This window comes from Sminthopsis crassicaudata, chromosome 6, assembly GCF_048593235.1.
Source record: "Sminthopsis crassicaudata isolate SCR6 chromosome 6, ASM4859323v1, whole genome shotgun sequence".
Taxonomy (NCBI): Eukaryota; Metazoa; Chordata; class Mammalia; order Dasyuromorphia; family Dasyuridae; genus Sminthopsis; species Sminthopsis crassicaudata.
The window spans coordinates 4,942,770-5,014,858 of record NC_133622.1 but is presented as its reverse complement, the minus strand read 5'-3'; positions in this window follow the sequence as shown (position 1 = coordinate 5,014,858).

Genomic DNA, 72,089 nt, shown 5'->3' with positions numbered 1-72,089 from the left:
ATTACATAACATAGTCAAAATTTCCTTCTGTCTTCTTCTTTGGAGTGTCTAAAGACCTTTAACAAGTGTGGCTTAAGTTTTACTGAACAATTTTATTGCTACCTACTTTAATCTCTTCCAGAATTCTGTAATATAAGTCTCTTAGACATTATTATTCCCATTTTAAAGTTGTGGAAACAGATTCAGAGAGATAAAATATAAATTTCAAAGATTTGAAATCTCAGACTCTACTTCCTCCAAGTACTTGCTTTTCCCATTCTACCATATTATCTATCCTCAATACAAAGAAGGAGGAATATTAAATGGAGAGTGTAATGGAAATGAGACAAAAACATGATATTTTTTAATCTCAAACTTTTTACTTATGAGATGTGTAATCTTAGAAAATTCACTTACTTTTCTGATTCTCACTTTTCCCATGAATATAATTCAGAGCAATACTAACAGTGTGATTCTACATCAAAATCAATTTATACTAACAATGTGAAGACTACCTGCCTCAGAGATTTAATGCAAAGATGAAATGGGATGATATACAAGGAGTTTACCAAGTCTTAGTTAAGTTGAGGCTATTAAAATTCAGTTTTTTAACATGCTGCACACACTAGTTTGTCATTTTAAAGGAGCAATTTGGTCCTGCTCATTGTTGTTGTAGCTTCCACCAGAGCCACAATTGCTACTGCTACTATTAGTGTTGTTGCTGCTACTATTAGTGTTACTGCTTCTTCTAACACAAATACTATTATTTCTGCCACTATTTATAGTACTACCAGGACTGCTGCTATTGTTACTACAGCTAGTGCTACTCCCACTATTCTCTTGGTTCTGCTGTTGTGAGCGATTACTATTGCTTCTACCATGGAGAGTGCCCTTACTGAGAGTGGTACTATCATTGCTCTGACAATTCTTACTGCTTCTGGGATTGATGTGGCAGCCTGCTGATGGGGCTCTCTCCATTCTCTCTTTCATTCTGCCAGCAAAGTGATTCTCCTAAAGCAAAGGTCTCAACACATAACCTCTAACCCCACACCCACTCCCATTCAATAAACTCCAGTGCTCCCAGTTGCTCCCTATTGCTAATGCAAAATGCTCTGCTTAATATTCAAAGTCTTTTATAATCTGGGCTCCTTTCACATTTGTGAGTTTCTGATACCTTATTCTCCTATAAGTCTGTTCCCCAAAAATCTCTCTACCTTTCCACTTATGGTATTTCCTCTAACTCCCCCCCCCATTCCTGGAATGATCTTCTGACCATTGATGTCTACCTTCTTTTAAATTCCTTCTAAGGAAAGATTCTTATTGGAAAAATCCCAACTAAGTGATTCCTAAAATCAGCCTTTTCTAATCCCTCTTGATTACCTCTGTTACTTATTTCATATAGATGTTACATATCATTTGTAAATATGTTTGTTGTCTACCCTATTGTATTATGAGTTTCTTAAGGGCAGGGGACTATTATTTTCTCCTTTTCTAAAAAAAAATCCTCATCCCTTAGCATAGTGCCTGATACCTAGCAGATGCTACCCTTCCAACTGATGGATTTTGTTGCGATTATGGCTTGATATGACTTTTTGGGGCTATTTCTATATCTAGCATTACCTAGTGCTTTAGGATTTGCAAAGCCCCCTTAACAATGTTATCTTATTTTATTCTCACAACAACCCTGGGATTTTGGTGCTATTATCTCCATTTTATAGATGAAGAAACTAAGACAGACGAAGGTTATGCTTACTACCTTGAGTGCTATTACCACTTCTGCTTCTATTATGTTTCAATTTTTCCTGCTAAGATGATTGCTACTACTACTGCTGGTTTCAATCTTCGCTCTTTCTATTATGATGATTGGTCCTACTATTGCTGCTTTGATTATTCTTGCATTGCTTCTACTAGTATGATGATTTGCTACAGTTGCTACTGCTGTCCTCCGCCCATGTCTTGGTGATATGGTAGTATATTATATATATACACATACATATATATATATGTATATATTTTACTATTTACTTTTCAAAATTAATTGATTATGCTCTACAGCAAACAAAAACGACTTGTGAGCTTTCATCTTTTCTGTCTTCAGGATGCACACTTTAATGTGAGTACTGAGCTATATATCCTTGTTAAAGAATCTCTGAATCCAAAGCCTCCAGCCAGCACGAAGGTGGAAAATGGAATGAATCTGACCCCACCTCCAAGAGTAGGCTTCTGTGTCTGGCTCTGACAGCTTCTTGCTTATATGCTGTGCACTGAATATACTCTAATCATCACACCACTAGGAAACCATTATTTGTTGTAGGATTAAATCAATGCTAAACTCAATTTAACCATTGTCTTCTCAATTCCACTCAGTACCTTGTTTCAAGTTCTGGCCCATAACATCTCCTTGTAGGGTCGGATTAATCATACTGACCCATGCTCAATTAGATAATTATTGTCTCTATCAATTCCATTGTCTTAGTATCTTGTAAGAATTATAACAACATATCTAGTCAATGAGCTACATATTGAGGCAATGTAATGTCATGGAAAAAAGGCTGGAGTTTGAGTGAAAGGACTTGGGCTCCTCACTCCAAATGTTCTTTAGCTACTTGATTTTTGGCAACTCACTTATCTTTTCTCAACCTTTGTTTCTTTATCTGTAAAATGAGGCTGCTTGGAATAAGTATCATAAAACTCAGATTTTATGATCTAGTAGTTATCTCCTTTTGCATTTTAAACAAAAGTGGGCAAAAGATGTACTGGATATACATCAAATATATAAGCATAAAATTTTATTCTTGATAAATGATTAAAATGGAACCCTGAAATCAGAATCCAAGTATTACATTATTTTTTATTCTTCTTAAGTGATATGAAGTTTCCTTACCTCATCTGAAAATGGAAGTGATAATTCGGGCCAATTTCAAAAGTTTGCCATGAGGCAAGTGATTTGGAAAATGAAATGTTGTAGAAATATGAAATAGCATCACCACCGTCAGGAGCAGCAGCAGCAGTTTGATCCTTTCAGGTTTTTTTTGTTTTTTTTCTTATTCTCGTTTCTACTGAGCAGTTTGCTCCAAAGAGATGATTAACAAATAGTTTTTAGAATTGAAGAATGTACTACCTCTCTCTTACTGAAGGCTTCTGTCACTTCAACTTTCCCACTGGGTTCAAAGAGTGTCCAACATATCACTGCCATTATACTGCTATTTTCTGCTAATATATTGACCAGGATTCCTTTTGGGAGTGTGACCAATACAATTCATGCTATGTATATTTCTTTACTGTCTCCTAATCTCTGAATATTCTTTTTCTGTTGTCCCACTTTCTGGGGGGAGTCACATTATAGAGGAGAGTATATGGTAAGTAAGATTCAATAGAAATTGGGTCTCTGCATGAATAATCTGAAGCTTCCTCCCCATTTTATTTAAAGGTATGTCTGTACAGGTCTAGGGGAATGACAGGAGGGCATAACATTGCCTGGATTTAGAGGAAAAACGCCCCCATCAAAAGGTTGTTGAAGGAAAATGTTCTATTTGCCCTCAAATGCTATATAGATATGCTATTATTATACACAATAAGTCTAAATCAGAAATGGAATTGGACTACTTTCCTTATCTTTGGATGTTTTCTCTCTCTTTCTTTCTTTCTTTCTTTCTTTCTTTCTTTCTTTCTTTCTTTCTTTCTTTCTTTCTTTCTTTCTTTCTTTCTTTCTTTCTTTCTTTCTTTCTTTCTTTCTTTCTTTCTTTCTTTCTTTCTTTCTTTCTTTCTTTCTTTCTTTCTTTCTTTCTTTCTTTCTTTCTTTCTTTCTTTCTTTCTTTCTTTCTTTCTTTCTTTCTTTCTTTCTTTCTTTCTTTCTTTCTTTCTTTCTTTCTTTCTTTCTTTCTTTCTTTCTTTTTCTTTCCTGAATTATACCCAATATCTTAAAGATCTTTTGGGCTAGCCTGTAAGACCCCTGGGGTTTATCTGGGTCATGAACTTTAAACAAATATCAATAGAGGTATTTCATTATATTTGGCATAATTTATAATTCTATCTGGTTTATTTTATGAATTTAAAAGTTATCCTTAGAAGGGTTTTATCAGTTTCACCAACTGCCAAAGGTAACCCATGATGCAAAAATTTCCCCAAAGTCCTGCTTTCAAGAATTATTCAGAATTGATAGAACCAATGACATATTTGAAGGTTGAAATGCGATAGTTTAGTATGGTTTCTAGTCACATCCAGGTTCCTTTAAGGGTTTTTTTCCCCTTTTTTCTTTTTGTTAAAGAGTAGTTGGGCATGTTGGTCTGGTGACGATTCCCATCTGCCTGTGTGAATCAAAGATCCAGCTGAGAGCAATTAGAAACCCTATTCAGACCCCAGGAGAAACAGGGAAAGACAGTATGGGTGGTCTTCTGGCTGGTTGAGAATGTATTGAGTGTCAGTCAAGCACACAGGCAAGACATTTCCAAATAAGCCAGAGAGGAGTCAGGAAGCTATATCTTTAAATTATGTTTAACGGACTCTGTTTGCTCTAAAATGTTCTGAGCTTAGGTTAAAGAGAAGGATTTTCATTGAAACAGGAAAAGACTCCCTATGCTCCTTCCCTTGCTCTCTTCCCTCCACCTTGTGCTCTCCAGGAGGGGACCATATGAAACACACTACTCCTCCCACTTTGACTTTCACGGAGCTGATGTGTAATGAATGGCAAGGAAAAGTGGCAAACACTGACATCTTATTACTTTTTTCCAATGGAAAATCAGATGTGATGGAGCATACCACATAAATTTGACAGCTTCAAGGATATGGGACTCAGTACCACCCCACTAAGGTGCTTTGACTACCCAGAAAATTGCTCTGGCCTTCCAATCCTTCTGGTGCCTGGTAGTAAATAAATCCTGCCCCAGCCATGTGGTGGATCCTGATTCTGATTTTATAAGAGTGGAGAAAGGCAGCAGACATGAGTATTGTAAATTAGCATTGTGTAACCCCAGAAGGAAGAAAGACAATAATTGTAGCTCATATTTTGGTATCACTTCCCAGGAAAGAAAGTCACATCTGGAAGGGTCCATGCTGATCATTAATCTAATGTGTTTGTTTCATAGATGAGAAGGCATCAGGCAGAGAGATTAAGCACATCTCAAAGCTAGAACTCACCCTCACTGAAGACATTTTCAACACTATTTCCCCCCAGACCATACTACTTTTCTGCATACTATCTTTTGGCCTCTTTAATCCTCCCATCAGGCCTATGAGACAGTCAGGAACATTTTATGTCCAATCTTCTGATAGATGAGGAGGAGATTCACCCAATAAAATAAGTAATAAAAGCTGGCCACAAATCCATTTGTGTCACCTCAAGCTCTTTTCATAATATCAAGGTAGTTTTAATCTCATGCAAAGCAAAATACCGTCTAAGTGCCACACTTAGCTCCAAATACAATATGTGGTACACTGTGGAAAGATCACTTACTAGAACAAGTTCCAGAAGGACATGGATTTGACTCTCAGATATGATATTTACTAGCTATGTGACTGGGTGCGTTAGCTAAGCCTTTTGTGCCTTGGTTTCCTCATCTGTAAAGCAAGCACATTGATACTTGGCTATATCTACCTTACAAAGTTGATATTTGGAAAGCATTTTGTATATCTTTATAGAATTATATTCTAGAAACATGAGCAATTCTGGTTGTGCCTGGATCAGTGTAGTTTGCAATCTTGCCATGACTCAGGAAAGAGTTTTCATGAGTCAGAGGTGATAAAAAAAATCACCTGGTGGTCCATGTTCAGGTAAGGAGTTTCTCTGCACTCAGGTTAAGATGAGAGACACAGTCAACTGTTAGATGGGGCCTGATATTTTTCCAACTAGATGGAGATTCTGCTCTTCTAGAATTGCTTTTGTAAAGACAGGATCCCGTTCCTGCAAGAATAAGGCATTAAAGTAGAGTCCTAGTAGAGATAACCTCACAGTAACAGTTATCGTTAGACGAATAAGCTGCTTTTTTAAATCTATAGCAAATCAAAAAATCTTAGTGAATAGTATGAAAAGTGTTCTGTGGAGGTTATTTTAGCATTGTTCCACTGAAACAGACAAATCTACAGGTAGAAGACAATTCCTAGATCTTAAGAGAAGGCCACTTAAGGTGGAAGGAAGAGAGATGCAAGATTTCTCAGTCTTCCATTTTCTTACATATATGTTACCTCCAGGAAGCTTTTAGAAATTATAATGGGACAACCGACTGCTTTATGCATAGCTAGAATATAAGATCATGAAATGATACTCTTAGGAAAGTGCTCTTTTTCCCTCAGATTTTCCCCCAGATGTCCAACTACTTTTGGATAGATATTTTTAAGCAGGGAATTAGCTGCTTTTTTTTTCTTTCTTTCTAAAGGTGCCCAAAGTATAAATAAGCCTTAGAAAAGTAACAGAGGATGATGTCATTCAACTTCATTACAAATGACTTAACAGATTTTGTAGAGAAGTAAATCATGGTGATGGAAAAGAGAAAGAAGTCAGTTGCTAATAGCAATGATTAAAAGTAGATGTAGTTAAAATTTATCAGAATGGTCAAGTCTGATAATCTTGGGAGATTAGTCATTTGATTGAAAAAGAACTAGAATAAATTTTTTCTACATAAATAGGCATATACATGTATACACACATACATATATGTATATGTGATCCTGTGTGTGTGTGAATTTACACATACATATACCCAATATACATATACATGTAGACTGGAAGTAAGTCACAGGAGAGCTACTGTACAAAAAGTGGTCTTTAAGTTTCCATTCTTATATTTCTTTCATGTGAGTTAGTATAACTCTCAAGAGTTTCCTTCAATGGTTTTCAAGTTCTAAAATGTTAGTATTTATGTCCCAGGAGAACAGGGATGCCTGTCAACAAATCGAGGAAAGTAGCACAGCTGGTTCATGGAAGCAAGAATGGAATAATTGGGGCCATTTATTTTTAACAGCATTTCCACCTGAACAGAAGCTGTGTTTGAGCAGGTTATTTAAGAAGAGGAAGCAAGCTGGCATTTGGTGGCATATTGTCCTGGCTTTCAATGTCCAGTTCTATCGAGCACGTGAGACAGAATCAAATAGAATTATCAGTAGCAGAAAACAGTGGCTTTAGGTGAGCCTCAGTACCAAGTATAACACATGTAGCCCCAGCATTCTTCAGTGAGATCCAAACTGGATTAAATATAATAATGAACTATTTAACAAAATACTTAAAAATACAATAAAACACAATATTAATATGTGGTTTTGTAAAGTCACTATACAACTACCATTTCTATTTTAATTTTAAGCCATTGGGGTAGAGAACCCAGGGAAGTTAGCTGACTGTAAATAGAATGCTGGACCTGGAGTCAGAAAGGCTCAGAGTTCAAATCTGGCCTCCATTCTAGCTCTGTAATCTTGGACAAATCACGCAGCTCTGTTTTGTCTCAGTTTCCTCACATCTAAAATGAGCTCAAAAAGGAAATAGTAAGCCACTGAGTATTTCTGCCAAGAAAACTCCAAATGGGGTCATGAAGACTTGGACACAACTGAAGACAACTGAGCAATTCAAGCATTTAGCCATTTCCTTCCAGTCTTCGTGTGTTTAGGGGTAACCTGAATTTCAGGACAATGGCCAGTGCAGTGACTATGGCATGGATGTTAGTGGGGATATTTAATTGCCCACAGCTGTGTTTATTATGGTGCTCTATTATTTGGGCATAATCACATGATGAGGAAGAATCTGTGATAAGTTTGTGACTAAGATTCAGAGGGAGCCAGTTCTCTGAATGAACAATCTGAGATACTGCTGTCCTCCTTTAAGACCTGTCTAGTCAGACTTGAAGGGGGTGGGAAGGGCAGTAGATGCTTACCTCTGTCTTTCTTCTGTAAGTGAAACAACCGAGGCATATTGTATCATGCTTTAGGCCATTTTTAGAAGCAATCCAGCCTTGAAGTTTATTGACTGAACACATGCCTCTGCATGTCATTCTCAGAATAGTCTTTTCTTTAAGAGGATTAAGAAAGATTCAGGAAAGAAAGCAATGTGTGTCAGTTGTGAGGTACCGGAGTTACCAGATCTCTCACTGATGACTTTCTCACCCCAGAACAGTTGCCTGGTGTTAATTCCTGTCTGGTGAATATGTTGTCTAGACAAACCCATTTGAAATCTGTCAACACTTGGCAAATACTTTTCAGAGAATTTTGTCTTTTGAATATTATAAAGACATTATTTGTTCAACTTCTTTGATCTTTCTTACTTTACCTAATTCCCCTAAAGCAGAATCATGATGGATATCATTGTATATAATCTGATGGCTCCCTCTCCTTATCCCCTCCTCCACCATGAAGCTGTAGCAAAGCTATATGACTTTTATCAGCAACTCCATTGTGAGCTAGTCTTGGGTCCCTGAAAGATGAAGCTGTTACCTCTTGATTTCTATCTGAAGAAAAAAAAAAAAAAAACGTGGGTGGTTTAACTAACACGATTGTCCACATACTCCTATCAGACTGATTTTTCCCATGAAGTAATTGTTGATATCAATTAGCCAATCAGACTTTTTAAAAGAAATTGATATTTACTGAGGTGGGAGAGTAAAGACACTTGGTAGAAAATATCCATCTGAACTAAAATACACATTCTAAAATGAAATACAGAGTTTAGGGGAAATTAAGTTCAAGATTAGCACCTCTGATAAAAGGAATAAGTTACAAAAAGTAATTTTGCAAGAAGTTCTTTTCTTGCCTGTCAAGTCTGGGCTGGCTCCTCTGAAGGGCTCAGAATCAGTCCTAGTCAGGATAAGCATAATAAGTCTTTGCCCCATGTTGGGCGCCAAAATGTAAAGTTCTGTCATCTCTCAATTGTAGTCCTTCTCTTGGAAGAGGTTTCTTTTCTGTATAATCTTTTCCTCTGTGAGCAGGTTTCTTGGGAGGCTTCTGGAGCCTTCCCCTCCAAAAGTGTGTGATTGCTGGACTTGTGAATCCATGGGGCGTTTTCTCTTTGACTCAATCCAGACTGCCGTCTAAACTCAATGTCCTAATCTAGATTGTTCTCCAGGCTCAGTGATGTCTCTTTTTATCCTCCCAGAGCATGGGCATGTGAGTACTCCCAGGCGCTTGTGGGAACTCCTACAGCCAATGTATTTGCTTCTTTAAATGTATTCCTTCAAGGTGAAAACTCCCTTAAAGGTTTGAACTAAAGGTGTGAATTCCGAGCTAGAGAATTGTTAAGTACCAACTTAGCACTTAGTAAGAACCTAACACTTCCCTTTAGGGTCTACCTGAGACCCTCAACAAGTTCTTTTAAAGTGTGCAATTATCTTCCTGATAGGTCATTGTGGAGGCCAGAACCTGCCTTTCCTCAATGTATTTAATTTTTCTTGGCTCTCAATATAGGTATCATATTACTATTCCTGGGATGCTTCTAGGATACTGTAAGAAGTTCAAATCTTATGATCTATAGGTGTTTACTTATTTGACCTCTTGGTCAAAAGGCAGAGTGAAAGACCAAGGCTTGCCCTATTCTTTCTTTTGTTTTGGCAAGGCAGTTGTAGTTAAGCAGCTTGCCCAGAGTCACATAGCTAGTAAGTGTTAAATGTCTTTAGGCCATATTTGAATTCAGAGTCTCATGATTTAAGGGCTGGTGCTCTGTCCACTGTACCATCTAGCTTTCCTACTTGTCCTCTTCTTAACTCCCACGTAGAGATTGTTTCTCAGTGGCTCAACTGGAACTCTTCTATCCTCAGTGCTGTCCACAAACTAGCTTCCTGTTATTTCAATCACATGAGTGTGTGTGTGTGTATGTGTGTATGTGTGTGTGTGTATATATATACACATGTGTACAAACACACACATATCCCCACACACATGGCATGATTGAGTCTCCTCAGACAATTCCAATGTGCTTCCTTTATAGGGTTATCCCATTTCATTGGAGGACTTGAATCAATCCATTCCTTCTTTCTATCTGATGAACCAGATGAAATACATATGACTTCAATTGACTAATATGTCAAGATTTAGACTTTGTTCATACTTAGCCTATATCTCTGATTGATTGATATGAAATTTTATAATTTTTGAGGTAGGGATAGAGGACACTTATTTTAAATTACATTTGTTGATTTTATTTATTTGCTGATTATTAAAAACCCCAATTGATCATATGTTATAGTTTGAAAGCAATGTGATGTAGTAGAAGAAAACTAATGGAACTTGTAGTCAGAATTCATAGTCAGAAGAATTAACTCTGCCCCTCACTGGCTGTGTAACTTTTAAAATTTAATCACTGAATGCCCAGTTTCCCAATCAGTAAAATAAGATGATCATATTGAACATTATAAGATCTTTCTCTCCCTCCCTCCTCCCTTTCCCTCACTAACCCTCCCTCTCTCCCTCTGTCTATCTGTCTGTCTCTGTCTCTCTCTGTATGTTTGTGTGTATTTATACACACACACACACACACACACACACACACAGAGTATAAGATACTGGGATCATAGATTTAGAGGTGAAAGAGATTAAGATGTTATGGGCTTCAGTTTCTTTAAGTCATTTAGAGAATAAATTGTTGTCATGATTAAATGACATCAGGAATGGGAAGTACTTTGTCATTTAAAAAAATCCGGAGTTATAAAATCAGTTGCAAGCATTTTAATGTAAAATTTTACAATGAAATGAATAAAATTGTTTTAAGATTTTCTAAAGTTTCTTTCATCAAGACTGATAGATCTAGCTAGTAAACAGTAGTGTTGCTTACCTAGCTAAAAGGTGGCTGTGGAGTAGAAAGGGCCTGGAGCAGAAGAACTGGTTGAAGTCTGGATTTTACACATTAGTAGATGTGACCTTGCAATTCTCATTTAAGATCTTTTAGTCTCAGTTTACTCATGTGTAAAAGTGGAATAACAATATTTAAACTATTTACTTCATAAGGTAGTAAGAAAGATTAGGTATGAAAATAGACATACAGGTTTCTAGAACCCCATTTTAATAGATATGGGCATTCCATGCACTTGTTTGGATCGCAGCCCTTCCAAATGTTAGTAGAGGTAGTAAAGGTTCATAAATTGCTATGGCCAAAACAATTCAGCACCTGGTAATCAACCTGGAAGTGATGAGTCTCTGTGTTCTTAATTTGACTAGTCTTTGGACAAGAGATGTATTATGTTTTGCCAGATCTATAATCAAAGGTAGTCCAACATCCTGTGGCCAAATTTGGGTCATTTTTCTTTCAGTTTTGTTTCTGTTTTGTTTTGTTGTTTTCATATCCTGAGCCCAATGACCAGCCTACATAAATTTTGAGAGGTTCATCACCAGTTTGACCATACATTGATGATTCCCTTCCCTTTCCTTTGTTTCCTTTTCTTTCCTTTATCTTCCCTTCTTCCTTTTCCTTTTCTTTTTCTGCATTTCTTCTTTTTTAACACAATTCTTCCATATGAAGATATATATTCATCGCAGATTGTTTTAGTGTACCTGTAAAATGACACCAATAAAATCACAAATCCTTGAAATTTTTTGTAAATATTCATATTCTGTTTAAAGCTTGAAATAGACTTAGAAATCAGACACGCATACTATATATTTATTTCTGTATCGATTTTTTTCCATGTAAACTCAGGATATGACATCAATGGTTCAGAACTGGAAGGGGACATAGAGTAATGATTTGGAAAGACTTAATAATTCCAACTAAAACAGTATCAAAACATGACTCTAGAGACTCAAAGATGAAGTGTATTACCCATGTCTTGCAAAGAGTTGATAATTTGAACATGGAAAATGGGGGAATTTGTTTTTCCTTGACCTGTATATTTGATACAAGAGTTTTGCTTTTCTTTTCTTTTTTTTTTTTCTAATGGGAAAAAGGAGTGAAATAATCTAGATTTTGTTCATTAAAATAAGATGATACATAAATAATTGATAATAGAGTTTATCGACTTTAATTTCTCTGAGAAATTTGATGACTCTAATGAAAAATTTTAAGGGAAAATATGTAAATTTCTCATAATACTACTGTTTGGACAAACACCATGACTTTAAATGATGAGATCTTAGAATGGGAAAGGATTTCAAGGATATAAAGCAACATGAGAGAGAATGTGATTTAGCTGAAAGAATGTGGGTCTAAGAACATCTCATCTGTAATCCTTCCTAGTGGTATGGCTTAAGGCACATTTATTTCTCTGGGCCTCAGGCTCCTCATCCCTAAGACAAGGCCATTGGTCTAAGTGGCCTTTGTGGTCCTTCTCACATTGAATCTGTGATCTTATTATCTGGGAAATAGTGACAATAATAGCTAGAGTAATTACCCTTCACAGATTGTTGTGAAGCTCAAAGCAAAAAAAAAAATATATATATATATATATATTTTTTTTTTTAATTTTTTTTTTTTTTTTTTGCTTTGAGCTTCACAACAATCTGTGAAGGGTACATATATATATATATATATATATATATGTATGTATGTATATATATATATGTATGTATGTATATGTGTATATGTCAGGCATTTTGTACATTATGGAAGAGCTATATGGATGTCAACTCTCGTTTCATGCATAAACTAAATACTAGAAGCATAAACGAAATACAGCAAATCTAGACTTGCATGGTCCTTACCTGAAATCCTCTTACAGAACACAAGCTCTCCAGGATAGTGGCTAATTCACTTTCTAGATTTGAGTCTCTAGAAAAGAGAAGTGACATTGATCTCTTCTGACCTTATAGAGATTTACAAGAACACATGCTTCAATGCCATTAGCATTTTGCCAATTAGAGAAATCAAAAAACTTTTGTTTCTCTCAGATGGTTCAGAGCACAGGAAACTCTCATTATGTTTTCTATGCAAATGTCAGAAACAAGCACCCAACTCCATACATTCCCTTTGGTAGCAGATTGCGCTGTTCGTTCTCACAGCTGTTCTAGGATGCTAAATCAAGCCAAGGCAACAGTCAGGTTGCTTGGATGGGTTTTGAGCAGTTTCCTGGACATGTCCAAGGCAGAGCAGCTGGATCTATCTAGGGAATTACACAACCAAGAAGCTTTGGTTCTTGTGTCTATGTAGACAAAGTGGTGGCCAGGAAAACAGTATTCATCGCGATGTATTGCATATTTATGTATTCATTTCTGGTGTAGACCTATGGTTTAATTGGTATAGGAGATTTCCAAGGCAGAAATTGTTGCATAGAAACAACATCTATAGAATGTGCTCTTAGAAAGAGAATTGTCTCTTGACTGGGTCAAACAGCTGATGTATCCCTCACAGAAAAACCCTGAGAGTAATTCTTCCTGTTTCCAAGACCAGTTCTCTGTGTAGCAAACCAGCCTGCTTCTCTACATACATATGGCATTTCTTGAATATTGATAATATTGCTACCTCCCTGCATGCAGCGATATACAGTAATAATATTCATCACATCATTATAACTCCATATTTTTGGAGCTCTTTCTAAAAATAATTCTTGAGTTACATGGCATCAGTATCACTATTTGGAATCTGGAGAAGAAATTCAGGATCAGAGGGGTGAAAGTCATTTGCCTATGATCAGAAAGCCAGGAAATGTTCAAGGGAGGACTCGAACCTGGGTCTTCTGAATCTGAAATGAGTGCCTTCTTTTTCCATTATAAAGCAATCACAGCTATACATTCATTCTCACTGCTCTCTTTATAGTAGCTCTAAGGTAGAGAAATATAGGTATATTTTTTTCTGAATAAGCTATACTTAAAAGACATTTTGTGAAGTTAAAAAAGAACTGGATCTGGAGTCCAAGAATCTTGGTTTCAATCACAGTTGTCCAACTTACTGGAATGTAAGCTCCTTCTGGAGAGGGACTGATTTCACCATCTTCCCAGTCCTGTTCCTGACACATTGGAGCATTCACAAATGTTTGTTGATTGAATGGCATATATGTGACAACCACACAAAATCTCTTTCTTCTTTTCTAAAAAAAAAAAAAGAGAGAGAGAGAGAGAGAGAGGTTGCTACAGGTTATCTCAAATGCCCTTTCTAGCACTTAAGCCTGTTTGTCAATAAGTATAAGCTGCATTTTATCATTGATGAGATGGAGGCTGGAAGATTAAATGCCTTGTTTGAAACTAAACAGCTTGTAGGGGATAGAGCACAGGCTCAGTTCCAGAGCTTTTCATTCCTAAAATATTGCTTTCCCTGATCCACTGTACTCCCTCATTTTAAACAAGAAAATCTGAATAAAAGTTATATAAAATTCTGGACTCACTGAAATTCCTAGTTCCATCACTGTTCTTAGAGCTCGGATTTACCTAAGGCAGAGGAACTGAGCAAACAGCTTGAATTCTAGTTTCCTTCACAGAAGACACAATTTCTCATCTAGAATGTCTAAACCATACCTGAACAAGAATCAGAATTCTCTATATCATGTGTCACAAATGGTCCTCCAAGCCATGCCAAGGAGAGACAGTCCGCTCTCTGATTGGCTAGATCTAATCCTAAAGTTTTTCTCCTTATGGAATCCAGTATCTGTTTCTCTGCAGTCTCCAACCAGGAGACAGAGTAAATCTGCATAATAATGTATTGGTCTGGCCCTTGAGGAGCCAAGAAAAAAAATAATTAGATTTTTTTCATTCTATAAGAGCTCTGTAAATATCTGGAGACAACTATCTCATTCTTCTCTAGATGGAACACCCCAACTTCTTCAATGTATTTTCATATGGCATGGTTTCCATTCTCCCACCTTTTTCCTCAGGTCACCCTCCCTTGGATAAAATCCGGTATTTGTTGAAGTAATATCACTAACAGTCAAGAAAAGGCTGGAGTTGTAAATCAAATCAACAAATATTTATAAAATGTTTATAAGGTGTCATACATTATATTAAGTTTTGGTTAAAAAAGAAAACATTTATCAGCTCATGTTCTCAAGAGGCTTTCATTAGAATGAGAGAGATAACATCCAAGTAAATCAGTACATACAAAATACCTCCAGAATTACTAAGACTTTCTTGAAACAATACTAATTCTCAAGAAGGAGTTTCCTAAGTGATTCCTACAATGGTAGATAGTGCCCAGTAAATCTTTTGAAGGACTTGAATTTTAATCTGCAAATTCTGGTATATTTGTCAACAAATAAATTCCATTACTTAATGTTCACATCTTTCAGGTTCTGGCTCAAAATAAAATTAGATTGTTTTGCTTTCTAAGCCACTGCCAATATAATTTGTAATTTGATTTGTTAGCTGGTATACATTATCCCCTGGACAGCTAGGAGTGTCAGGAAGACTCATCTTCCTGAATTTAAATCTGGCCTCAGTCTCTTAAAAGGTGTGTGATCCTGGAAAAGTCACTTAATCCTGCTTGCCTCAGTTCCCTCACTTGTAAAATGAGCTGGGGAAGGAAATGGCAAATCACTGCAATACTTTTATCAAATGGATCATGAAGTGCTGGCCATGACTGAACAACTGTAGCCACACCTAACACCAAAGGTTCTATTGTCAGACCTCAAAGAGTATGATAACTAGTTTGAATGTGGAAAAGTGGGTCACCCACCACTCTCACCATGATAAAAATAATCCTAGGTTTCATCTGCAACAGAACCCTACTTTGTCTTTCAACTTTGTCTTCCAACATTCTATCAATCTCTCCTTTCTGTTGTTCAAGTTCCCATCCTATGCACTTTAGCAATAAGGACTATCTTAGGGGAATTACATCCCAGTTACAGCTAAAAATGATGGAGTCATTAATCCATGGCTGCAGCAGCCACCCAGATGCTATAGCTCCTAGTCAGTGACTAGAAAATAATTGCTTCTACCCTCATCCTAACCCTATATAACCCTAAACCTATACCCCATTCCCAATCTTATCATACAGGTGACTCAATAGAAGCTGAGAAGACATGGGTAATTTATGATATGCATTGTGTCTCTTAGTCCATAATCCTCCCTACCACATCCCTGATTCTCTTCTTCTTCTTAATTCTCTCACTCCTAGTAAAGTCACGGCCAATCCTTCCAGTCACTTAATTTTATAATCTTATTATCATTTCCATTTGTTCTCTCTGCTTCATTCCACACATCTAACCACTTATCAGATTTATTTCTGCCCTCATAATATCTCTTGCACTTACTCATTTCTTTCTACTCCCATAATCACAAGGTGAGTTCAGGCCCCTATTGTTTTTCATCTGGTGTTTTGCAATTGTCACCTCAAGTTTTCATCCATTCCAAACTATTCTCTACAGAGCTTTCAGTGACTTTTCCTAAAGCAGGAGTAATCATTTTACTTCCATATTGAATAAACTCTCGTGTTTCCCCATTGTCTTTGATCAGACTTTGCCTCATCTTTTAAAAATTTCTACTTTCATATGTTATAATGCACAAAATATTAGCTATATAATTAAATAATCATATGATTTTTATTTATTAGTATAAATATATATTATTTATAAATAAAGTAGTAGCTACATAGTGTATACTTACATATACAAATACTGAGGATTAAAATGTATTTTTGGTTTTTTAATGTTTTATTTGATGGAGATGTTTAGAAATGTCTAGAGACTGCACATGAGATAAAATGAGGGAATGTGAAAAGGCATTTCAAAACAAAAAAGCTTCCTACAAGTACAAAATATTAAAATACTCAAGTGGGTCCATGACCTCAGCACCATGGATTTGGATGTTCCCTTCAGTCATGAAGATTGAAATTGCTCTGTTTGTCCATGTCGTGTGATTCTTTTTTATGTCTTTCCTTACCTTGTCCAGAAGAGAATCTCCCAACACACTAAAGGGATGTCTGTTTATCTCCAGGTTGCAGAAATAGCAGCGGAGCAAATGGGCAGGCCCTTGGTTATCTCTCAGTCTAGAATATGGAGATCTCATTGTTCCTTTTACAATGAGTTCATTAAAGTAGCATCTTTATGATGAGTGTGCATTTAGTCAAGCTTTTTCTTCCCTACGGTCTGTGAGACGTGCTGCTTCTTCTTAGGGATGTGTCTTTTACTGAAGGCCTGGTAGGTTTTGTCATGACTGTCAGAATTCAGAAATGGACTCTACGCTGTGGCAGGGAGCTTCTTTCCATCCAAAGCTATTCACCCAGTACAGGTGGCCAGCCTGCTTCTGTTTTAGGAAATTTCTTTTTTTTTTTTTTTTTTTATTAATGTTTTTTTATTTTATTTTATAATTATAACATTTTTTGACAGTACATATGCATGGGTAATTTTTTACAACATTATCCCTTGCACTTACTTCTATTCAGATTTTTTCCCTTCCTCCCCCAACCCCCTCCCCCAGATGGCAAGCAGTCTTATATATGTTAAATATATTACAGTATAATTTAGATACAATATATGTGTGTAGAACCGAATTTTTTGTTGCACAGGAAGAATTGGATTCAGAAGGTAAAAATAACAGTTTACATTCATTTCCCAGTGTTCCTTTTCTGGATGTAGCTGGTTCTGTCCATCATTAATCAATTGGAATTGGATTAGCTCTTCTCTATGTTGAAGAAATCCACTTCCATCAGCATACATCCTCGTACAGTATCATTGTTGAAGTGTATAATGATCTTCTGGTTCTGCTCGTTTCACTCAGCATCAGTTGATGTAAGTCTCTCCAAGCCTCTCTGTATTTCTCCTGTTGGTCATTTCTTATAGAACAATAATATTCCATAACATTCATATACCATAGTTTACCCAACCATTCTCCAATTGATGGACATCCATTCATCTTCCAGCTTCTAGCCACTATGAAAAGGGCTGCCACAAACATTTTGGCACTTACAGGTCCCTTTCCGCTCTTTCGTATTTCTTTGGGATATAATCCCAATAACAGCAATGCTGGGTCAAAGGGTATATGCACAGTTTGATAACTTTTTGGGCATAATTCCAGATTGCTCTCCAGAATGGTTGGATTCTTTCACAACTCCACCCACAATGCATCAGTGTCCCAGTTTTCCCACAGCCCCTCCAACATTCATCGTTATTTGTTCCTGTCATCTTAGCCAATCTGACAGGTGTGTAATGATACCTCAGAGTTGTCTTAATTTGCATTTCTCTGATCATTAGTGATTTGGAACACTCTTTCATATGAGTGGAAATAGTTTTAATTTCATCATCTGAAAATTGTCTGTTCATATCCTTTGACCATTTATCAATTGGAGAATGGCTTGATTTCTTATAAATTAAAGTCAATTCTCTGTATATTTTGGAGATGAGGCCTTTATCAGAACCTTTAACTGTAAAAATGTTTTCCCAATTTGTTACTTCCCTTCTAATCTTGTTTGCATTAGTTTTGTTTGTGCAGAAACTTTTTAATTTGGTGTAATCAAAATGTTCTATTTTGTGATCAATAATGGTCTCTAGTTCTCCCTTGGACACAAACTCCTTCCTCCTCCACAAGTCTGAGAGGTAAACCATCCCATGTTCCTCCAATTTATTTATGATTTCGTTCTTTATGCCTAAATCTTGGACCCATTTTGATCTAATCTTAGTATGTGGTGTTAAATGTGGGTCCATGCCTAGTTTCTGCCATACTAATTTCCAGTTTTCCCAGCAGTTTTTGTCAAATAATGAATTCTTATCCCAAAATTTGGGATCTTTGGGTTTGTCAAAGATTAGATTGCTATTTTTATTCACTATCTTGCCCTGTGAACCTAACCTATGCCACTGATCAACTAGTCTATTTCTTAGCCAATACCAAATGGTTTTGGTGACTGTTGCTTTATAATATAGCTTTAAATCAGGTACACTTAGACCACCTTCCTCTGACTTTTTTTTCATTAGTTCCCTTGCAATTCTCGACCTTTTATTCTTCCATATGAATTTTGTTGTTATTTTTTCTAGGTCATTGAAATAGTTTCTTGGGAGTCTGATTGGTATAGCACTAAATAAATAGATTAGTTTGGGGAGTATTGTCATCTTTATTATATTCGCTCGGCCTATCCAAGAACATTGAATGTCTTTCCAATTATTTAAATCTGACTTTATTTTTGTGGCAAGTGTTTTGTAATTTTGCTCATATAATTCCTGACTCTCCTTTGGTAGATATATTCCCAAATATTTGATACTATCGACTGTTATTTTGAATGGAATTTCTCTTTGTATCTCTTGCTGTTGGATTGTGTTGGTAATGTATAAAAATCCTGAGGATTTATGTGGATTTATTTTGTATCCTGCGACTTTGCTAAAATTCTGAATTATTTCTAATAGCTTTTTAGCAGAGTCTTTGGGGTTCTCTAAGTATACCATCATGTCATCTGCGAAAAGTGACAATTTGATTTCTTCATTTCCTACTCTAATTCCTTGGATCTCTTTCTCGGCTCTTATTGCCAAGGCTAGAGTTTCTAGTACTATATTGAATAGTAATGGTGATAGTGGGCAACCTTGTTTCACTCCTGATCTTACAGGGAAAGGTTCTAGTTTATCACCATTACATATGATGTTTACTGAAGGTTTTAAATATATGCTCCTTATTATTTTAAGGAATAGTCCATTTATTCCTATACTCTCAAGCGTTTTTAGTAGGAATGGATGTTGGATTTTATCAAATGCCTTTTCTGCATCTATTGAGATGATCATATAGTTTTTATTAATTTGATTATTAATATGGTCAATTATACTAATAGTTTTCCTAATATTAAACCAGCCCTGCATTCCTGGTATAAATCCCACTTGGTCATAGTGTATTATGCTGGGGATGATTTTCTGAAGTCTATTTGCTAATATCTTATTTAAGATTTTAGCATCAATATTCATTAAGGAAATTGGTCTATAGTTTTCTTTCTCAGTTTTTGATCTACCTGGTTTAGGTATCAGTACCATGTCTGTGTCATAGAAGGAATTTGGTAGGACTCCTTCAATCCCTATTTTTTCAAATAGTTTACATAGCATTGGAGTTAGTTGTTCTTTAAATGTTTGGTAGAATTCACCTGTAAATCCATCTGGTCCTGGGGACTTTTTCTTAGGAAGTTGGTTAATAGCTTGGTCTATTTCTTTTTCTGAGATGGGACTATTTAGACTACTTACTTCTTCCTCTGTTAATCTGGGCAAGGTATATTTTTGAAGGTATTCTTCCATTTCATTTAAGTTATCGAATTTATCGGCATAAAGTTGAGCAAAGTAGCTCCTAACTATTGTTCTAATTTCCTCTTCATTAGTGGTGAGTTCACCCTTTTCATTTTCAAGACTATCAATTTGCTTTTTCTCTTTCCTTTTTTTAATCAGGTTTACTAAGGGTTTGTCTATTTTGTTGGTTTTTTCATAAAACCAACTCTTAGTTTTATTAATTAATTCAATAGTTTTTTTACTTTCAATTTTATTAATCTCACCTTTTATTTTTTGAATTTCAAGTTTTGTGTTTGTCTGGGGGTTTTTAATTTGTTCCTTTTCTAGCAATTTTAGTTGTAAACCCAATTCGTTGGCCCTCTCTTTCTCTATTTTATGCAGGTAGGCCTGTAGAGATATAAAACTTCCCCTAATTACTGCTTTGGCTGTATCCCACACATTTTGGTATGATGTCTCATTATTGTCATTTTCTTGGGTGAAGTTATTAATTATGTCTATGATTTGCTGTTTTACCCAATCATTCTTTAGTATAAGATTATTTAGTTTCCAATTATTTTTTGGTCTATTTTCCCCTGGCTTTTTATTAAATGTTATTTTGATTGCATTATGGTCTGAAAAGGATGCATTTACTATTTCTGCTTTACTGCATTTGATTTTGAGGTTTTTATGCCCTAGTATATGATCAATTTTTGTATAGGTTCCATGAACTGCTGAGAAGAAAGTATATTCCTTTCTGTCTCCATTTAGCTTTCGCCAAAGATCTATCATATCAAACTTTTCTAGTATTCTATTTACCTCTTTGACTTCTTTCTTATTTATTTTGTGGTTTGATTTATCTAATTCTGATAGTGCAAGGTTGAGATCTCCCGCTATTATAGTTTTGCTATCTATTTCCTCTTGCAGCTCTCTTAATTTCTCTTTTAAGAATTTAGATGCTGCACCACTTGGTGCATACATGTTTAATATTGATAGGGCTTCACTATTGATGCTTCCCTTTAGCAGGATATAATGCCCTTCCTTATCTCTTTTAATTAGATCAATTTTTGTTTTTGCTTGATCTGAGATGAGGATGGCTACTCCTGCTTTTTTGGTTTTGCCTGAAGCATAATAGATTCTGCTCCACCCTTTTACTTTTAGTTTGAATGTCTCATCCTGTTTCAGGTGTGTTTCCTGTAAACAACATATAGTAGGATTCTGACTTTTAATCCAGTCTGCTAACTGCTTCCTCTTTATGAGGCAGTTTGCCCCATTCACATTTATGGTTAGAAGGACTAATTCTATATTGCTTGCCATCCTATTAACCCCTGCTTATGCTTTCCCCCTTTCCTTCCCTTTTACCCTCCTATCCAGTATTAAACTGGTAAACACCACTTGCTTTTCACAGCCCTCCCTTTTTAGGATCCCTCCCCCACCTTAAAGATCCTCCCCTTATTTTACCCCTTTTCCTCGAAATTACTGTATTCCCTTCCCCTTAGCTTACTCCTTCCCTTTCACTTTTCAATGAAGTGGAAGAAGTTTCACCGTAAATCGAATATGTCTATTGATACACGCTATGTTCATCTCCCTCCTTTCTTTCTCTCAGATATAATAGGTTACCTTTGCCTCTTCATGAGATGTAGTACCACCACTTTATACTTTTTTATGATATAATCTCCTTTCCACCTCTAGTTTCTAAGACAAATTGTACATATGTTCTTTACATATTTTTTTGACAGAAGTATAGTTCTCAAGATTTCTTTTTACCTTTTTTAGAAGTCTCTTGAGTTCTGTATTTGAAGATCAAATCTCTTATGTAGGTCTGGTTTTTTCATCAAAAATAGATGGAATTCATTTATTTCGTTAAATGTCCATCTTCTTCCCTGGAAAACGATGCTCATTCTTGCTGGGTAAGTTATTCTTGGCTGCATACCAAGTTCCTTAGCCTTTCGGAATATCATGTTCCAGGCCCTGCGTTCTTTTAATGTGGACGCTGCTAGATCCTGTGTTATCCTTATTGTGGATCCTCCATATCTGAATTGTTTTTTTCTAGCAGCTTCCAATATCTTTTCCTTTGTCTGATGGTTCTTGAACTTGGCCACTATATTTCTTGGCGTTTTGATTTTAGGGTCCCTTTCAGTAGGTGATCGATGAATTTTCTCAATGTCTATTTTACCCTCTGTTTCCAAAACGTCTGGGCAGTTCTCTTTGATAATTTCCTCGAAAATGGTGTCCAAGCTCTTTTTTTCCTCCCATTTTTCAGGGAGTCCGATTATTCTCAAATTGTCTCTCCTGGATCTGTTTTCCAGGTCTGTTGTCTTTCTGGTAAGGTACTTGACAGTCTTTTCAATTGTTTCATTTCTCTGGTTTTGCTTGACTCCCTCTTGGTTTCTCCTTGAGTCATTCATTTCTACTTGTTCCAGTCTAATTTTCAATGATGTATTTTCTTCACTCACTTTTTTTATATCTCTTTGTAATTGTCCAATTGAGTTTTTATCTTCTATGGAATTTTTTTCCATTTTATCCATTTTATTTTTTAGAGAGCTGATTTCTTTTTCCAGCTCTCTAATCCTGTTTTCCTTGGAGTTGTTCACCTTTTCCAGCTCACTAATCCTGTTTTCCTTGGAGTTGTTTACCTTTTCCAGCTCACTAATCTTGTTTCTCAATGATTTGATTTCTTTATCCATTCTGTCTTTGAATGCATGGGATGACTTCTCCAGGCTCTCTTGCCAAGCTTCCCTTTCCTTTTCCCATTTCTCTTCCAGCTCTCTTGTGAGAGCCTTTTTGATTTCCTCTATGAGGTTCTTTTGTATTGAGGAGCAGCTTATATCCCTCCCAGGGGATACATCTGGGGACAGTCTGTTCCTAGTCTCCTCAGCATTTGAAGTCTGCTCCCTCTCCACACAGAAGCTGTCAATGGTTAGAGCCCTTTTGAATTTTTTGTTCATTTTGTCAGAATAGGAATCAAAGAAAACAAACTGACAAGAGAAACAATTGGTCTGTTTTGCGGGGGATAGGGCTGGATGTTATTAATGGGCTTCCTCTACAGACTGGGGGTAATTTCTACGGAAGCTTTTCCACATAGCTTGGATGTCAAGAACCACTAATGTTGATAAGGCCATATCTTCATTTTCTTTTTTAGGGGATGTGCGTGTATGTGTGTGAACGTTTCTCTCTTTGTGTGTGTGTGTGAGAGAGAAACAGCATGTGTATTTGTCTTCAAACTGTACACTTTAAAGGATTGGAGAGCTTAAGAAAAAAAGCATTGGTTCTTCACAGATATGCTTATTAAAATGATCCCAATTTCCTATGAAGGACATGTGCAAAGATAGATTGTTGTCACCTTTCCCAGTCTGTAGCACAAAGGGTTTTCTGTATTTCTTATCCTCACATTAAAACCAATATTCAGTCACTTATTTCTGTGCCCAGATTGCCAGCCATGTCTTGCATCCACTCCCTCTCACCTCTGTTTTTTATCATCCTTCATTTTCTTCTTAGCTCAGCATAAATACTGAGATTAAACACTAAACACTCTGCCCCTCCATAGTTCTCCTCCATACTGCATACATACATGTATATATTCACTATATACATTACATATGTGCATTTACATATGGGGATAGACATGTATACACACAACCAACTAAAGAACTCTATTTATAAAAGGAAAGCTTTTTAAAGATAAGGATTAACTTCTTTCTTTGAATTCCTAGTGCCCAGCATGCTGTCTGTTTCTGACATATTGTAGGGACTTAATAACTGCTTATTAAATGGTTGTTTCTCCCTTCCTTCCTTCCTTCCTTCCTTCCTTCCTTCTTTCCTTCCTTCCTTCCTTCCTTCCTTCCTTCCTTCCTTCCTTCCTTCCTTCCTTCCTTCCTTCCTTCCTTCCTTCCTTCCTTCCTTCCTTCCTTCCTTCCTTCCTTCCTTCCTTCCTTCCTTCCTTCCTTCCTTCCTTCCTTCCTTCCTTCCTTCCTTCCTTCCTTCCTTCCTTCCTTCCTTCCTTCCTTCCTTCCTTCCTTCCTTCCTTCCTTCCTTCCTTCCTTCCTTCCTTCCTTCCTTCCTTCCTTCCTTCCTTCCTTCCTTCCTTCCTTCCTTCCTTCCTTCCTTCCTTCCTTCCTTCCTTCCTTCCTTCCTTCCTTCTGAGTAGCATTAAAAGATTCCTTATCTAAGGATGGAAATTTTACTGAAAAATGGACTGCACAATCCTAGGAGCTCATAGTTAAAAAGAGACTTCAGAGTTTACATTGTTCAAACTATTCCTCCAAAGTAATTGATAAGATCCTCAATATGTTGCCTTCTGTTGTCATTTTAGCCTGTCGAATGGCAGGGTACCTCTATCTTCTGAGGATACCTGTTTTAGCAGAGCTTTGATTGTTAAAATGTTTTATATTATATTGAACTTAAAACTGCCCTTCAGTAGTTTTTTTGTTCCAGGGCCTGCACACTCAAGACAAATGGAAAAAAGTTTCTTCCACGTAATAGCCTTACAAATACTTAAAGACAGCACTGTAGAGTGTAAGCCATTGTTTAGGGTGTTTCTGTGATTTTTAATTTCTGTTTTATGTATGGTCTATAACACTTTTACGAATCTGGAATAATTATAATGAGGAAAACGAACTATGAGGTATAAAAGGAGGAAGTTGATATCTTTAGTCATAAAAACATCTACACATCCAATCCCCATGTATTTATAATAATATTTATTATTAAAATAGTATATTTGTATTATGTTTCATATTTTACTAAACCATTCCCTTATGTTAGTATTTAATTTTATCATTGAGAAGCTTTTTAAACTAAAATCTGAATCTTAACATGAAGGGAAACTTGTTTTTATTGTTGTTATAAAATGCAAATACAGTAACATACAAAAAATAAAAAGAAGCATGATTAAGATTAATCCCTTGAATGTGATGTGATATATTATACCTTTGTTAGTAAACAAAGATACAGGCCAGAGGCATTTAGTACTACCATCTTCCATTTATGTGAATTGTTGTGCTCTAGAAAGCCATCAGTTGGGAAACTTTACCATCGATTCTCCAAACTGACAGATCCTTCTCTCTTCTCCCTATAAAAAGGAAGCATGCAATGGCTTCCAGTTATCAGTGGTTACAAGAAGTCTTCTTGAGTACAATTTAACATGCTTGCAGATAGGCTGTGAGCCTGTGCTTTGTAAAATCTTATTTCTTAACCTATAAAGGAGAGCAGATAGTAGCAGGCTCTCTGTCTCCTAGGGTGATTGTTCTTTAGTTGTTTGCACAGCTCAGCTATCTGGCTCTTGAGAGATAAAACCGGAGGACAGCCATGAAGAGTGCCGGTCACTTAGCAAGATTCTTTAGTTCCTACTAGAAGTCCCCTGTCTAAACAGAGAAAATGCCTCCTGACCAAAACGCTTAAAGTCGATTTGCTCAAATGGGGCCCAGATGTGTGTTGCTATGTGGGAACACACAATTCTTTGAGATTTCTGCAAGCGTGAGAATTGCTAGGTCATGTCAATTGGAGGCAAGGAAAACACTCACTTAGAGAGAGAGAGGGGGAGAGAGAGAAGGAGAGGGAGAGGGAAAGGGACAGAGACACAGAGACAGACAGAAGCAGAGATACAGAGAGACACAGGAAGACACACAGAGAAAATCTACAGAGTTGTTTTGAGAGGGATGGAGGAGGGTGGAGTAGAAGTTTATAGACCTTAAAGTAGTATAATAAAAGAGAGGAAAAAAACCTAAACAAATAGGGAATCATTTCAAGAAAGATTTTATTCTTATCCCACATGAGGATTTTTAAAATTTGTTTTGAAATATTTCATCCATTTATTTATGCATGGATTAGACTGTTTGACTTGCTTATTATTTAGTTTTCTCTTTTTTTTTTCTCAGTTTATATAGGTTGGCTATTTTATTTTTGACTCTTTCCTTGGACTGTTCCATGATAAATCATGTATTGTAATGTGTGAAGCTTGAGTTCTACGTGTGTAGCATGGCTTTCTCAGGTCCAGGACTGTTACCTCTCACTCCCTATTTGCCCCATAATGGGGATGGCCATCTCTCTTGTCTGGTCTCACCTCGAGCTTCCAGTGACTATATTCACCATTCCCCAACTTGGGTGTCCTGTTGCTAGGACCTCTGCCATTTCATCTCTTAAAATTTGATAGATTTTATAAAAAGCTATTTGTTTTGAAGATATAGTAAAAAAGAAAGGCACATTTCCTTCAGCATCCTGTAGAGAAATTCTGGTCTCTGGGGAGGTGCTAGAGAATAACCTTACATTATAGCTCACTTTGCACACAGCGTTAGTGCCAATAATTTCAAGTCCACAGTTCTAGTGAGAAGGTGTCTCCAGGTTCTTGCTCCTTAAGAGAAGGAGCCTGCTGTAACACCTTACTTGGATTCTTGTTCTCCCAGATCTCATGGCCTGAGCTCATGTTCTAGATCACAGACTCCACTCTCTTAACTTAGAATGGAGACAAACTAAGAAAAATGGCAAATGCTAAGGCTCATATTTTGGCATCATGTGGCCTCTCATGGATGAAGCTGGATAAGAAGGGGGTCTGAAAACCATCAAATGTGAGCAAGTCACCTTCCTCCTCAGACATGATGTTAAAGTTCTGGCTAGTTCTAATGCAGACACTTTTAAAGCTGTTAGTTTTGGTTATGTCTAACCAACCCTGTTGAAATCCAGCGCACCTTGTCAACCCACGTTCTACTCCTCGAGTCTATAGAAGCAGCTCCCTACCCTTATTCCCATGGATGCTATTATTTTAACAAAACTAATGGTGTCTACACATGCATCTGACCCTCAGTTTACTCATATAATATGGATTACTGAAACATTCCTCCCAGTCGCAAAGTAGAGAACAATTCCAGCATTGAGCAGAACCTGCTGGTACCTTTTGGAGGGCTTGTCTGAGATTCTGAGATTAGGACACCAGATTACATGACTTTTCTGTTACAATCATTCATTTGCTTCTTTGGATTGCCAAATTCTTCTAGGATTCCTGAATTTGAGGACACCAACTTAAACTCATTTATTCACCCCTTCTTATTTCTTCTTTTTTCTTTAATCTCTTTGAGAGATAGATCCAGCTGTATTATTGCTGAGTCAATGGATACGTACAATGTTGTGGCCCTTTGGGCATAGTTTCAAATTATTTTTCAGAATGATTAAACCAGTTCATGTTCTACCCGAAGTTCATTAATGTACTTATATTTCCCTTCATCCTTTCTAACATTTGCCATTTCTAATAGGTGTGGGATAGTTTGAATTTTCAGAGGTGTTTGAATTTTCATTTTTCTAATCATAAGTGACTAAAGCATCTTTTCTTTTTTTTTTTTTTTTAATTTTTTTTATTATATATATATATATATATATATATATATATATATATATATTTTATAATATTATCCCTTGTATTCATTTTTCCAAATTACCCCCCCTCCCTTATTCCCTCCCCCCGACGACAGGCAATACCATACATTTTACATGTGTTACAATATAGTCTAAGTACAATACATGTGTGTGAATATCATTTTCTTGTTGCACAATAAACATTAGAATCCGAAGGTACATGCAACCTGGGCAGACAGATATTAGTGCTAACAATTTACATTCCCCTCCCAGTGTTTCTTCTCTGGGTGTATCTACCTCTGTCCATCATTGATCAACTGGAAGTGAGTTGGATCTTCTTTATGTTGAAGATTTCCACTTCCATCAGAATACATCCTCATACAGTATCGTTGTTGAAGTATACAGTGATCTTCTGGTTCTGCTCATTTCACTCAGCATCAGTTGATTTAAGTCTCTCCAACCCTCTCTGTATTCCTCCTGCTGGTCATTTCTTACTGAGCAATAATATTCCATAACTTTCATATACCACAATTTACCCAACCATTCTCCAACTGATGGACATCCATTCATCTTCCAGTTTCTAGCTACAACAAAAAGAGCTGCCACAAACATTTTGGCACATATATGTCTCTTTCCGCTCTTTAGTATTTCTTTGGGATATAATCCCAGTAGTAGCGCTGCTGGGTCAAAGGGTATGCACAGTTTGATAACTTTTTGGGCATAATTCCAGATTGCTCTCCAGAATGGCTGGATTCTTTCACAACTCCACCAGCAATGTATTAGTGTCCCAATTTCCCCACATCCTCTCCAACATTTGTCATTATTTGTTCCTGTCATCTTAGCCAATCTGACAGGTGTGTAGTGGTATCTCAGAGTGGTCTTAATTTGCATTTCTCTGATCAGTAGTGATTTGGAACACTCTTTCATGTGAGTGGATATAGTTTCAATTTCTTCCTCTGAGAATTGTCTGTTCATATCCTTTGACCATTTATCAATTGGAGAATGGTTCGGTTTCTTATAAATTATGGTCAGTTCTCTATATATTTTGGAAATGAGACCTTTGTCAGAACCTTTGTTTTTAAAAATATTTTCCCAATTTGTTACTTCCCTTCTAATCTTGTTTGCATTAGTATTATTTGTACAGAAACTTTTTAGTTTGATGTAATCAAAATCTTCTATTTTGTGATCAATAATGATCTCTAGTTCTCCTCTGGTCATAAATTCCTTCCTCCTCCACAAGTCTGAGAGGTAGATTATCCTCTGTTCCTCTAATCTATTTATTATCTCCCTCTTTATGCCTAAATCATGGACCCATTTTGATCTTATCTTGGTATATGGTGTTAAGTGTGGATCCATATCTAATTTCTGCCATACTAATTTCCAGTTTTCCCAACAGTTTTTTCCGAATAATGAATTTTTATCCCTAATGTTGGAATCTTTGGGTTTGTCAAAGATTAGATTGCTATAGATGTACCCTTTTTTGTCCTTTGTATCTAATCTGTTCCACTGATCTACCGGTCTATTTCTTAGCCAATACCAAATGGTTTTGGTGACTGCTGCTATATAATATAGCTTTAGATCAGGTACACTTAGACCACCTTCCTCTGAGTTTTTTTTCATTAGTTCCCTTGCAATTCTTGACCTTTTATTCTTCCATATGAATTTTGTTGTTATTTTTTCTAGGTCATTAAAATAGTTTCTTGGGAGTCTGATTGGTATAGCACTAAATAAATAGATTAGTTTGGGGAGTATTGTCATCTTTATTATATTCGCTCGGCCTATCCAAGAGCACTGAATGTCTTTCCAATTATTTAAATCTGATTTTATTTTTGTGGCAAGTGTTTTGTAATTTTTCTCATATAATTCCTGACTTTTCTTTGGTAGATGGATTCCCAAATATTTTATACTCTCAACATTTGTTTGGAACGGAATTTCTCTTTGTATCTCTTGCTGTTGCATTTTGTTAGTGATATATAAAAATGCCGAGGATTTATGTGGATTTATTTTGTATCCTGCCACTTTGCTGAAATTTTGAATTATTTCTAGTAGCTTTTTAGCAGAGTCTTTGGGGTTCTCTAAGTATACCATCATGTCATCTGCAAAAAGTGATAGTTTAATTTCCTCATTTCCTACTCTAATTCCTTGAATCTCTTTCTCGGCTCTTATTGCCGAGGCTAGCGTTTCTAGTACTATATTGAATAGTAATGGTGATAGTGGGCAACCTTGTTTCACTCCTGATCTTACTGGGAAAGGTTGCAGTTTATTTCTATTGCATATTATGCTTACTGACGGTCTTAAATATATACTCCTGATTATTCTAAGGAATAATCCGTTTATTCCTATACTCTCAAGAGTTTTTAGTAGGAATGGATGTTGGATTTTGTCAAATGCTTTTTCTGCATCTATTGAGATGATCATATGGTTCTTATTAATTTGATTATTAATATGGTCAATTATATTAATAGTTTTCCTAATATTAAACCAGCCCTGCATTCCTGGAATAAATCCTACTTGATCATAGTGTATTATCTTGGAGATGATTTTCTGAAGTCTTTTTGCTAATATCTTATTTAAGATTTTAGCATCAATATTCATTAAGGAGATTGGTCTATAATTTTCTTTCTCAGTTTTCGATCTACCAGGTTTAGGTATCAGTACCATGTCTGTGTCATAAAAGGAATTTGGTAGGACTCCTTCATCCCCTATTTTTTCAAATAATTTATATAACATTGGGGCTAATTGTTCTTTAAATGTTTGGTAGAATTCACATGTGAATCCATCTGGCCCTGGGGATTTTTTCCTGGGGAGTTGATTAATAGCTTGTTCTATTTCTTTTTCTGAAATGGGACTATTTAAGCAATTTATCTCCTCCTCTGTTAATCTAGGGAGCCTATATTTTTGGAGGAAGTCATCCATTTCACTTAAGTTATCAAATTTATTGGCATAAAGTTGGGCAAAGTAACTCCTTATTATTTCTCTAATTTCCTCTTCATTGGTGGAAAGATCCCCCTTTTCATTTGTAAGACTATCAATTTGATTTTCCTCTTTCTTTTTTTTGATCAAATTTACCAAAGGTTTATCTATTTTATTGGCTTTTTCATAAAACCAACTCTTGGTTTTATTTATTAATTCAATAGTTTTTTTACTTTCAATTTTATTGATTTCTCCTTTTAATTTTTGTATTTCGAGTTTAATTTTTGGTTGGGGGTTTATAATTTGGTCTTTTTCTAGCCTTTTAAGTTGTAAGCCCAATTCGTTAATCTTCTCTTTCTCAATTTTCTTCAAATAAGCCTCTAAAGATATAAAATTTCCCCTTATTACCGCTTTAGCTGCATCCCAAAGATTTTGATATGATGTCTCATCATTATCATTATCTTGGGTGAAATTGTTAATTGTTTCTATAATTTGCTCTTTCACCCAGTCATTCTTTAAGATGAGATTATTCAGTTTCCAATTACTTTTTGGTCTATTTACCCCTAACTTTTTACTGAATGTAGCTTTTATTGCATTGTGATCTGAGAAGAAGGCATTTATTATTTCTGCCTTCCTACATTTAATTTTGAGATCTTTATGTCCTAGTATATGGTCAATTTTTGTATAGGATCCATGAACTGCTGAGAAGAAAGTATATTCCTTCCTATTGCCATTCAGTTTTCTCCAAAGGTCTATCATACCTAGTTTTTCTAATGTTCTATTTACTTTTTTAATTTCTTTCTTGTTTGTTTTGTGGTTTGATTTGTCTAAATCTGAGAGTGCAAGGTTGAGATCTCCCACTATTATAGTTTTACTGTCTATTTCTTCTTGCAGTTCTCTTAACTTTTCCTTTAGAAAGTTAGATGCTATACCACTTGGTGCATATATGTTTAGTATTGATATGGCTTCATTATTTATGCTACCTTTCAGCAGGATATAGTTTCCTTCCTTATCTTTTTTAACGAGATCTACTTCTGCTTTTGCTTGATCTGAGATAAGGATAGCTACCCCTGCTTTTTTGGCTTTACCTGAAGCATAATAGGCTCTGTTCCAACCTTTTACCTTTACTCTGTATGTATCTCCCTGCTTTAAGTGTGTTTCCTGTAGGCAACATATTGTAGGGTTCTGCTTTTTGATCCAATCTACTATCCGTCTCCGTTTGATGGGATCGTTCATCCCATTTACATTTACAGTTAAAATTACTAATTCTGTATTTCCTGCCATCGTATTATCCCCAGATTATGCTTTTTTCCCTTGACCCCCCTGATCCCCCTCCCCGATATTTAATTTACAGACCCCCCTTGTGACGCGCAACCCTCCCTCTTTTTTTTTTTTTTTTTTTTTTTTTTTTTAGGATCCCTCCCCCCTCCCTCCAAGTCCCTTCACTTATTCCCCTTTTCCTTTTCCCTTTTCCTCTCCCCCCTTTTAATGAGGTGAGAGAAAATTCTCTGAAAAACAAATATGTTAATTATTTTACTCTTTGAGCCTCTTCTGATGAGAGTAAGATTCACACAATGATTCTCCCCCTCACTAAGTTCCCTCAGATATGGTGTATTTTCTATGTCTCTTCCTGGGATGTAGTTTCCCTCTTTTTATCACTCCTTCCCCTTTTTCTGAACCGACCTCCTTCCCTTTACTACACCCCCCTTTTTTTCTTTTATATCAGTAAAATCAAATTATCCTTGAGTATTTTTTATATACCCACAACAGAGTTACAGTTCTCAAGGGTTCTGTGTACCTTTTTCTGTTTCTCTTCAGTCTTGTGGATGTAGATCAAATTTTTTGTTTAAGTCTGGTTTTTTTCTTAGAAACATATAGAATTCCTCTGTTTCATTGAATGACCATCTTCTTCCGTGGAAAAAGATGCTAAACTTAGCTGGGTAGTTCATTCTTGGTTGCAGTCCTTGATCTTTTGCCTTACGGAATATCAGGTTCCAGGCCCTTCTATCTTTTAATGTGGAGGCAGCCAGATCTTGGGTGACCCTTATTGTGGCACCTTGGTATTTAAATTGTTTTTTTCTAGCTGCTTGCAGGATTTTCTCCTTTGTGTGGTAATTCTGCAGCTTAGCCACAATATTCCGTGGTGTTCTTTTTTTAGGGTCTATTTCAGAAGGAGTTCGATGAATTCTTTCCACATCTACTTTCCCTTCTGTTTCTATTATCTCTGGACAGTTCTCTTTGATAATTTCCTGTAAAATAGAATCTAGGCTCTTTTTTTGGTCATAGTTTTCTGGAAGTCCAATAATCCGCAGATTATCTCTCCTAGATCTATTTTCCAGGTCTATAGATTTTCCCAGTAAGTATTTGACGTTGTTCTCCAGCTTCTCATTTTTTTTGTTTTGTTTGACTGATTCTTGGGTTCTCTGTGAATCATTCATTTCTATTTGTTCCATCCTGACTTTTAAGGAGTTATTTTCTTCTTTCACAGTTTTTAGTTCTTTTTGTAAATGCCCAATTTCGTTTTTAAATGAATTATTTTGCTCTATTGAATTTTTTTCCATTTCCCTAATTTTTTTTTTTTGAGAATTATTTTCTTTTTCCAATTCAGAAATTCTATTTTCTTGAGACTTTTTTATCTTTTCCAATTCAGAAATCCTACTTTCCTGTGTTTTTTTAACCTTTTCTAATTCACTAATTTTGTTTCCCTGCATCTCCTGTGAATTCTTTATTTTTTCCAACTCCAATTTCAGGACGTTGTTATTCTCTATCATAACTTCCCTTTCCTTGCCCCATTTTTCTTCGATCTCCCTCAATTTCTTAAGAGCTTCTTCTAGGAGAGAGTTATGTGATGGGGGGCAGGAATCGTTCCCCTTTAGGTTGTTATCTTCTGAATCTTTGCTGTTAACTTCCTCGGGGTTGGGTACCCGCTCTTTCTCTGTATAGAAGGAATCTATAGTTTTTCTAGCTTTTTTGCTCATACTTAAAAAATGTTTTGGGGTCTGTCCCTGGGGTAGGAAATTATTTACTTCTTTACCAGCTTCCTCCCAGACTGGATGGATGCAGCGGCCCCTGCGCCCGCGCTAAGAGAGAGCTCTGGGAGAGAGTTCCCCACCCTCTCCCTGGGAGTGCCTCAGAGGTGATTAGCACTGCTGTGCTTTGAGGGCGTAGAATAGTGAAGACAGCAAGAAGCTCAGCCTATGTGTCCGGGTGGGGAGTGGATGTCTGCAGCAGGTGACGTAAGAAGCCCCTGCGCTCAAACTGGAAGTGTCTGCCAGAAACCGCGGTCCCTAGTTCAAAGGTTCTGCTTCTCTGGGACTTCCTGGAGCTGAGTTCCACTCCCTCCAGCTAAGCTAGGCAGTGTGTGTTGCCTTGGGCCGTATCCACCCACTTGTCAGTCTCTTAACTATTCTCAGGAGGTAGCTGAGGCCACACCCCCTGGTGCCGAGTCTGCAGAGTCACCCCCAGGGTGGGTGGGTGGGGGGGAAATCTAATCTGAGTTTTAAAATATTTTGGCTTTCTCTTCTGAACTGCTAAATAATTAGCAGAGAAGAGCTAACAGCCTGTGCCAGATTCCTTTACCTCAGTGGCTTCTCTGATCCCAGAGCCCCTCCCAGCGCAATGGGCGCAGTGTGCCCCTACCCCACCGTCTGTGCTGGTCTTTCTTATTCCTCCCCTGAGAACTGACCTTTCCTGTTGAAACTCCAGATTCTCTTCAGCTGGTAAGTCGTGCTTCCAGTCCTTGTGGTATCTATCAGTCCTGAGCTAATTTTGAGACTTAATTTATCTAATTGGTTGTGAGGGAGTGAGGACGTTCACTGAGTAGTGTGTTTCTTCTCTGCCATCTTGGCTCCGCCCCCCCTAAAGCATCTTTTCATGTAGTCATAGAAAGCTTTGATTTCTTCTTTTGATGAGCTTATTTATATCATTTGACAACTTATCCATTGGAAAATGGTTCTTACTAATATAACTTTGACTCAATACCCTCTCTATTTGAGGAATTAGGCTTTTATCAGAGAAAATTGCTATAATTTTTTTATATTACTTCAGTGATTATGATGCCTTCTAGTAGTTTCCCTGATTATCTCTTTGAATTTATCTTTGCTTTGCTTTGTTTGAGATAATCATTGCTACCCTTGCCTTTTTGTGCTTCAAATGAAGTAAAAATTGGGTTCTGCTCTAGCCCTTTATTTTAATTCTGTGTGTATCTTTCTGTCTCAAGTATGTCTCTTGTAAATTACATATGTTGGAGTCTTATTCTGAATCCATTCTACTAGTCTTCTTCCTTATTACAGAAGAGCTCATCCCATTCATATTCATATTACTAACTATGCATTTTCTTCCCTCTTATTGTTTTTTCTGCCTTTATTACCCCCTGCCTCTAAAGTTTGTTCTATTCCTAATCACTATCTTCTTTATTTCCCCCTCCATTTTATTAACCCCTTTCATCTGTCTTACCATTATCCCTTAATTTATCTACTGGATAAAATAAATTTCTATAATTAACTAAGTATGCGTCTCTAAACTAATTCAAACAAGAGGGACATTTTAGCATTTTCTGCACCACATTTCTTTTGTCTGTGCTCCTCTTTGCATACCTCTTTTTGTGACATTTTTCTCATTCTGTCTCTTCCTTCTCTCTTCTCCCAATGTATCCCTCTTACTCACCCTTTCATTTTTTTAAAGATCAAACCAATATAATTGACTTTTACTCATATCTTCTGCCAATGTAGGCTCCTTCTGCCTTAAAAATCTTAAAGTTATAAGTAGCTCCATTTATTATCTAAGTAGCATTTGAGAATTTTTATAAGTTATATTATGATTTATTAATTTATTTTTCATTTGAAACTTGAAATATACACCAAAAATCATATTGCATTCAGTTTGAAGGGAAGCCATAATAAAGTGAATTGCAATAATGAGCTGGGCAGTGAACAGTATTGATATTGGGAGTCAGGAGCTCTGGGTTCTAATCCTGGCTCTCTTAATTGATGTAACCTGACCCAAGTCACTTTTTTCTCTGACCTCAGTTTCCTTCCATGTAAACATGCAAAATAACACATATAAGCCTTCCATTTTAAACATCCGGATATATAAGGAGCAACTGGCGATCATTAGGGGCATCTCTAATTAGGCAGAAGTAAAGAAGGTTGTTACCTTTTAGTGGTACAGATGGAAAAAACAGATCAAACTATTATCATGCAGTCTGAAGGTTATGAATACCCAAGGGAAAGAAATTTGGAATTAGCCTATTGGCAGTCATATTTTTAAAAAGCTAAGGGACTCTCTCTGCCTACAAGCAGAAAGGTTTCATGTAGACAGTTTTCAGCCACTGGTAATATCCCCTTTCACACACAGAAGAACAATACCATCTTACATGGTCCGTAATAGAGTCCCAATCTCATTTGCTGTTCTACCTTTTTCTTTAGATAATCATAGTTCTCTAAACTAGCTACTCCCTCTTTCTGGACTAGTTGTGAGAGAATTGCTTAGCATGTGACAAAATGTCCTAAAATCTGCGTGGTTATTATTCATATTAGGTGTCTCCAACTCAAGGGCTGTCACCTTTGTTCAGCTGCAAAGCAGAGCAATCCGTAAAGCTGCCTCTCTCCCAGAACTTGCATATAAGAACATATTTCTCATCTAGAACCTGGAATGCATTTCATGGTCTTGACATTTAAGCAAACATCCTATCAAAAAAACAACAATAACAACAAACTTCCTCATTTTTCTAAGCCTTTATACATAGGAAGCCACATAAAAACATGGAATGCAAATTAATTTGAGACGACAACTGCTACAACCATTATCCAATCAGGAATACATCTTGAATGTTACATAATGTTGATTATAACAGCTGGTATTTTATCATTTATTTAACTTGGAAATTTTTACATTTTAATTATGTGCATTCTCTCGTGTAGAATATTGAAGGAGCAAACAAAGCATGGAGATTAAAATCTGGAAAGAGGTCACAGAAGCATTGGGGTGAAGCAGTTTCCTCAGTTGGAACTCTCTCTGTGTGGCTATCTATATGGTATTCTGTCTTTATCTTTCTGTCTGTCTCTCTCTGTGCCTGTATCTCCCCCTGTCTATCTCTCTGCCTCTGTCTGACTCTCTCTCTATATATATGTCATTCTGCCTCTGTCTTTTTGTCTCTCTCTCTGTGTCTCTCTCTCACACTCTTACTTTCACTCTCTCTCTTCTTCTTCAGGGAGCATGAAGTAATGGTACTGGCAAATTTCTCTTCAATAAAGAGAAGCTATGTGGTATAGTGGAAAGAACTCAGATCCTGGCTTTGAATCTGGCCTCCAGTTCTTGTCCCCATTGCTAAATTGAATACTTCATTTTACTTTTAGGGGCCTCAGTTTGTTTCTCTATAAAATGATAAAGTTGGAATCAGTGACCTCTAAGATTTAAGCTTCAACATCCCTGAAAAGGCAGTCAGTCATCCAAATGCTTTTTGTAACAGAAATGATTGTTGCCTTTTTATATGTAATAAGCCTTCTTTTGGTTACTCTAGTCAGAATGTTTCCATGCATCCTTGGCCTAAATCTTCTTCCTCTTAGCTTCCACCAATTAGTTCTAGTACGAATTATCCTTCAGGAACTATCAACCAACCAAGCAACCAACACACATTTAGGTTCTAGTGAACAAGTGTAGTTCATCTTTCATGAGATTTTCATGTCAAATAGGAAGACATCTCTTTTCATCACTTTTTTGCTCAGGTTCAAACTCCTCAAGTTTTTTACATCATTTTTTTTCTTTCCTGTTATTTAATGCATATTGATTTGTTTATTGCTGGCTTGAGGTTCTGTCCTAGGTCATAGCTCATATGAAAAATTTTCCAGATCCGTTACCATCATTGTAGGTCTTGTGTGTGTGCCCTTCATTATATCAATGTTCCTTCTAAAACAGGATGCTCAGAAATAATCACACTTCATCTAGATGTGAAGACATTGGGATTGTCACTTCCCTTGTTATTATTATTGTATTGCTATTATTGGGATTCACACTAATTTATTAATAACTATATGACACTATTAACACCAGTAAACTGCTTCTTAATTTTTCTATAGTGCTTGATTTTTGGTTTTAATGTTAGTCATTAGCAAATTTCCTAATAATATCTGCTACCACTGGCTTAATAAAACAGTTAAAACTTACGCCATTACCTTTTTTTTTTTAACTTTTGAATTTCCTTTGTGAAAAAAGTCTGATTGCAATTATTTGTTAATATTTTTAGGGATTACTTGAAAGTTAATTTATCTAAAATATAACCTCTTGACACAGTTTAACTTAGCCATTTACAATTGGAAATATAACAATTCCGTCTGTTATGGGTTATAGGAGAGCCTGCAACATTATTATTCCAATCATGAAAAATTCTAAGCTTGTTTTTTCTGTAATCACTTTCAGTTCCCTTGCCTCCCTGCAGTCTCCTCAATCTTTCCTGTTATTCTTAGTCAAATCACCTCTGGTTTGCATTTCTATAATTTCTTCCCACTTCTCAGACTGTCTCTGTGCTTCCTTGACTTTCAAATGAATTTTCTGGAGTCCTCAACAATACTTCCTTCCTTATGTTATCTGTTGGGGAAAAAATATCTCTTGGCCCAATAGTTGTCCTTCATTAATGTCCTTTTCCTGGCACCTGGATTTTAAAGGATCCTCTCATTATATCCTTCTCATATCTTTAGATTTTACTTTGACTTTCTCTGTCTGAAGACAGAGATAAAGAGATTTTATTAGATAATCTCTAAAATCTTCTCTGGGTCTAAGGTTTTATCTCCTTTACTATTTAATAAAAGGTTATTCATTTTCTTGAAGGAGAAAAGTGCTTTTTCTAGGTTATGTCCAATGTGATCATTTTAATGGGCTATTGTTCTTGTCATATGCTACTGTTGGAAAAGTCCAAAAGGCAGTTGGAATGACAAAGGCTGAGCACAAGGTGTGGCAGATGGGGAAAAATAAAACAGAAACTAAAAACATCTTAGGGACAAGATAGAAAAAAAAGTAGTACCTAAACTTCAAGTGTAGGAGAAGTTTAAATTGGATATGGAAGGGATTGAAAATCAGTGAAGTGATAAAACAATTGATTTTTTTTTCCAAGAGCTAAACTCTGAACTTCAAACTGAAATAGTTTTAAGGTGTTTTTTTTTTTGTCTTGGGTTTCTTTGTTCTTAACAAAAGGAGTTTCAGAGCAGAGTAGCACTTGATTGTATGGTTCATCTGGATGAAAGGTTGGGAAAATGGTCTGGGTCTGGTCATGGGTAAGTTAGAAAAGATATTGGATGTAAAATGGTTACATGCTAAAAAACCTTCTAGAAAGAGATCCAGAAGACTAGAATCTGAATGTGAGTTCTGACATTTAATCCTTTCTATTCCCAGATTTGGGACTCTATGTGCCAAGGTTGGCGGTCTCAGTTGGCGTCATCTGGATCGTTGGGATAGAGGGAGACTGAGGAAAGTCCTGTTTTCAAGGAATTGGCATTTCAAAATTCTTGGGAAACCTGTCCTTGAAGCATAAATCCCCTCCCTAAGTTGTACAGCGGAAAGAAAGCTGAAATTGGAATCAGAAAAACCTGAATTCGAGGTAGCTAGGTGGTGCAATGGATAGAGCACCAGCCTTGAATTCAAAAGGACTCAAGTTTAAATCTGGACTCAGACACTTAACACTTCCTCGCTGTGTGACCCTGGGCAAGTCACTTAACCCCAGCCTCAGAAAATAAATAATTAAACAAACAAATAAATAAATAAATAAAAAGAAAAAAGAAAAACCTGAATTCAAATATAGCCACAAATACCTACTAGCTATGAGACTCTGGGCAAGTTATTTAGCTCACTTTAACCTCTGCTCCTTTACTTTCCTCACCCATAAAATGGGGAAGTGGGCAATGGTATCATTTTAGGATTGTCTTATTCCATTTCAGGATTGTCTTATTGATAAAATAAGGTCATGCTTACAAAGTGCTTTGTAAACCTTAAGATTCTCTCTATTAAATGCTGGGGGATGCAGGTGGCACAGTATATTGAGTACCAAGCCTGTAGTCAGGAAGACTCATCTTCCTGAGTGCAAATCTGGCCTTACACACTTACTAGCTGTGTGACCTGACCTTGGGCAAGTAACTTAACCCTGTTTACTTCAGTTTCCTTTTCTGAAAAATGAGCTGGAGAAGAAATTAGCAAAATCTTCCACTACCTTTGCCAAGAAAAAATCAAATATAGGGTCATGAAATTTTGGACAAGAATGAAAAAGGACTGAACAGCATATTATTAGAGTCTAAAAAGTGTTAATTCAGCCTGCAGTTGAGGACCTCTAGATATAAGAAACTAAGTATTTTGTGCTGCCACAAATTCCATTCTCAGATATTGCCAATTCCTAGGAAATTCTACCTTTGGTTGATCAGGAAACAGCCTTCACCTGCTTTGTACCTTAGTATTTGAAAATCCAGATCCTTGCAAGGAGGTTTTTTTTTTTTTTTGTTGTTGTTGTTGAAAAATTCCATTTTCAGGGAACAGTTTCCTTTGATTATTTATTTATTTATTTATTTAGCAATTGTCTGGATGAGTTACTATTGTAGAATATAAATGACTTTCTTCCATAAATAATCTGCAATTTGGCAGGATTTCGTTCTGATGCCTCAGTGCCCTCTTGGCAAAGTATTTTAACTCATTTTGATGATTGGTTGTTGGGTATTTTTTTAACATTTGTATTTCTTATTGACACTTCACAGCTTTGAGGGGGGAAAAACATGTGTTTAGTATTTGAATTGGTTAGAACATTATGTCTTTGCCAATGTGGAGCCCACATTGTTTATTTTCTAAGCTGTCATTCTTCTGGATGCTTCTTTCTCTGTAACACATGCTTGGCTAACAGAGGGAATTATTTGAACTGTGATAGATTATAGAGGAAACAGTCCAGTAACCACATTGCTCTTTCTAACTCTCAATGATCCATCACAAATAACTTAATAACGTGGAGATCTATTAAGTAGTTTCCTCTAATGAGTAAGTGTACCCGCTGAGAATCACCAATATGTTATATCCGCTGCACATACACACTCTATCATCACATTATGACCCCTACGGGCTCAGAGAGATCAGTGTAAATCTTCTCCTTTCCAGGTTCAGTCCCAGGAACTGAAATAGTAATAGTGCACTCGTTTATAGAACACTCTGAGTTTCAGGTCCTCCATCTGTTAGTTTTTTCTCCCATTCAAGTATTCTTAGAATATTATACGTGATAGCTCCTTTGACCCTTTCCCATTCCATAATGAATTACTGTTATGGGCCAGAACTTGAAACAAGATGTTTAGGGTTAGGGTTAGGGTTAGGATTAGAGTCGGGAGTTGGAATGTTCACACATTTAAAGGATTTCATGCATTGGTTCACACACTGGAGTTCACACCTTTGGAGAGCATATAGAGACTGGGGACTTCCAGGAGATTCACAACTAGGATTGACTTCCGGGAGATTCACAAGTCAGAAGCCCACAGGCCCACTCTCTGGGAGGAGGAATCAGATTCATTCCAACTTCCACCTTTGTGGTGGCTGGAGACATTGGGAGGACCAGAGGCTGAAGCTGGCTGGAGAGATTTGGAAGGAGCTCTTGGAACCAAGGAGAGAGATAGGCCCGAAAGCTAACCGAGCCCAGGAAAAGATTCAGGACTTTGAAGGACACAAGAAAGGATCTGGACTTTAACTCTTGGCTGCATTTGGGATTATTGAACTTATCTGAAACTAAGGCTGCCTCCAGAAGCTCTCCAAGAAATCTGCTCCCAGAGAACATTATAATTTAGAGAAGAGAACATTACAGATTATGCTTGTCTTATCCTCAAGGAGAAGGCAAGCTCCTTGTGGCCAGTGAATGCCCAATCTTTTGGCCCTTCTGTTGATGGTATTGAGTCCAGAACCTAGAAGATAGTATCCACCAGATCTAGCATGCACACAAAAGGTAAGTATTCCATGTGTCTCCCAAAATCTTACAGAACAGAAAAAAATTCCCCCCAGTTCAATATCTTTTAATGGTCCCTCATTGCTTCAAGAGTGAAATATTAATTCCTTAGATTAGCATGTAAAACCTTTGTAACTTTTCTTCAACTTACATTTCAGGTCTAATTTTGTATTATTTTCCCTCACATATTCTACTTTCAAGACAAACTGGCATGTTTATTTGTCCTGAAACTTAGTCTTCTATTTCCTGGCTCTGTACCTTTGTGTGTATTGTCTCTCATGCTTCCCTAACCTGTTTTTTTAAAAGTCCCAGATTTCTTCAAATCTTAACTCGTTTGTCACATTTCAATGGAAATCTTTCCTGATTCCTCTCGTTATCAACATTCCCTTCTTTCAATATTTAAGCATATATTTAAATGTTTGCTTATTTTGCTTCCCCTTCTTCCCCATCCAAGTATAATGAAAAGAGCAGGAACTAATTTTCATTTTGTATTTGTATTCCCAGGAAATAACATGGTGGCTAGAAAAATAGGCATATAATAAATCATTATAGGATTGAATTGGATTTGCAAAGGAGTTTAAGGCAGAGAGATGGATCATAGGAAAGAACCAGATTAGGGCCTTGTAAACTCTGGGAAATATGGATTGGACAATCTCGTCCATGTGTGAAAGCTTCTCTTAATTTAGAAGAAAAACAAGAGGTGATATTTCACTATAGTATACTTGTAGAAAATTTTGTCTAACTGATGTTTTATTAGATTGCAAGCATGGGGAAGGTATAAAGATGATCTCCCCCATGCTAATCTTTGAATTAGAATAATATCTTTGAGACATCTTTGTCTCATCTAACTTAAAAATCTTCATGAATGTTTTTGGGTAAAGGTTTGAAAACCAGGCTTCCACGAATAGTGAGGGAACATTCTTGATGTTTCTAGGATACAAGGGTTAAGATTAACTAGTTAGAAGGAGATAATTCCTACAATTTAAAAGTTCTGATGGAGGAAATTTCCCTTCAGGAGTTTTTCTACCTGGGGAAAATGGGAGATTAGCGAGAGTTCTTCACCTATTTTAGAAATAGAATGGAGTTTAGTGGGAACCTTTTAACAGATATTTTGCTAAGGAAGGGGAATCATTTCAAACAGAATTAGAATGACAAGAGATACAATGCTCTCAGCATGCATTCCCTTGAATTCCTCTGCCTTTTCTTCTTTTCAAAATTTTACACTGATCTCACTTTTCAAAATACTCTCCAAATCTGAGCCAAATAGAGAACTGGGCCAAAAGTGTGAATTAGAAAGATGTCTGGTGAGTAGAGATGGGCACCTTAGGGAGAGGCCATAGCATCTATGGGATCATTAACATGTCTTTTGAATGCCTTCACTTTGAAGGCAGGTGTTGAAGGAGAAAGAAAAAACAAGTATTAATTATTTTAAGTAAATAATAGCCACCAGGATTTAGATGGGGGATATGTAGATAGATGAAATCAATCTCAAAATAGGAGAAGTCATGGAGTGAAGATATCACTTAAAAGGAATGGAAGGAGGAAGAACAATCAAGGAATATGGCCATTTCTCTATCTTGTGCTCCATTGGGTTAGGTAACGTGACAAAAAGTACTTTGAGAATTGGAGTAGGATTCATGGCTAGGGATATGTTGTGTTTCCAGGGAAGCCAGGTTCCCATAAATGGAAGAAATTTGAAAAAAAATTTGGAGGAAGTGATGTTATAATGGAAAATTTGTTAAGATGAATAGAATTTTTGGAGGAACAGTAAAATGGAAGAAAAAAGCAGGATAGGGATTCCTCTAAAGGAATATGGGTGAGGTAGGTGGAGATATATGGTTGGCAACTTTTGCTTAAGTTTCCTGAGACTCTGAAAACCTGGGATTCAGAAAGCAGAAGTGAATTTTCTTCTCATAATTTTCTCTTCTTCCTTTACCCTTTCTACTACTTAGTTTATTCTATCTGTCCAAATTCTGACTAATGACTGGGGGAGACAATTAACAAATTTATGTTGTATTGTTTTGATTTAAATTTATAAGATGAGAGCCCTGGAAGCTATGTAGTTCAAATATGTATATCCATTTTACTGATAAAGAAATTTATATTAGATAATCTTAGTGGCAAGACCAAGTTCTCCTATACTAATTTCAATTTATTTAAAAAGAATTTAGGTAGACTTGATCTTATTTTTACCTTGGATCTTCACTATTTCATGTTGCTTCAATTACTTTTTTTCTTTATTCAGTACTATGGATTCTCAAAGTTTATGTAATGTACAGTGAACCTTGAAAGAAGTTAGGCCTTCTAAGAAGCAAGATTGAAAGAAGAATTTTCCAGTCCTAGGAAGTCACAAAGATATAAAATTAGGGGTGACTTCAGGGAATATCTATAACTGTAGACCACTTTGTCTGGCAAGTAGAATACAAGAAAGATAATAATAAGAAATTGTAAAACTAGGTGGGAGCCAGATTGTGGATGCCTTTAAATACCAAGCTTAGGCAATTTTATTCAAAGAGCCATAAGAAACCAATGCAGACTTTTTTTTTAACCAGGGGAAATTCAGGCATATTTCATAGAAATATCATTCTCATATCTACATTGAAGATACCCTGGAGAAGAAAGGGAAGAGGAATAAAGGTTTAAATGACTCCACTTGAGCAGAACAGAGAAATGAGGACTGAAAATAAGTCCATTCTTATTCTTTGAAAATTTGAGCAGCTGGGATTCACTCATTTGGTGCTTAATAAATGCTTTCTACAAATAAGCCATTTTCTCTTGTAGTTAACAAAGTTCCCTTGCTATTTTCCCATCATTTCTATTCCTCATTTACTCAGGACATTTTATGTGAAGCCAAAGGACTGAGCCAATATTCTTTCTCTTATTGGTTTTCCTTTAGTTCAGTTCTTTCTCATCTTGCTATTTGCACTGGCTTTCTGAATAAGAGCCATTATTCTAGGGATTCATTTTTTTCCAATACTCTGCCATTCTCTCAATTTCCTTCCATCACCACATACTACAGTATCATTCTTGCTGCTTTCTAGTAGTGAACTTCAATTTTATTTTCCTGGTCTTTAACCTTCATTTCAATTTTTGCACTCTCTGATTTTAAGTTTTTTACTTCTTAAGTATTTTGAATTTGCTGTCTGATCCTAATGAAGAAGTATAGTTTATTAAGAAAAAAATGGTATCCTGCAAGTTTCAGCTCAAATCCCATCTTCGGTAGAAAGCCTTCCTGATTGCACTTAATTTTAGTGTCTTCCTTCTGCTAATTATTTCTTTTCCTATTTCTCCTGTAATCGTGATTATACCTAACATTTTTATATTAGTTACTATGTAGCAGACTTATGATAAGTTATTATTCCTCAGTCATTTCAGTCTTGTCTAACCTTCTGTGTCCCTTTTTGAAGTTTTGTTAGCAAAGACTTTAGAGTGGTTTGCCATTTTCTTTTCAGGCTCATTTTATAGGTGAGAAAATTGAGGCAAACTGAGTGAAGTGACTTGCCCAGAGTCATACAGCTGATAAGCGTCTTAAGCCAGATTTGAACTCAGGAAGATGAATCTTCCTGACTCTAGGCATGGTGCTCTATCCAATGCATCACCTAGACTGTGATAAATGTTTTGTAACAACACAGCAACTCTGGGAAGTAGGTTATACTTATAACTTTATTTTATAGAGAAGGAAACCAAAACAACCAGAGGTTAACAGGGTTACACAGGTAGTAAGATTTACATTTAGGTCTTTCTGATCCCAGGTCCAACTCTCTATCCACTCCATCACTTAGCTAACTCTGTACATATCCTGTGTGATAGTACATCATCATTTGCATCCTGTGGCCCCCATTGGATTGTAAGTTCTGTCAAAGCAAGGACTGATTTTTCTTTTTCTTTCCACTCTCATTGATTAGCACAATGGCTGCCAAGTAGGATATTACAATTGCCTCAAACTAGTCTTACTTATGATCTTGAGCCCTTCTTAGGGTTTGGGCTTCGTTCTCTATATCATGAAGGAATTGGGTCAATCTCATCTTCTGCCAGAAACATTATCTGGTCTTCTTTTTTATTCGGTATTCCCCTAAGATTCCATAAATTTTGTATATATTTTGCATATACCTAGATGTTATTTATATGTTTCTTAGAGCAGAAGCTTCTTGAAGTCAGAGAGTATTTTGGAGTTTGTTTGAACACTAGTATTCTGTACAGTGTATAGTATATAGTATGTCCTTAAAAATGTTTGTTGAGTAAACATCCACTCTTTTTAACATTGGCATTCTATTTAAATAACCAAGTATTTATATCTATAAGTACACACACATATATGTATATATGTGCACATATATATGTATGTGTTGTCTATCTGTCTATCTATAGTCCTGTTTTCTTTTTTAATTTAGATTTTTTTTCATCTATTAAAAAAACATATTAGCCCTGACCCTACCTTAGATTGTGGAGCATGTGGAATACAATATAGTAAAAGAATTACTTCTAGAAGTAATAAAGGAATGGCTGAGCCAAAATTCTGATTGTAAATATAATACTTGACCTGTTGAATCAAGCTTAGATATCAATTAAGCTACAAACTAATATCCTCAGTCAGTTTAAAGATAATATAAATTAAAGTCATATGCCTTGTATTTTTAAGGAATTATTGTACAATTTCTTTGATATCTTTTTCCCATCCTTTTCTTTGGACTTAATCATTATTTTTATAAGCACTACAATTTTTAGCAAACAAAACAAAACAAAACAAAACAAAACAATGAACATTATATATGCAATTAATAAGTATATGGATTGATTAATGGTGGATAGATAAACACATATGTTGAAAAATTGTTATGTAAAAGGCACTGTTTTCAGTGCTAGCCCATAACAAGCATTCATGGAGATTAAGTTTCAGTAGAGACAAAGCAGTTGGCTGAGACGGTAGGGAAACCAGAGGGGTACTTGACCTGGGAATGAAGGTAGGATGTCTAAGGACCTTCAAGATACCATGATCTGGGCTGGACACACACTCATCAGGAGAGCAGACTTTAGAATAGATGAGGCAAACAGGGTCAGATGGTAAGTGACAATGAGATGGAGGGCTATATAGTGAATCATAAATGTAAAAGGATGATCATATTAATAAGGTATATTTGTGGTAATGGTGAAGAATATACTCTGTATAATATAAGGGGTTTTGTAAAGTATAAGGAGCAATGAAAATGAGAGCTACTGTCTGGAAGAGATAGTAGTTTTCTAAATAACTTCCCCCTTTCTCCAGTAGCTTATTAAATATCGTTCCTCTTTCTCTAGCTCTCCAAGTAGATCCACTGCCAACTGGAAGTCAAATCGATTCAATCCTTCTGCATCATTTATTCTTCAAGATTGCAGTAGTGTGGGAGATATACATATTAAAATGTCAAGAACTATCCATCCAACTGAGATCACAAATTCTAAGAACATTGTCTGAGGCCCAGAGAAGTTCATTGATTCACCTAATATCACAAAGCTAATAAGGCTTAGGTAGGGATTTATCATTATAAATCTAATGTTGAATATTTATAAGCATCTGAAAACTGAAGATATATAACAGTTATAATGATGAATAATATCTATATACATATAAACATACCAATTATGTATATATATATATATATTTGCCATTATTATATATGTATATGTATATGTGTATGTTTTTATAAATATATATGGTATGTATAATATGGAGAGAAACAGAAAAGAGTGGAAAAGATAGCATTATTTATGTATACATACATATGAGATAGAGAGAGAGAGCAGCTCCCAGAACTAACTTTAAGATTCGGAGGGGTATTTGGAGTTATAAAATTTAAACCTCCTTTTTTTCAGATGAAGAAATTGTGGTACAGAGAGATTCATTCACTTGCCTAATAAATTCATATTCACACAGGTGAATGAACTCATTCTCTGATATTAAATTCAGTGTTTTTTCCACTACACTTTTTTGTCTCTAAACAGAATTTTGTGTGTTCAACAAATTATTCAAAAAACTTGAAAATTTAAGATTCCCCATGTTCAGGTACTCAGATTTTGTCAGGGCTTGAATCCAAGATCTGGCCCTTCCAGTCCACATGAATTGTACTTTTCTTGTTCAATAAATTATATATCAAAAAGTTTTCCAAACTTGTTACAAGCAGAAAATGGACAAAATTGGAATAAATAATTCTGATCCAATCATGCCTAATATAAAAATCAACCAATGGAAGTAAAATGAAGAAAAACGTGTTAAGCTAAGATTCTAGAATCCACATGAAATCATTTTACTGAATTGGGGTATTATTCTCTATGCAAAATATTTTTCTCATTAGTATAATGTTTTATATCTAAATCTTAGAAGTTATGTTAGAGTCAAAATTTACCTTTAATCTCGCACTATTTCTCGCACCCTGTTTCACCATTTGAAGTCAGAATATTAGTGACTAAATTATAGTTAACAGTTTTTTCAGTTCCATGAATTAGTCATTCACTTAATTTTTTGGATCTCGTTTTCTAAATTTATAAGTTGAGCACATAATTCTTTTATTATCTGTTTTTGAAGGTTTTGTGAGGTTCAAATTGGACAATGTGATTAAGATAATTTTCATGTTATAAAGCAGTATGTATGTGCCAATGAATATTGTTAATTTTTTAATGTGATTAAAAAACCCAAGTACATATCTATTTATAACCATTAGCAAACCACACTACCCATAAAAATTAAATTGCTCTTTTGTTATAAGCTTTCACTGGCTTGGTCAAGAGACCATCTTCTTTTATATTCTCTTTAATTCTGACTAAAAGCCATCTTGACTTGATTTGGCAGATAGAAAGAAACCATCTGACACTTCCTTCTGATTTTACTGGCTGCATAATGTTCAGAAATTTTAATTTTGTCTTCATTCCTTTGAATTATTCCAGGGTATAGTCTTGGTGTAGGATATTCTAAGCAAAAATTGAGATATCTGTTATATAGAGTACACAAACACACACACAAAGTGACTCCATTTTGCCTGTTTTTATAATATTGGTAATGGGGTAACACATTCCTCCCCCATCCTAGAACCATCACATCAAAATAGTACTGAGTTAATTTATTTGTCTACTTCTAGGTACCACCAGTTATCTCTGGTTATCTCCTTGTGTTGCCTTTTGGGGATAAAATCAACTTGGGATAAGGCACATAACTTTTGGGGAGGTATCATGTTCTCTCAACCCATGACAATTGAAGATAGGATGATAAGAGTATATCGATATTACATCAGATAGAATTGATCACTTAAATTGACCTATTAGTGGACTTTTTAAAGAGAATGACTTTACCCCTAGTCTTTCTTCTCTGGCTCTCTAGGGAACATCATATAAATCTAGGATTTTCCATGATGGAAGGAGGGGAGCTAACCTCTTTATTCTTGAAGCATGTTAACTTTTCCCATATTATTTTCTACTTGTCTACTTTTCCCATATTATTTTGCAACATGGGGCAAGGGAGACCCAACACTTAGGAGGGTAAGGAAGGGCCTTCTGTTCCAGAAAGTTACAGAGTATTAGTGTATTAGTGGGATTGTAAGGAAGTAGATTACCACATCTCTCCCAGAAACTGTGGCAATTATGGTTTTAAGTTTGGAGGCTGGAGGATAAAAGAAAATATATAAATGCAGGCAGCAAGGTGACTCTATGTTGTGTATATGTGGTATATACATACATACATACATACATACATGCATATTTGAATATCTATATTTATATACCTCTTCATCTGTTTACATATATCTAGATACCCATTCACACACCTATATTCACACCCACAGTTACCTGCCTATTTGCTACATTTTTGACTTTTGTAAGTGTTCTCGCCACATCTTGCTTTACCCAGTCCAAGGAATTAACTCTGGAGATAACTAGTCATCTTTAGGGCCATATATAACCATCACCTTCAAATTGGCATTATTTGTGATAAATGTATAGGGCTAACTTCAAGCCAGATAATCAAGCAATTATAATCTTAAAAAATACAAAGGTATAAATTCTGAAGCAGAGATAAAAACTAGTACCTTGTTTCCTGCCAATTAGAACACTGGGTCTCTCAAAGGAAAATTGGAAAAATGATAATAATCAAATAATCAAACCACATATTTTAGGTACAATACTGTTTTTAGGGGTCTTGCTATATTTTTATGGAAAGGCAGAAAATTGCATTTTGGGTAAATAACTAGACTCAAAAGCAGAAAGGTGTTGTCCTGTCTTGACACTTTGAAAGTGTTTTGGTGGAAAGTAATCATCTCTGAAACTTTCTGCAGAAGAAAGTACCCCACCCTCTGTGCTTCTTAGCTTCCTATATGTATAGTTTCTCCCTGTAGGAATGCAATATGGGAGCAATTAACATATTTCTGGAGTGAAGAGCCTATCTCTTTCCCACTCATCAAGGGAAATTAGAAATTTTCATTATGATTCCTAGAAAATCAACAGAAGAGAGAAGACCAAAGGTGAAGACAATTAATTTATAGGATACTTTAGGAAAATGTCTAAGTTATTAACTTACATTGAGCTTACTCAACTGAGAGTACTCTAATGAAATCATGGATCTAATATGTACTATTAGTCAGTACAACAAAGTGTTCCGTGAACCACAGGGCATTGATCTCAAAGAAGCAATGATTATTCTTTGCGTAAATAAGTGTCGTATTATGTTTGCTCCTCTGTTAACATAGAACCTCCAATGAATCTGCTGAACACTTGTTGCAACTCTCCATAATTGGCATAGGCTGAATAAATAAAGCCAACATAGTATTCTCTTTCAGTGCTCCAAATTGTTCTTCAACACGATAAGACAGAAATATGTTCTCTTCTTCTTTTCTTTGGTTATCCTTGCCCAGTGTGTGTGTCAATTAATAAATGTTTGGCTTTACAAACATCAAAAAGGCACAGATACATGGGAGAGCTTGGTTTTTTAGTTTCAGTGGAAGATATAAAACATTTTAGGATCTGACAGCTGTAGGTACTGGTTGGAGTTAATAGAAACAATTTAAGGGCAGGTATGTCAAAATGGAACCGCTGTGAAGACTTTCTTCTTGAAGCCAGTGATTCCAACCATCTGCTAACAACCTTCCTGAAAGGCAATGCTTTTGTTTTTTGTTTTGTTTTTTCTTTGTAGCATAAAGGATTCTTGTTTTATTAAATTTTCAAAGACCCTTTTATGTCAACATAATTCAAAAAACTCAAAAGCAGAGGAATGAGGTAGATGGAAATGTTAGTAGTCATACATATCAAGACCAGACATTCTCTTTGATCTAGATTGTATGAATTTTGTACAGACAGGTGACCTTTCTCTGGGTGTATGTGAGTGATTGTGTGTGTGTGTGTGTGTGTGTGTGTGTGTGTGTGTGTGTGTGTGTGTGTGTGTGTTGTATATCTTTATGTTTTTCTTAGAAATTATGTTTGTTTGGAGGAAAGGTTAAAGAGTAGTTATAAGGTTGATCTCTAAATGGAAATAATTCAGTAACAAGAGGTAAGTTGTCCCCTGAATTGCAGCCTACTTGTCAACACTGTTAATTCTTGTCAGAGCTATTTCACTTAAGGTTCAGCATTCACAAATTTACTCACAATAAATTTACAAACAAGGTCTCTGGCACTTAGGTCTACTTTCATTCTCAGACCATTATCTATGTATAATATTTTTTCCCAAAAATAATATGTAAAAACAATTTTTTAACATTTGGGTTGTCTTTTAATTTCAGATTCTCTCCCTTCCTCCCATCTCCCACCTTTCTTATTGAGAAGGCAAACAATTTGATATAGATTCTAAATGTTCAGCCATACAAAAAAAATTACATATTAGTCATGATGGGAAAGAAAACACATCAAATATGAATTTTTTAAAAGTGACCTTTGATCTTCATTTAGACTTCATCATTTATTTCTCTACAGATGGATAGCATATATTATAATAATTCCTTTTGAACTATCATGAGATCATTGTATTTCTGAGAATGGCTGATTCATTCTCAGCTGATCATCATATAACATTGCAGTTACTTTATACAATGCTCTCCTGATTCTGTTTGTTTCACTTTATATCAGTTCAGATAAATCTTTTCAGATTTTTATAAAAAGGAACCTACTTTTTATTTCTTATGGTACAATAGTATTCATTTTGTTTATCCATGACCCAGTTAATGGGGATCCTTTCAAATTTTTAGTTGTCACCACTAAAAGAGCTGCTGTGATTATTCTGTACCTATAGATCCTGTCTATTTTTGTTTTTAATTTCTTGGGATATAGATTAGTAGTGGTATTGTTGGGTCAAACATGGTTTTAGAGCCCTTTGGGCTCTCTAGAACTGTTTGATCATTTCACAAATCAATGAGCAGTGCATTAGTGTCTCAATTTTCCCACATATCCTTCAATATTTGTCATTTTCCTTTTCTGCCATGTTAGCCAATCTGATAGGTATGTGGGGGTACTTTATATTCATTTTAATTTGCATTTTTCTAATTAATAGTTAGAGGATTCACAGCATTTTTTTTCATATGCCTAGTAACAGCTTTGATCACTTTGTCTGAAAACTACTGTTTATATGATTTGACCTTTTATCTACTGGTGAATGGCCCTCATTTTTTAAAAAGTTGGCTTAGTTCTTTATATAGTTGAGAAGTGAGGATTTTATCAGAGAAACTTGCTGTACATTTTTCAGTTATGATTATTAATTTTGTATCAATCTTATCCTATTTTTTCTTTATCCTACTTTTTCCATTCACTTAATCCTTTCTGTGATTGCCAGCTTACCATCCTCCCCTCCCTTCTCTCAGTTTCCCCCCTTTTCTTATGCCTATTACATCCCTGTAAGATAAGATAGATTTGTATACCCAAATGAGCCCTTGTGTTAGCCATTATTTGGATTAATTACAGTGAAATTAAGATTTGTGTTTCTCTTTCCATTTCCTCCATCTTCTCCTCCACTGCAAAAGTTCTTTCTCATCCAATTTATTACAAGAGATAATTTGCCTCTTCTCTTCTTCTTCTTCCAGCACATGTTTTGATAGGTAGATAATTTTTGGTTGATAGGTACATAATTTTTGGTTTTAATCATAACCTTTTTGCTCTCTGAAATATCATATCCCAAATATTCTGATCCTTTCATACAAAAGCTTCTAAAGCTTAAATGATCCTGACTGTACCTCCACAATATTTGAATCAATTTTTACTATTGCTTGAAATATTTTCTTCTTGACCTGAGAGCCTTGAATTTGGTTATAATATTTCTGAAAGTTTTCACTTTGAGATCCCTTTCAGGAAATGATCAATGAATTCTTTAAATTTCTATTTTACTATCTGGTGTTAGAGTACCAGATCAGTTTTACTTGATAATTTAATGAAATATGATATCTAGGGTCTCCTTTTTACATTGTTTTAAGAATTCCAATAATTCTTAAATTATGTCTCCTCAACCTATTGTCCAAGTAAGTTGTTTTTCAAAGAACTATTTCACATTTTCTTCTATTTTTTTTCATTTTTATATTAGCTCCTAATTGTTTGATTTTACTTTTTAAGCAATTTTAATGAATTATTTTTACATTCTTTTCTGGTCAACTATACTTTTTAAGGAATTTTTATCTTCAGTGAATTTTTGAATATTCCTTTTTTTCCATTTAACTAATTCTGTTTTAAGTAGTTTTCTTTTTAGTGAATTTTTGAAAATTGTTTTCCATTTGGCCAATTCTGCTTTTTAAGGAGATTTAATGGATTTTTGTGTTTCTTTTACTGTTTGGACTATTCTGTTTCCTAAGTGTAATTTTCCTTCAGTATTTTTGGGCTTTCTTTATTAAGCTGTTGACTTTGTTCCCATGATTTTCTTGAATTTCTTTTCCAGCTTTTTCATTTAGCTCTCTTGCTTGATATTTAAAATCTTTTCTGATTTCTTCCAGAAATTCTTTTTTATTCTGTCATGAATTCACATTGTTTTTATTAAAACATTTTTATTTTCAAAACATATGCATGGATAATTTTTCAACATTGACCCTTGCAAAACCTTGTGTTCCAAATTTTTCCCTCTTCTCCCCACTCCCTCCTTGATGGCAAGTAATCCAAAAGATGTTAAATGTGTTAAAGTATATGTTAAATCTAATAATTTACACATAATAATATGTATACATATTTATACAACAATCATGTTGCGCACAAAAAAAATCAGATCAAAAAGAAAAAAAAATGAAAAAGAAAAAATGCAATCAAACCACAACAAAAAAGTGAAAATGCTGGGTTGTGATAGATACTCGGTTCATACAGACCTTTCTCTGGATATATATGGCTCTCTTCATCACAAAATCATTGGAACTGGCCTCAATCATCTCATTGTTAGAAAGAGTAATCTCCTAGGTCTGCTCAATTCACTTAGTATCAGTTCGTGTAAGTCTCTTCAGGGATCTCTGAAATCACCAATAATTGTTTGGGGAAGGTAAATTCAAACAAGATGGGAACATCTTAATTAGGAATTAAATTCTGAGCATAAGTAATAAAAAGGATGAGAAGCTGATGAAACAAATAAACAAATAATAGCAACAAAATGAGGTTGCAACTAAAAAAAGTCTTTATAAATAAATAAATATATATATATATGTATATGTATATATACATACATATATATATATATATATATATACATACATATATATATATATATACATACATATATATATATATATATATATATATATATATATATATATATATGTTTGTAAAATACTGAAGCGAAAATCCTTTAAAACAGAAAATGCCAAATGGTAAAAGATGTACAAAAAAAATGAAGAGTAGAATGCCTTAAAAAGCAGAATTAATCAAATGGAAACAAAGACTCAACAATTCACTGATGAAAAAAACTTAAAGAGGAGAATGCAATAAGTGGAATAGCTCTCTGAAGAAAAAAATTTAAAATTAGAATTGATCTTATGTGACTCTTCAGCAAGGAAATGTTTCAGGCCAGTTCCAATGGTCTTGTGATGAAGAGAGCCATCTGCGTTCAGAGATAGGACTATAAGAACTGAGTATGGATCACAACATGGTATTTTCACTCTTTTTGTTATTGTATGCTTGCATTTTCTTTTTTCTTTTTTGATCTAATTTTTCTTATGCAGCATGATAATTGTGGAAATATGTATAGAAGAATTGTACATATTTAACATGTTTTTGATTACTTGGTATCTAGGGGTGGAGGTGGTGGGAAGGAAGGGAAAATTAGAAATAAGGCTTTGGAAGAGTAAATGTTGAAAATTATCTCTGCATATGCTTAATGATTATTTATATACTATATGTTATTTATTAATGATAATAAAGTATTTAGAATTTAATAAATTGAATAAAAATTGACTTTATGAGAACCCAGAAACAATAAAACAAAATAAAAATGAATAAAAATGTGATATAGCTCATTAGAAAAACAATAGATAGGTAAAATAGATAATTTAAAAGAATTGCCTGATGCTTGGGACAGTGACCCTTCCATTCCAAGAGTAAAGTTAAACTTTAATATAAAGGTAAAAGTCACTAAAAATCATTGGACTAATTGAAAGCCATAATAATAAAAATAATTCATTCATCTTTTAAAATTTGTCAATGAAAATTGTCCTGATATTCTAAAAGCAGAAGGTAAAATAGACATTGAAAGAATTCACTGATCATCTTCTGAAAGATACCCCCAAATAAAAATTCCCAAGAATGTTATAGACAAATTCTAGAATTATGAGGTTATGGAGAAAATACTAAAGCAGCCAGAAAGAAACAATTAAAGCTTCATGGAGTCACAGTTAGCATAACACAAGATTTAGTAGATTCTCTATTAAAGGATTAGAGAACTTGGCATGTGATACTCTGGAGGGCAAAAGGAGATAGGATTATAGTCAAGAATCACCTGCATAGCAAAATTGATTGTAATTCTTAAGATGAAAATGGATATTCAATGATATAGAGGACTTTTAAGCATTCTTGATGAAAAGACCAGAGATGAAAAGAAAATTTGTCTTTTAAATACAACATTCAAAAATAAAAGGGTAAATAGGAAAGGGAAATCATAATCATAATACATTGCTTACAATTCCTACATAGGAAGATGATACTCATAAGAACTTTTAAAAAAATTATCATTTAGAGCAATTAGAACAGGCATATGTGGGTAGAAGACACAGATATGAGTTAAATGTGAAGGAATGGCATCTAAAAATAAAATTAAGAAGAAAGAGAGGAATGTAATAGGAGAAAGAGAAAGAAGAAGTAGAATGGGATAAATTCTCTCATGTAAAAATGATAAGTTTTTACAGTGGAAAAGTAAGGAAAGTAAAGGGGAATGAGTGAACCTCATTCTCATCAGAATTGGCCCGAAGAGGGGATAACACACACTCAACTAATTAGATTCAGAAATTTGTCTTATCTTACAGGAAAAATAGAAGGGGAAGGGGATAAAAGAGGAGTGTAATAAAAAGAATGACAGTTTGGTGGAAGGGATAGTCAGAATTAAAACAATTCTGAAGTGTCAGATGTGATTGTCAGTTCACTGCCTATATTTGATAGATTATTATATACAGATGAGAAAGAGTGTGTAAATTGGATTAATATTTATATTATACTTAGGAAGGTGAATTCTGGAAGCTGTAGTTTAGTGATCTTTATATGAATTGTAGAAAAATTCCATTATACCTTGGCAAATAGATTTTTTAAGAATATCTAGAAAAGGAAACAAGTGATTATGAGGAGCTAGACTAGTTTCATTAAAAAAGGTCATTCTAGAGGAATTCATTACTCATTTTAACATCACAGTCAAACTAATCTTTTAAAGAAATAAGTGGACATACCTAAATTTCATCAAACTACATCAGTCTCTGTAATATTCTTCTTTAAAATGTAATGTTCTCTAGGAGCAGGTTTCTTTTCAGTTCAGTAATCCTCCCAAATGGAGCTAGGAGTTAAAGTCCAAATCATTTATTGTCTCCTTCAAAGTCTAACCTCTTTTGCTTGGGGCTCAGCTAGTTTTCTGGAGGTCTTTTGGATTTTGGTTTCAGTGTTCTCCGTAGGAGAGCCTGTCACTAATTTTCTGTCTTCCTTCATTCTGACCAACTGCCTTCTCTATCTTCTGAATCTCCTCAGTGGAATCCTGGCTTCTGAATCTCCCAGACTCCAGAGGTTTCTGCTTTAATCTCCAGCCACAACAAAGGTGAAAGATGGAATCTGTCTTAGCCTCAGAAAACTTCTAGTGCACTTGACCTTTCTGACCCTGAGAGCTCCTCTTTATATGTTCCACACTGAATATACACCAATCATTATATCACTAGGAAACCATTATTTGTTGTAGGATTAAATCAATGCTAAACTAGATTTAACCACTGTCTCCTCAATTCTACTTGCTTAGCACCTTGTAAGAATTCTAACAAGTCTCTAATTCAACACTTAATAAGCTGGACAGATATAGACGAGATTATAATATGGTCAGTTATGTCATACTTCTTTTGAAAACAAATTTATTCTAGAGGATTGGTGTATTATTGGTGTATGGGAGTATGGGTGTATGCCCTAGTTTTTTCATAACAAATTCATTTTTATGGTGAGGTTTTTTATAACAGAGGTGCTTTGGAGGAACCCATATATTCTATTGCATTAGACTTGATTATGCAGGTAAATAGATTTGAAACTGGTCAAATTACTGAAAGCAAATGGTAAATGTTATTTGTCCAGGTCAATTTAAAGGGACATCTTCAGGGGCAAATCTCAGGTATACATCCTTGATCCTATGCTCTTAAATAGTTTTATAAATTGCTTATATGAAGGCATAGAAAGACTGTTTTTAAGTTAGAATATAATATGTAGATGGGACAAAAATTTTGATGTGTCAGGATTAGTTAGAATAATGTTCTAAAGAAAAAGCATTTGATAAAATACAACATCCATTCCTACTAAAAACACTTTAGAGTATAGGAATAAATGGACTATTCTTTAAAATAGTCAGGAGCATATATTTAAGACCGTCAGTAAGTATAATATGTAATGGAGATAAACTGGAACCTTTCCCAGTAAGATCAGGAGTGAAACAAGATTGCCCACTATCACCATTACTATTCAATATTGTATTAGAAATGCTAGCCTCAGCAATAAGTTGAGAAAGAGATTAAAGCAATAAAAGTAGGTAATGAGGAAATCAAACTATTACTCTTTGCTGATAATATGATGGTATACTTAGAGAACCCCAGAGATTCTAATAAAAAGTTATTAGAAATAATTCACAACTTTAGCAAAGTTGCTGGATACAAAATAAATCCACATAAATCCTCAGCATTTTTATACATCACCAACAAAATGCAATAGCAAGAGATACAAAGAGAAATTCCATTCAAAACAAATGTTGAGAGTATAAAATATTTGGGAATCCATTTACCAAAGAAAAGTCAGTAATTATATGAGCAAAATTATAAAACACTTGCCACAAAAATAATGTCAGATTTAAATAATTGGAAAGACATTAATTGCTCTTGGATAGGCTGAGCAAATATAATAAAGATGACAATACTCTCCAAACTAATCTATTTATTTAGTGCTATACCAATCAGACTCCCAAGAAACTATTTTAATGACCTAAAAAAATAACAACAAATTTCATATGGAAGAATAAGAGGTCGAGAATTTCAAGGGAATTAATGAAAAAAAAGTCAGATGAAAGTGGTCTAGCTGTACCTGATCTAGAACTATATTATAAAGCAGCAGTCACAAAAACATTTGGTATTGGTTAAGAAATAGACTAGTCAATCAATGGAACAGATTAGGTACATAGGACAAAAAAGGTACAACTATAGCAATTTAGTGTTTGACAAACCCAAAGATACCAACATTTGGGATAAGAATTCATTATTTGAAAAAAAACTGTTGGGAAAACTGGAAATTAGTATGGCAGAAATTAGATATGGACCCACACTTAACACCATATACCAAGATAAGATCAAAATGGGTCCATGATTTAGGCATAAATAATGAGATCATAAATAGACTAGAGGAACAGAGGATAGTCTACCTCTCAGACCTGTGGAGGAGGAAGGAATTTATGACCAAAGGAGAACTACAGATCATTATTGATCACAAAATAGAAGATTTTGATAACATCAAATTAAAAAGCTTTTGTACAAACAAAACTAATGCAAACAAGATTAGAAGGGAAGTAACAAATTGGGAAAGTATTTTTTACAATTAAAGTTTCTGATAAAGGCCTCATTTCCAAAATATATAGAGAATTGACTCTAATTTATACGAAATCAAACCATTCTCCAATTGATAAATGGTCAAAGGATATGAACAGAAAATTTTCAGAGGATGAAATTGAAACTATATCCACTCATATGAAAGAGTGTTCCAAATCAGTACTGATCAGAGAAATGCAAATTAAGACAACTCTGAGATACCACTACACACCTGTCAGATTGGCTAAGATGACAGGAAAATATAATGATGGATGTTGGATGGGGATATGGAACAACTGGGGCACTGATGCATTGTTGGTTGGAGTTGCAAAAGAATCAAGCCATTCTGGAGAGCAAGTTTGGAACCATGGCCAAAAAGTTATCAAACTGTGCATACCCTTTGATCCAGCAGTGCTACTACTGGGCCTATATCCCAAAGAAATACTAAAGAAGGGAAAGGGACCTATATGTGCCAAAATGTTTGTGGCAGCTCTTTTCCTAGTGGCTAGAAACTGGAAGATGAATGGATGTCCATCAATTGGAGAATTCTTGGGTAAATTATGGTATATGAACGTTATGGAATATTATTGCTCTTTAAGAAATGAACAGCAGGATGAATACAGAGAGGTTTGGAGAGACTTGCATGAACTGATGCTAAGTGAAATGAGCAGAACCAGGAGATCACTATACAATATTGTATTAAGACATATTCTGATGGAAGTGGATATCTTCAACATAAAGAAGATCCAATTCACTTCCAGTTGATCAATGATGGACAGAAACAACCACACCCAGAGCAGAAACACTGGGAATTGAATGTAAAATGTTTGCACTACTGTCTTTCTAAGCAGATTACTTACACCTTCGGAATCCAATTCTTACTGTGCAAAAAGAAAATTGGATTTACACACATATATTGTATTTAGGTTGTACTGTAACACATGTAAAATATATGGGATTGCCTGTCACCTAGGGGAGGGAGTAGAGGGAGGGAGGGGAACATTTGGAAAAATGAATACAAGGAATAATGTAAAAAAAATTACTCATGCATATGTACTGTCAAAAATATAATTATAAAATTAATTTTTAAAAAATTAATTGAAAATTAAATAATTCTAAAAAAGAATGATGTGCTAAATCTGAATATTAATACTTATACATTTACTTAACATATCTGCATTCAGAAAAATCATTTTAAAAAGTTTAGAATGAAAATATTCCTTAACAGTAATTCATTGAGGAAACAAAAAATATGTTGGTTTTATTGGATGTTAAATTCCATATGAATATTAGGATTTGGATATAGCTTCCACAAAATAATAATTTATGGCTTTATTAAAATTTGGAAAGTATTATGTAATAGACATGTGTACATAGTATTAATTATGAGGAAGGTGAATGAACATCCTGATCTGATCTGATGACATAGAAAATTTGGTTAATTTCTAGATATCACATGTTATACAAGGCATTGACAAATTAAAATCTCCAAAGGTAATGATGTAAACTGTGTCCCCCTGATCTTTGGGGGAGGGATGGTAGACCTGAGCTGAAACAAACCTTAACTCCCAATTCCTCCAGACTTTGGGAGCAATCCCATCCTCTGTATTCATAAGGGAAACTCCCATAATAATTTCCACCTATAATTCATCTGGAGATCTTGGCTTGAGACATAATTACCATCTATTATAGATTAGTCCCTCAAACTCATCTGGAGATCCCTCCATAGAAACTTGATATAATCAAAGGCTGTGTGTACCTTTGATCTTTGCTAATTTCTATCTGGAAGAGCCTACTGAGGGAACTTTTCAATGTAAAATTAAAATTTTCCCCCCCCAAAAAAAACCTCACCTGGAGATAAGGACTGCAAATTTTTTTTTCCACAAAAACCTGCCACATCAGCCTGAGGACTTCATTGCTATTAGGGTATTTCTCACCTCTCATTTCTCACCCCTCAATAGTAAGATGGTTAAAAACATGGTCACAGTCCTGGGGATTTAGCCACATGAGGTCAAGTTAAATGAAAAGTACTGGTAATGTTTAGCCAGGAGAAAAGAAAATTTAGAGATGACAAATAATAGGAATTAGATTTATTCTAATTGCTTCCAAAAGGAAGAACTAGAAGTAATGATTGGGAAAAGCAAAGGAGCAGATTTCATTTGGATTTAAAGAGAAAAAAAATAAATTGAATAAAAGGGAAATGGAATGTGATAGAATCCTTCTCAGCACAATTATTTAATGAGGTTCTGAATAGCAGTCAGAAATCTGTAATAAATTGCAAATTTTGTGGGGTTTTTTTGGGGGGGGTGTAATTTCTGATTTTAACATACAGCCAAGATGTGATCATGGACAAATATTTTAACTTCCCTGAGTTTGGATTTACCATTCATAAGATTAGGGGCAGCTAACACAATGATTAGAATCATAGACCTGGAGCCAGGGCTCAAATCTGACCTCAGATGCTTCACAGCATTGTGATCTTTGGCACTAAACAACTTCTTACCTCAGTTTCTTAATCTATAAATTGATTGTTGTGAAGATCAAATGAGATAATTGTAAAGCACTTTATAATTATTATTTCATTTGATCCTTTCGTCATTCAGGGAGATGGATGTAACTATCTACATTTTATAGACAAGGAAATTGAGGCAAGCAGAAGTTAAGTAATTTGCCCAGTGTCAGGTTTTGAATACATCTTGACTTTAGACTCTGTGTTCTAGACTCTGTGTTCTATCCACCGTGCCAGCTAGCTTGACAAATAATAGCTATGTAGTAAATACCTTTGATTGAAATCAAGATTTTAAAAGTAATTATATCTATGCTTATGGGGATTGGCCTAATAAATGCTTCTGTGTCTAATGTTCTATGTCTAAATGTCTAACAGTAGTTGTACTTCTAAGGAATATAATAATATTCCTGAAGCCAGAGAGGGGAGAGACAATGCCACATCTTACATGGAAGTAAATTTTTTGCATTCAACACAGTGGAGGTACTAAGTAACAAGTATTTCTCATCTTCTCTAGTTCAAGCAAATTCTCCCTGTAGAGACCATTCTAAAGATAGAATCTTTTCACTTAGCTAAAGGAAGCTATAGATCTGGAATAATTCATTTCCAGTGTTTTATGATAAGCCTTAAATATCGAGAAGTAATGAGCAAGTCAGGAGTAGCAGGAAAAATGGTAAAGTACTATTGTTCTGTTTTAAAACTTTTAGCAATTTAAGAAATTTTCAGAAAAAATAAATTTATATATTTATACACACATATATAATCATATATGTAAATAAATTAAGCTGGAACCACAAATTGGCATAAAATATTTACATCTTTAAAAAACAAAATATGAATTAACATGTGAGAGCTTAAATACTTAGAGCACCCATTTAGCATACTTTAGCACCCATTTAGCGTACTCCCACTCAGCATCTCCAATCCTCTAATCTGAAGTGGAGAACATAAGCAAATTCAATGGCTTATAGCTAAGTGACTTGCTGCAAACTTCTCCCTCCATAATAATAATTCTATTCACAAGAAGAATGCAAAGTCATTCACTAGAAAAAGATGTCTGTGGAAAAAGCAGAGGGGAAAACCAACATAGGTATATTGGAAAACAGGCTGGCTGTATTCACAGTTAAATGCATTGAATATGTGAAGGAAATAGAGATTGGGTTAGTCCTCTGCCTCCAGAGTTTACTGATAATAAAGACCTGGGTGCATTGTAGACTATCTCTTGACAAAAGGAGTCTGATGGTAAAGAGCAGTCTCTGGGGATCTTTCTAAGGTGTATATATATATACCTAAGAGTACAGGTGGTAAAAGGGTGTAGAAAGAAGTAAAGAAATGAGCAAGTGGGACTATAAGAGAGATTAATTAAAAGGATAAAAAACCAGAGTAAAACCTCAAAGAAAATATAAAATGGTGAATGAATGTTATACTGTGGAAGAAAATAAATCAATATTATCCATTGAAATAGGGATGTAGTATGGTCTTTAAAGTTCATGAAACAGATGGTAAAACAAAGACAAAAACCAAAAACAAAAACCCATTGGGTTTATATAGTTGCTGGCTTTGCCTTGGCAGATAGACTCCCAAATATTTTATATTATTGACAGTTATTTTAAAATGAATTTCTCTTTATATCATATTTTTTGCTGCTGGACTTTGTTGGTAGTATATAAAAAGGCTGATAGATTAATTTATTTTGTATCCTGCAACATTGCTAAAGTTATGCATTTTTTCTAGTAGATTTTTATTGATTTTCTGGGGTTTTCTAAGAATACCATCATATAATCTGCAAAGAGTGTTGATTTGGTTTCCTCATAACCTACTTTAATTACTTTAATCTCTTTTTTTCTCTTACTGCCAAAGTCAACATTTTCTATACAATATTCAGTAGTAGTGATGATAGTGGGCAACCTTGTTTTCATACGTGATCCTATTGAGAATGGTTCTAGTTTGCCCCATTACATATGGTGCTTGCTGATGGTTTTAAATAAATATTACTGATCATTTTAAAGAAAACTCCATTTATTCCTATACTCTCTAGTGTTTCTGATAGAAATGGGTGGTGGATTTTATCAAATGCTTTTTTCTGCATCTATTGAGATAACCTTTTGATTTTTATTAGTTTGGTTATTGACATAGTAAATTATGCTAATTGTTTTCCTAATATCGAATCAACCCTGCATTCCTTGTATAAATCCTGCTTTGTTATAGTATATTATCCTGGGGATAACTTTCTGTAATCTCCTTGCTAATATTTTATTTAACATTTTTGCATCAATATTCATTAAGGAGTTTGATCTATAATTTTCTTTCTCTGTTTTCATCCTATCTGGTTTAGGTATTAGAACTATGTCTGTGTCATAAAAAGAATTTTGTAGGACTGCTTAATTCCCTACTTTTTCAAATGGTTTTTATAGTATTGGAGTTAATTGTTGTTTAAGTATTTGGTAGAATTCACATGTAAATCCATCTGGCCCTGGAGAAGTTTGCTTTTAGAGAGTTGATTAATAGCTTGTTCTATTTCTTTTTCTAAAATGAGACTATTTAAACAATTTATTTCCTCTTTTGTTAACCTGGGCAGTCTATGGTTTTGTAGATATTCCTCCATTTCACTTAGATTATCAAATTTATTAACATATAATTGGGAAAAATAACTCCTAATTATTGCTCTAATTTTCTCTTCATTGGTGGAAAGTTCTTCTTTTTCATTTTTGAGATTAACAGTTTGATTTTCTCATCACCAGGATAATACATCATGATCAAGTAGAATTTATAACAGGAATGCAGAGTTCAATATTAGGAAAACTATCAATATAATTGGTCATATTAATAACCAAAATAACAAAAAAACATATGATCATCTCAATAGATGCAGAAAAAGCATTTGATAAAATCCAACATCCATTCTTATTAAAACACTTGATAGTATAGGAATAAATGGATTTTTCCTTAAAATAATCAGTAGCATCTATTTAAAACCATCAGTAAGCATCATATGTAATAGGGATAAATTGAAACCATTCCCATTAAGATCAGGAGTGAAACAAGGTTGCCCACTATCACCATTACTATTCAATATTGTATTAGAAATGCTAGCTTTGGCAATAAGAGTGGAGAAAGAGATTAAAGGATTTAGATTAGGTAATGAGGAGACCAAATTATCACTCTTTATGATGATATGATGGTATACTTAGAGATCCCCAAAGATTCTACTAAAAAGCTATTAGAAATAATCCATACCTTTAGCAAAGTTGCAGGATTCAAAATAAACTCACATAAAACATCAGTATTCTTATATGTCACTAACAAAATCCACCAGTTAGAGTTACAAAAAAGAAATTTCATTTAAAGTAACAACTGATAGTATAAAATATTTGGGAATCTATCTGCTAAGGGAAAATCAGAAAGTATATGAGCAAAACTACAAAACACTTTCCATACAAATTAAGTCTGATCTAACCAATTGGAAAAAAAAAAATATTAAATGCTCTTGGATAGGGAAAGCAAATGTAATAATGACAATACTACCTAAATTAATTTATTTATTTATTGCTATACCAATCAGATTCCCCCCCCAAAAAAAAAAAAACTATTTCAATGACTTCAAAAAAATAACAACAAAGTACATATAGAAAAACAAAACGTCAAGAATTTCAAGGGAATTAATGGAAAAAAATCAAATGAAGGTGGCCTAGCTGTACCAGATATAAAATTATATTTTAAAGCAGTGATTATCAAAACCATTTGGTATTGGCTAAGAAATAGTCTAGTTGATCAGTGGAAAGGTCCAAAGGACAAAATAATCAATGATTTTAATAATCTAGTGCTTGACAAACCCAAGGACCCCAGCTTTTGGGATAAGAACTCAATGTTTGACAAAAATTGTTGAGAAAATTGGAAATTAATATGGCAGAAACTAGGCATTAACCCACACTTAACAGCGTACACCAAATTCAGGTCAAAATGGGTTCATGACCTAGGCATAAAGAATGAGATTATAAATAAATTAGAGGAACATAGGATAGTTTACTTCTCAGACCTGTGGAAAAGGAATGAATTAATGTCCAAAGAAGAACTAGAAAACTTTGATTATATCAAATTGAAAATTTTTTGTACAAACAAAACTAATGCAAATAAGATTAGAAGGGAAAACAATAAACTGGGAAAACATTTTTACAGTCAAAGGTTTCAATAAAGGCCTGATTTCCAAAATATATAGAGAATTAACTCTAATTTATAAGAAATCAAGCCATTCTCCAATTGATAAATGGTCAAAGGATATGAACAGACAATTCTCAGATGAAGAAATTGAAACTATTTCTAGCCATATGAAAAGATGCTCCAAGTTATTATTAATCAGAGAAATGCAAATTAAGACAACTCTGAGATACCACTACACACCTGTCAGATTGGCTAGAATAACAGGGAAAGATAATGTGCAGTGTTGAAGGTGATATGGGAAAACAGAGATACTTATTTATTGTTGGTGGAATTGTGAATACATCCAGCCATTCTGGACAGCAATTTGTAACTATGCTCAAAACGTTATCAAACTGTCCATACCCTTTGACCCAGCATTGTTACTACTGGGCTTATATCCCAAAGAGATCTTTAAGAAGGGAAAGGGACCTGTATGTGCAAGAATGTTTGTTATAGCTCTCTTTGTAGTGGCCAGAAACTGGAAATTAAGTGGATGCCCATCAATAGGAGAATGGCTGAATAAATTGTGGTATATGAATATTATGGAATATTACTGTTCTGTAAGAAATGACCAACAGGAGGATGTCAGAGAGGCCTGGAGAGGCTTACATGAACTGATGCTGAGTGAAATGAGTAGGACCAGGAGATCATTGTATACTTCAATAATAATACTATATGATGATCAAATCTGATGGATGTGGCCATTTTCAACAATGAGATGAACAAAATCATTTCCAATACAGCAATAATTAACTGAACCAGCTACACCAACAAAAGAACTCTGGGAGATGACTATGAAGCACTACATAGAATTCCCAATCCATCTATTTTTGTCTGCCTGCATTTTTTATTTCCTTCACAGGATAATTGTACACTATTTCAAAGTCCGATTCTTTTTGTACAACAAAGCAACTTTTTGGACATGTATGCATATATTGTATTTAACTTATACTTTAATATATTTAACATGTATTGGTCAACCTGCCATCTGGGGGGGAAGGAGGGGAAAACTTGGAACAAAAGGCTTGGCAATTGTCAATGCTGAAAAATTACACATGCAAATATCTTATAAATAAAAAACAATTAAAAAAAAAAGAAAAATAAAAAGCACTAGTAGCTATAGTCAGCATGCTAGTAAATGTTTAACAACCTTTTTTTTTTTTTTTTTCAGGGATAAGGGGCAGTTCGAAAGGGATGCACATAGGATACACTTTAAATTTTATCTCTGTTACTAATGTTTTCTCCATCACTTTTTAAATTAAGGAAACAATAAGTCAAGATCTGACTTGTACTTTGCTAAATATATATATATATATATATATACTTTTTTCTTTCCTTTTTTTTTAAATCAAATTAACTAAAGGTTTAGCTATTTTTTTTTCATAAAATCAACTTTTATATTTATTTATTATTTCAATAGTTTTCTTACTTTCAATTTTATTAATATCCTCTTTTATTTTCAGAATTTCAAATTTGGTATTTAATCGAGGGTTTTTAATTTGTTTTTGTTCTAACTTTTTTAGATGTATAACCAATTCATTGATCTATGGTCAAAGTTCCTTTTGATTTTTTTGCTCATTTTTTAAAAGCATAAGATCTGCTTTTAGGGCAGAAGGGAGATTGTCCAAGCTTCCTCTACAGCCAACAGTGAATATGCTGTGTCAGGGATGACTAACTTCTGGTGTTGGGTGGGCATAGCCAGGTCCCATGATATTCTGGGATTTAAGGATTTACTTTTTGTCCATTGTTTTTCTGTTGTATATTTTACAAGTAATCTGTTAATCTATAGTGTGCAACCAGGACGAGTAGCCAACACTGCTATAGATTCCTCTGGTAAATTCCTGGCAGGTTGGGATGCCACACCACCCTGAGTCTCTGCATTCCCTGCATGTGGTGCCTGTGCTTGGTCTGCTCTTTTATGTGCATAATTGAAACAGAACGTTTCTGAAGATCTTTCTATTTATCTTCTGCTAGAAATTAATTACACTACAAATATTTGTGGGTTCTGTCATTCCACAATCATTTCTGAGGCTTGATTTTCTGTTATTTTGAAGGACTTTGGGGAGAGCTCATAAAAAGATGTCTCCTCTCTAACATCTTGGCTCTGCCCTCCTTAATGGCTATTTTAATTCCTTCAATTTATTTTCTTTTTCTTGTTGGTATAACTAATCTTTCTAGTACAATATAGAATAATAGTGTTGAAAATGGTCATCCTTGCTTCACTCTTGCTTTTTATTGGGAAGGCTCTTGACTTATTTTCATTACAGATATTGCTTGCTGACAGTTTTATATATTTTTTTTATCATTTTAAGGAAAGCTCCATTTTTCCAAGATTTCTAGTGGTTTTTAATAGCAATTAGTTTTATATTTTGTCAGAATTTTTTTTTCTGCATCTCTTGAAATAATCATGATTTGTATTGGCTTTGTTTTTGATATAGTCAATTATGCTGATCGTTTTCCTAAAATTGAAGCAACCTTTCATTCTTGATTTATATCTCACCTGGTCATTTGTACTGTCATGGTGATAAGTTGCTGTCATCTCTTTGCCAGTATTTTAATGAAAAACTTTCCATCAATATGCAGTAGGAAAATTCATAGTTCTTGTTTCATTATCAGCATCATATTTGTGTTGTAAAAGAAAATTGGAAGTACTCCTTTGCCTATGCACATATAATTATTATAATTGTTGTTATTTTATTATTATAGCTGCGTATTCATATAGTATTCAAATAAATTGTCCTTTAAATGTTTGGTAGAATTCACTTGTAAAATCCATCTGGTACTAGTGATTTTTTAGAGGGAACTCATTGCTGCTTTTTCATTTTCTTTGTCAAAGATTGTTTCAGTATTCTATTTCCTCTTTTGTTAATCTGGCAAATTGATATTTTTCTAATTTTTCTGTTTTTCATTTAGATAGTCAGATATATTTCACTAAGATTGTCAGATTTATTGGCACAGAGTTGAAGAAAATAGCTTCTAAGATTGCTTTAATTTCATCTTCATTGGTAATGAATTTGTCCTTTTTACTTTTTGATACTGGTAATTTAGGTTTTTTTTCCCTTTCTTTTAAAAATGAAATTAATCAGTGGTTTATTTTCCCCCATCAAAATAGTTTATAATTTTATTTATTAGTTCAATGGTTTTCTTTTAATTTTGTTCATTTTTCCTTTGATTTTTCTACATTACTATTTTGTGTTTAATTGTAAATATTTAATTTGTTCTATTTCTATTTTTCAGTTGTATGTTCCATTCATTGGTTTGCTCTTTCTCAAGTTTATTGATGTAAGTTTTTGGAAATATAAAATTTTACTTAAGTATTGATTTGGCTGCATCCCATAGATTTTGGTATGTTCTTCTTTGTTGTCTGTAATATTCCTCAGAATTTTCTTTTTGCAATCTCTTTCAGGAGGTGATGAATAGATTCCAGAACTAATTCTGTGGTTTGTAGGTTTTTAATTCTTTCAAGATGGGACATATGCATAGTGGTATATTCACATTTGCCTCCAGGAGTTGTGGTTGAAGAATATGAACAATTTAATCTATAAGAGTTTTACAATTTATGATGATTTTTCAGATTCTAGTGACACAGCATTCAAAAATCAGGGTTACCTCTATTCCACAATGGAGATATTAGAAAAGACTTTTAAGGGAAAATTTCCTCAATAAATAATTTTTGATTGTTAGGTTGCCTAAAATAACAGAAAAAAATGGCTTGAAATCAGACTCTGCTACTAACTTATTGTGACATTGGGCAAAACTTGGCCTTTATTTTATTCAGTTTCTTAATCTGTTAAAGAAGGCTTTTTCCTAAATCATCCATTTTTCTCTCTGTCTTACTCTTCTCTGTTTTCTTTTGCTTCTTTCTCTTCCCTTTCTTTGCTTCAGATCTGAGGATCTCTTGCAAACTTTCTCCAAAAATGAATGTGGTGAAATGAATTATAATATACTATAATATTATTATATATTAATTTTAATTAATACCATATATATATGTTAATTTCAATGATTTCTGGGGTCATTAAGAGTTTTAGTGGTTTGCCCATGGTCACACAGTCATTTTGTATTAGAAGCAAGATTGAAGCTGTCTTTCTGACTTCAAGGATGTCTTAACTACTGTACCTAGATGGCTTTCTAAAATATGCAAAATTGTAATATCTGATTCCCAATTAAGTCGCAGGTCCCTTATCTCAGGGTTGTTTTTTTTTTTTGGTCTTTCCTGTAACACTGTGAGGCACATAAAAGCTATATGATTGATCTCCTGGGCTACAAGATTGGGAACACAAATGTAACATTTGTCCTGGAGCCCAGCTTGTCTATTCTGCCTAGTAGAGCCATATCTGAAAGGTTGTAATTTGGCTTGGCCAGAGCTTTAATATGCTGCTGGTACTCTCAGTGTAAATATCGTCTCTCACATTGGCGGCCTTAAATTTCGGGATGTTATGTCACCTGTCCAAGCAGCAGCCATGGAGACTATTTTATGGCTCTTCTCTTTATGTGCCTGTCTCATCTTTCTTCATCTCTGCAAGACAGATTCACAAGCTTCAACTACTCCACAGGCAGAAAGCATCATCATTAATTACACTTGGTGTGGAAAGTACTTGGGTTCTTTTGGAATGGATTCCCCTTACTTTTACAAAAGTTTGTAGCCAAAATGAAAAATAAATCTATGTTTTGTATCAGTGTACCTATTCTATGATATTGGGTGAGTAGAGGTTTGAAAGATATAGTAGAAAGGGGAAGTTTTAGCTTTTTTTATCGTCAGGTTGGGCAACTTACCTTTTCTCTTCATCTTAAATCTGTAAATGAGGGCTTTGAAATATGTTTCTTTTAGCTCTGATAGACTGCGTTCATATACTCTGGAATTTTATTTATATTTACTTAACTTGTTTTTTGTATGTATTTAACTTATTATTTTTGAATCATATACTGTATTTTGGTGACATGCTAACATATTGGAGATATAGCAAGGTTGTGAACATTTTATGAAGTGGGATTTAAATTGAGAAAGATGGCTGAGTAGAGGCACAAATCACCTGAAATCTCTAAAATTTCATTCCAAACAACTATAACATACCAACTCATATGTTAGAACATGAGAATAAAAAAAATTGGACTGAAACAAACTTCCAGCTCAATACAACGTAGAAGATCAGACCAAAAGGAGAGGATGGTTGGCAGAAAATGTCTCTCATACAGGGGTGGTGATAAGCCTGCAGCATGGTACAGGCTAGATCTCATCAATTCCAGAAGCAGGACTTGGAAGCAGCTCTATTGGTAGGGATAACAGCTTTGGGAACTCTCAGCTTAGAGAGTTCAGAGAGGCAACAGTCAGAGAAATAGTCAGAAAGAGATTACAGGGGACCTTTCACTGACTCCAGGTTCAGAATTTTATTGTACATCCCATACAGAGTTCTCAGCTACCGTCGAGGGAAGAGGAACATTGGCACTTGAAAACACTGGGGTCTTAGTCAGAGTTCCAGTCATATGATTCCAAAAGGAATGATAACACCTTCAAACGTAGAGGAGCATGGATACTGATCATGGTTCCAGAGAGTAGTGCCTATACTTATGCATGAAGGACTAAGAAACCTGGTCTCGATTTAAGGCAGAAAGAAGCACTAGGGCTTGTGGCTTTAGGAAAACGAGGATGCCATTATAGTTCTAATTAACAGGCACATCAGCACTTGTGGTTACAGCTGAATAAGGTCCCATCTAAGTAAAAATCAGAGCATAGAAAACAGTAGAAAACAAATGGCAGGACACTCAAATTCTTATAAGGAAAATTAAATTAATTTCTGAAGAAAATAAATAGCCACACTATACTTAAGAGGTACCTCAACTTTCTCCTTTCAGGACTAGATAAATCTAAACATAGATAGAGCCAACATCAGGGAACTGATAGAGATTGAACAGAGTTTGAAACATACTTTTTAAAAATAGCTTTTTTGTTCTTTTTTTTGTCTGTGTCTTCTTTTGCAACACTTCATGATTGCCCATTTATTGATATAATTTATGCCAAATTGCCTGCCTTTGCCAAGAAATGCGGAAGGAGATGATAGAATTCCATTTTGTTAAATATAAAAATTGTTTTTATGTGTAATTGAGAAACATAAAATAAGAGAAAGATCTAAAATAAAGATTTAAAGTATGTTGAAAATTGTAAAGATCTGTTGTCTCCAGAAACTGCCAATTGCTCTCTGGGAGGAGATTTGCTGTCTCAACTCAATCTCTCAGCCAGATTCTTTTTCCTGTAGAGAGCCGCCAACTCTGATCTAGAGTAGAGACTCCTCTCCCTTGCTCAATGTTGCCTCCTTTATCCTCCCAGAAAATAGGTGTGGAATAACTCAGGGGCTTCTGGGAAAAAATACTTCAACCAATGAACTTGCTCCTCCTAAGCATGCAAGCTCCTCCCCAGAAGTTCAAAGGGGTAAAACTCCCCCCAAAGGCCAGAACTAGAGAATTGTTAAGTACTGACAGCACCTAGTAAGAACCTAATATCTCATTATCTCATTAGCACTTAGTAAGAACCTAACAGAAAATAATGTTAAATTTGTCACATTTTTTAGAAAAAAGTACAAGTTTAAATATACACTTTTTCGCATTCCATTTTATGTATTGACATGATCATTTTGCAACAAGTTATTAAGTTCAGAATAATAGGTAAAGATTTAAGAGTATTGATACTGAAATAACAAAAATCAACTTCTTTTTTAAAATAGTATTTTATTTTTTCAAATACATGGAAAGATAGTTTTCAAACTTTATTTTTGAAAGATTTTGAGTTCCAAAATTTTTTCTCCCTCCTTCCTGCTCTTCTTCTTCCTCAAGACAGCAAGCTTTCTAATATAGGTTATGCATATACAACAATTTTAATCATTTCAATATTAGTCAAGTTGTGAAGGAAAAATCAGAATAAAAATGAAAATCCACAAAAAAGAAAAAAAAAGTAAAATGTGAAAATAGTATGTTTTGATCTGTATTCAGTCTTCATAATTCTTTCT